Source organism: Quercus lobata, chromosome 3 (assembly GCF_001633185.2).
Source record: "Quercus lobata isolate SW786 chromosome 3, ValleyOak3.0 Primary Assembly, whole genome shotgun sequence".
In the NCBI taxonomy this organism is placed as follows: Eukaryota; Viridiplantae; Streptophyta; class Magnoliopsida; order Fagales; family Fagaceae; genus Quercus; species Quercus lobata.
In genome coordinates, this window is record NC_044906.1 from 10,479,868 (window position 1) to 10,551,956 (window position 72,089).

A 72,089-nucleotide genomic window follows, 5' to 3' on the forward strand; every position below is an offset into this window, starting at 1 on the left:
TTATATACGAATTGATGTGAATGCTAGCATGTTACTATTTACAACACTTTGGATATTTATTCCAATTTTTTTTCTTTTTTATTTTAGGGAATTTCAATTGTTTGTGGCTCTACATCTACAACAAAGCATTTGTAGTGAGAAAAAAAAAAGGTTTGATATATAATTATCTGGCCTATATAGATTTTGATTAATTGCTGCACTAATCAAACAACAATTAACCATATTAATGGACAAAGTTGGGAAAATGAAAAATTAGATTGCATGGCTTGAGTCTCTAAATATAAATAATTTGATGTGTCACAGTACTGTCACTGTATTATGAAAGTTGTAAATACAAAGGTAGTTGAAAAGCAACTATCCTAACTAGGAAGAAATGGAAATGGAAGCATCAAAAAGAGAAAACATTGCATTACAAAAGTTAAATGGTAATTGCATAGAATATACTTAATACACCCTAAATAAAGCCACAATAGAAAAGCTTCCCTTATGGCAAGAATTGACTTCTTAAAGAGGTCTAGATGATAATAAAAGTACAACATGAAACCAAGACATTTCAATATTTTTTTTTTTTAAATAAAGTTTCAATCTATGGCGTCTGCTCCTGATGATAACTCTTTATCATCAAACCAAGACACCAATTAGTTTTTGGTATAAGAGGGAATTGAACCCCAGATTTTTTATTTAATTATTAAAGACTTTACCAGTTGAACTAACTGAAATCCACATCTTTCAATATTTACTTTCAATATTTACTTTTAGCAATGTTGGACAAATTGATGTTAATGTCTTTCATGTATTTAATTTAAATTAATCTCTTATTTTGGTTGTTATTTGATAGTATAATTTTTTATGATAATTATGGTTGCTTACAATGTTTTATATTTATGTTTTAAAGTTTTTTTTATAAAATATTTACTTTAAATCTGGCCCCCTTAATTAAAATCTTGGGTTCATCATTGTATATATTTGATATCCATGATCTAATAAAATTTTATATAAATATTGTTATGATGTTTCGCTAGTCATCTGATTGATTCTGAATGATATAATTTTTTTTTTCAAGTTAATATCATTATGATAGTTGGTCTTGGTCCCAATCAAAAGGCACAGAACCGCGCGTCGTTGAGATTTAGCCACATACATGTCCAACCCTTATGGTCACGAAAAAAAAAAAACGATACACATGTTATAAGTTGGTTGGAGCCATGTGGCAATACGAGATGAAAGTTCTACAATCTACATGGAACATCTGATTAAATCCAAGATTTAATTCAATATTGAATCCCATTGATTTTTTTTTTTTTTTTAATTCCAAATAAAATATCCTAAAATTGCCCATAAATAAAGGCTCTTCATGTGAGAAAAGAATAAACTTAGAGAAACACCATACTAAGAGTCCGTTTGGATAGAACTTATTTTGCTGAAATTAAAAATACTGTAGCAAAATAATTTTTAAATGTGCGAATAGTGCTGTGGGACCCATTTTAATGAAAAAGTTGTTAAAAAGTGGAATTTGTGGGTCTGTGAACAGTGCATGGGTGCACTGTTCACCGTGGAAAAGTCAACAAATGCGGGCTTAAAAAAAAAAAAAAAAAAAAAAGGAAGGGAAAACGCGGAAGAAGCAAAACGTGGATGTGATAATTTGGATCCAAACCGCGCCTAACTCTCTACCAAAAAGAAGAGATCTCTAAGTTCCTAAAGAGCACTCTTGCTCATTCAAGATCAAAGTCATTCATATTCCCTTAAATTGAAGTAGGAATTTTCTTTCAACTTTCACTTGGCTTAGCTTGAGATCAAGCTAACAACTCTTGGCATTGAATCAAGTACTTCCATATACACATCTAGCAAGATGATTTCAAGAAATTATTAAAGATCTTGGGTTTTAAAGTATATTGGAGATCAAATTAAATGAATTTCTAATATTCTTTCTTTCAAAGAATCATATAGATAATTGTACTCAAATTCATACATATCAATACAAAATCAACTATTCGTCATCGTGTGATTCCACGTGAAATTTGTGTATATGTGTACATTAAAATTAACATGGAGTTGGGCAAAGTATAATTTAAATTCAACCATTAAAGTTTATTGACTTGCTAGAATGTGTGCTCATGTTTTGCTACAATAAGTTGAGATACGTTGCCTAGGATTTGAACATGTGCTCTCTCATGTGAAGAGAGACATAAATGCCAATAAAGTTCTGTTGCTTTGGTAGATTTTTTATTTTATTTTTATTTTTTACATTTTCTAGTACTTAATACATTGGAAAATATATGTCAAAATAAAACATTTTTCATTGTCAATTGAAAACAAGCCAAATAGAGTGGAAAATGCTTTCCACTTTTTAAAAGCCGAAAAAAAAAAAAAAAAAAACCATGAAACATCACTTGCTTAATAAAATCATCACAAATAAACTCCACAAAAAAAAAAAAAAAAAAAAAAAAATCCTTCCCAAAGATAACCTCTCTCTCTCAATAACGATCTTTAACAAACTATTGACCAACCAGTGACATATTTTTTCCTAATGGCATTTTTGCTCAAACTTGTTGCTTTCTCATTTAATATTTTGCGCAAAAAATCCAAATTACTTGGGGTGTAATTATATAGAAAATAGAAAATGTTTTTTTTTTTTCCTCTTTGGGTCTTGTGTTAGTAAGAGCATCTCCAACAGGAGAGCTAAAAACAAAATCCTCTCTACTATAGAGAGTAAACCCACAAAATAGGTCTCCAATGGACTCTCTATACCGGAAATTTTGTTTGGCTCATGAACAGTAGCTCATCAAGTCTGATGGGCTACTGTTCATTCTTCAAATGTTTTTTTCCTATTATAATAATCAGGTATTGAATAAAAAAATGTTAGAAGATGTGTAGTTGTTAAAAAAATAATAAATAATGAATAAAGAAATAATATTTAAATGAGATAGAGAATGTGATAGAGAATCTGTTAGAAAGTATATTTGAAAAAGTAGGTAACTAAAAGGTAAAAGTCACTGTTCATTCTCCAAACAGTACAAAAATTTGCCTAATCTGCTGGAGATGCTCTAAGGTAGCTGAAATTTATGCTTTGGATTGCTTCAACAAACATACCCCTATGAAATATTTCATACAGGTTGGTTGGAAAAAAAAACCTCCTAATAAGGGTTGGTTTACCCTAAACATGGATGAGTTGGCTCTTGGGAACTCGGGAAGGGCAGGAAATGGAGGTCTACTCCGCAATAGTGATGGAAATTGGGTTAATGGTTTTACTAGAGGGTCAGTTAACACTAATAGCTGCCTAGCAGAACTTTGGGCCTTGAGAGATGGGCTCAACATTGCTTTTGATCTAGGAATTCTATACTTAGAGTGCGTTTGGATTGGGCGTTTTCGCCCAATCCTGCGTCTGCGTTTTTCATTTTTTTTTTTTTTTTTTTTTTTCACGCGTTTTGGGTTTGCGGCTACTGTTCATGCACTGTTCAATGAACAGTAGCCGCAAACTTTGACTTTTCAAATTTTTTTGGACCAATCACAGCACATCGTGTACTGTTCACGGACCCACAAATTTCACTTTTCAGCAACTTTTTCATTAAAAATGGGTCCCACGATACTATTCACACATTTAAAAATTATTTCGCTACAGTGTTTTTCAGTTTTCAGTTTCAGTTTTCAGTTTTCAGCTGTATCCAAACGGACCCTTAGTGACATGATTAATTTGCTAATTTATTTTACTATTTAACTTATTTTTGCTATTATTCATGAGTTCCACTACACTTTTTAATACTATTCATGAGTTCCACTATACTATTTTAGCTAACTTTTACCTTTATCTATAGTACTTTCAGTAAAAAGTTTTCAATTTCAAAAAAATAAGCGGATCTCAAACAGACTCTATATGTTTGGCTCCATATTAAAAAACCAGTTTATTTTACTATTTAGCTTATTTTTGTTACTATTCATGGGTCTACTGCATTTTTTGGTACTATTCATGGGTCCTATTGTACTATTTCAGCTAATTTTTACCTTTATCTACACTACTTTCAGTAAAAAGTTTTCAATTTCAGAAAAATAAGCGGATCTCAAACTGACCTTGTATGTTTGGCTCTAAATTAAAAAGCCAGTTTATTTTACTATTCAGCTTATTTTTGCTACAATTTATGAGCCTATTGCATTTTTTGGTACTATTCATGAGTCTCACTGTATTATTTCAGTTAACTTTTACCTTTATTTATAGTATTTTCAACAAAATTTTTTCAGTTTCAACAAAATAAGCAGATTCCAAATAGACCCTTAATTGTTGAAATGACAGCTTTGTCTATTGTTCAACTTATGAAGAATTCTACTCCTAACCATCACTTGTTATTGATTTCAGGAACTTTTTGATGAGCATGCCTTGGATTCAGATCAATCACATTTATAGAGAAGCCAACCAATATGCTGATGCATTGGCAAAACTTGATGCTAATTTAAACTATGATTTTGTAACTTTTGATACCCACTGGATGTGATGGAGAACTTGCTTACCCTAGATAAGGTAGTAAACATTTGTAATAAACTTATTTTTATTTCTAATTAGTCTAATATATTAGCCTTTTTAACCAAAATTATTTGGAAATTATATGAAATATTATTATTTTTTTCATGTGAGTCAAACATCATTAAATATTTTATACTTTTTTGTGGGTCATATTCTCGGTGACAACCAAATTACCGCATGAAAATGAATAATTTTTGTCAAAAAATAGTTTCCAAGTAGGACCTTCTTAAGAAAAAAAAAAAAAAATTTAAAAATTCCTGTTAGGACATATGGATAGTTGATCAAGAGACTCTCGTTTGCCGGAGTGTGTTTTGTCTTGTAACATTAATTTGTAATAATAATATGTCGTAGCTTTCTCATGCTACGAATTGGCACTTTAAAAATGGAAACCTTAATTTTAGCAAACTGTAGAATCCATGAAGGGATAGTTGAGACATTGAACAAGCTAGCTAGAATGAAGCATACATATACTAATTAATTAAAAAAGCCCTTTGCGTGTAAGACCAAGTCAAGTAATTCCTTCCCCACAAAAATGGCATACCATTCGTGAGCCACTTGCGAGGTTACATTTTATATTTTGTTAGAGGAAAGTTATGGTGCAGATTGCAGAACCCTTATTGCCTGCACTGCATAGATCTCATCTCTTCTGTTCTCTTCTCTTTCCACGTAATTTTCTTTTATTCAGAAGTGGTTTTAATGCGTAACCAAAATATTCCTTTTACATTAGAGTCGATCATGTAAGAGGGATGTTACATACAATGGTTACACAAAATAAAATTTTTACATATAAAAAGGTATTTCCAAAACTCATAAAGGAGTGAATATCACACGAGATACTTTCTTATATTTTTATATCGACCTTTCACATAGTGGATACTCTTTAGATTGTTATACAAGAAAATTTTCTTATTACCTAAAGATGATTGATTGATTTATCATGAAGATCTCAAAGATAATATAAATATTACTAGAAAAAAAAAATCTACTTTTTACTGGATGAAAGAGTGCAAACAGACGAATTTGTGAAGGTGGCAAGATGTCAAAATAATTGGTCTAAAAATATATATTATTGGAAAGAGTTTTAAAGGAGATTTTTATTGTGGTATTGCAAATTTTTTTTTTTAATACAAGATAGAATTCTATTTTAACTTAATCTAAGTGTATATGTGTGTGAAATTCTCTTCTGGAGATTTGAACTCCGGCCCTTACCTCCCACACTCCACAAGTATACAAGCATTTATACTTGTGAAGTGACCATCGCATCAAGGGTGTGTGGTAGTTTTGCAATATTTGTAAAGAAAGGTGCACTTTTTTCTCACACAAATAAAGGAGAAAAATGAGCAGGGAATTGGTAAAACTTATCAAACTTCAAATATACACTTGTCACTGTTATCCGATCGAGTAGATAAAACCTAAAAAGCTTACAAAACATACTTCTCATTGTAATTTAACATTGTAATTAAGTTGATACTAAACTTGATTAAATTATCTTCCTCTCTTAACAAAAGAATCTGTGAACTGATCACAAATTACTAAAGATTGAATGAGGAATAAATTCCTAAACCATACAGAAGATTAAAGCATTAATTAATTTTCAGACGCAAATCTAATACCTTTAAATTTCTTCAATGAAAAAAAAAAAAAAAAAAAGAAGAAGAAGAAGAAGAATAAATGCGATTTCCTAGATAAACTCTTAAAAAGAAGTGACAAAAACAGTAAAGTGATCTCATAACCCATCTTCATATATTCACATATTCTACGTATTGAGATTTTATAGAGTTTATAAAATTCTATCTTATCCACTTTGAAAGAAGTGAAGTAGTTTTTTTTTTTTTTTTTGCATCATTACTAAATTAAATGGATACGAAAATGATTATAGTCAATATCTGATAAAATATATTAATTACTAGGATCATAATCCACCTTCTTCCTTAATTAGTTTAGAGACACAAAATTTTTTACAATTTTTTTCATAACTGCTGTTTTGATGTTGCTCATTATCATAATTCTTTTTTATTTCACTTTATGACAATTGTTTTTTTATCATCAAGCCAATATATTAATTGGTTTTATTAATTTGTTTTTATTATAGGTAAGATTGGAATCCTAAATCTTATTTAACAATCAAAGACTTTATCAGTTAAATTTTTGGTATTTAGAACCTGTATTCAAATAACAACTTATTAAAACAGATTGGAGAATGGAATGGAAAACAAATAATAATTATCATTTCACATAAAAATGGCTATATCTTCACATTAAAAAAAAAAAGGCTATATCCTTTGTAGGGCGTAAATGATTTATGGGCCAAGCCGAGGAGGATTATGGCCCAAGTTCAACAAAATAGCTTTTGGGTACCGCCAAGGGTAGTTCAGTCCTTGGCAGACCCAAAGTTCCCCCTTGTAAAGAAGGGTAAAAATGGTATAAAACTGAAACTCGGAAAAAAGATCTAAAATATCCGGGGAAAGCTGCTGTTATTATCATTTAATGTTCTGAACCCGACAGGGCCGCATTCTTTGGCTTTTACAACCACCCCCAATGACTTTGGGGGATAGACTGATGGGACAAGTATCAGCCTTGGAAAGATTGACCCTACACGTGGATGAAGGATAAATGGATACAGGCGAGTATAAAAGGAAAACTAAGTAATCTTGGGAAGTGGCTGGGAAAAATGGCCAAGAAACGAGAGCCTCCCAGCCCACCTCCAGGAGAAGTACTCTAGGGGTGACGATCGTTTAACCTTGTATGAACGCCATGAAAAACCCACCGCCTATCGATCAAGGCCTAGCCTTTCAAACCCACGCTCTACAAATGATATTGTTAGGGCCGTTTTACGTGCGAACCCGACACTGTTACGGTCCGCCACGAATCGTGACCCTACATCCTTATTTTTATTAAATAATTTATTTCTTATTCAGTTCCCAAACAATTATTTTCCCCCTTTTCAAACATCTTAAATTAATAATCTAATTTATTTTCCTTTATAAACCCACAACTCTCACTATCAATCAAGACCACAACAATTATTACATTTATCTTATGTAGCAATAACGGCTTGTTACTTTTACATAAACTTACTGTTTTTTCAATACCACTCGCAACTTGTCATCTTATTAGACATGGTACAAAGTTGTGCCCCAGTTGCGGTACTAGAATTTTTGAATCAAGATAACTAAGAGACCTTGTTAGGTAAGAGATTTCTAGTAATGTTTGTATTTTTTAAAAATACGTATAGATAAAAAAATATATAAAAATACATGTAATGTTATTTAAACACTGAAAACGGTAACAAACTACCCTCATTCTACACCAACAAGGTACAACAACCAAAACACACGACGAGTTACACGACACGGCAAGACTTGAGAGTCCCTTGATTGACCGATTCTTCTCGTTGCATGGTGAGTCCCACGAGACAATATAAAAAGGTAAGGAAATCTACCGCCATAGATCTCTCTCTAATCCTCATCATCAAATTTATTCGTCACCAACGCTTTCACATCACAGCGAGTGACACAACTGTCACAGAAAAAACAACAGCAACTAAGTCAACCAAAACCAAACCAACTTAATCTCTTCCTTTATTTATTAGTATTAGACTCTTTCTCCAAACCAAACCAAACCAAACCAAACCAATTCTATCCCCAAAAATGGTGAGCACCACCAGCATCAACAACAATGGTGGTGGAAGCAAAACTACGGGGTTTGGTTATGGTGCGGCAAAGACATCTGTGTGGTGGGACATAGAAAATTGCAGGGTTCCAAAAGAAGGGTACAACCCAAATGCCATAGCTCAGAACATAAGCTCTGCGTTGATGAAGATGGGTTATTGTGGACCCATCTCTATTGCTGCCTATGGTGACACCAATGCTATCCCTGATCCTGTCCAGCATGCTCTTTCCAGCACTGGCATCTCCCTCTACCATGTCCCCGCTGGTATAAAATTGCTAACCCTTTTTATTTTATTTCTTTAATCATTTTTTTATATACTTTACCATGTGCTGTGGTGATTTTTTTTTTAATGGAAGTTGGTCAATTGAGTTATGTGTATGAAATTTTGGAGCTTGATCTATGATTGGCTTTAAGGGGATCAATGTTTTTGCTGTGCTATTGGGTAGAATTTGGCTTGATGGGTTATGCGTATGCAATTTTGGAGCTTGACTCATGATTGGGTTTAGGGTGATCAATGTTTTTGCTGTACTTTTGGTTAGAATTTGGCTAGTTGGGTTATGTGTATGAAATTTTGGAGCTTGACCCATGATTGGTTTTTGCTGTGATTTTTTGTAGAATTTGGCTAGTTGGGTTATGTGTAGAACTTTTGGAGCTTGATCCATGATTGGTTTCGTTATGGTCAATGTTTTCGCTGCAATTTTGTGTAAAATTTGGCTAGTTGGGTTTTGTGTATACAGTTTTGGAGCTTGATCGGTGACTGGTTTCATGGATTGTTTGTTTTTTTTTTTTCCTCTGTGGTAATTGTCTTTGCTCTAATTTATGTGGAAGCTGGCAGGTAGGTTTTTGTGTAACCTTTTGGAGCTTGACCCATGATTGGTTTCATTAGTTTTATTTATTTAATTTTTTTTTTTTGGGGGGGGGGGGGTTGTGGTGGGGGAGAGAGGTTTTGATGTAGCAAATGTTATGTAGTTGCCTATTGGGTTATGTATACTTTCAAGCTTGGGACATGACTAATTGTATGGTTTTTTTCATCATTTATCTTACATTTGCAAAACTCATGTTGATGTTATTATTTTCTTGCAGTAGAATATGTGTGTGTTTAAACCTTAATTGAAGGTGCATTGGGTATATAGGTGATAGGGAATTGATCCAAGTTTTTTGGAGGAGATTTTATCATCCAAACTAGTTGACATTCATATAATTGTTTTATTTTATTATTGGTAGAATATTATATAAATTTTAGTCATCTCCTATTTGCCCATCTGACATGCATAGAGATTTTAATTAATTTGATGTGTGTAGAAAATTTATGTTCTATAACTTTATGATGTGGTTTTTGTTGTTGGTGGTTAATAATATTTAAGGTAAATTTCACTAACCTACCCTGAGGTTTGGGCTAATGCTAACTAGGTCCAAGACATTTTAAAATTGACCAATTTGGTCCCTTAAACCAATGTAGTCCCTAAACACCGTTAATGACGTTAGTCCCTCTCTTCTCTCTCTCCTCTCTCTGATTCTAACTCGTCCCTCTATTTTCTCTTTTGTCCTTCTCTTCTCTCCCTGTTTGTACACCAAACCTAGCCAAACCCATACCCCTCTCTTTTCTCTCAGTTTGTACACCAAACCCAGCCAAACCAATACCAAATTGGTGAGACATATACACAGAAAATATATACACAAATTTTGACTAATGAATCCATCAAATTCTTCTCCTGTACAAAACCAAACAAAATCACTGCCTCACCTGCACAAAAAAATCTTACCCATCACTGATTCAGGCACATATACTGATATACACAGTACATCCAAACCCATTTTGAAATCAACCCCAAAATACCATTTTCGAAACCCTAATAGCCAAAGCTCAAAACACTTAGAACTCCATTTTACAAATCCAAATCAAAATCACTAAATCCCTACAGCCAACAGAAAACTCAATCCCTAAATTAACCAAACCAAAAACCAATCGCAAAACCAAATACAAAAGGGCGTTTGTTTATGAGAAAATAAATGAGAAAAAAGAAAAGAAAAGAGAAGAGAATAAGAGAGAAATAAAGAGTAAGAGGCAGTGGCCGGCGGTTGTGGTGGTGCTGTTGAGCTCAGCTGCCATTTGTGGTGGTATGGGCTTCGTGGTGTTCGGCCATGGCTGAGCTTGAGAGGGAAAGAACCGAGAGAGAGAGAGAGAGAGAGAGAGAGAGAGAGAGAGAGAAAGCCACTGCGGTGAAGGCTTGCAGTGACTGTGGCTTGATGTGGTAGCCATGAGGTTTTGGAGGATCTGAGTTTAGGGTTAGGGAATGATGAGAGAAGATAGGTAGATGAGAGAATCAGACAGAGGAGAAAGAAGAGAGATCTGTGCTTAAGTGACTAATTGATTGAGATGGGCCTAACGGTGTTTAATTAGGACCAAATTGGTTTTAGGGACCGAATGGGTCAATTTTAATATGTGTTGGACCTGGTTGGTATTAGTCCAAACCTCAGGGTGGGGGTTAGTGAAATTTACCCTAATATTTACTACTAGTATCATAAAAACTATGTTATGTTTTTTTCATTGTTCTTCTACTGTCAAAACCTTGTAATATCTTAATCCTTTTGGTAGTGTGTGTCCTATTTTGTGAAAAAGTTGCATTTGGTTTATTGAATATCCTTGACAATGTAGTGTAATACTGCTATGCTCTATACTTTGTTAATATTTGATTTTTCATTTACTTGTTTTGGTTGATTGCATTGCATCTGGTATTTTTGTTCTGTTATGATATATAATTTTTTTTTCATTAATGTGAATATAGGGGTCAAAGATGCAAGTGACAAGAGGATTTTAGTGGACATGTTGTTTTGGGCAGTGGACAATCCTGCACCGGCTAATTACCTCTTGATTTCTGGTGACCAGGATTTCTCTAATGCTCTGCATCAGTTGAGCATGAGGAGGTACAACATTCTTCTAGCACAGCCTCAGCAGGCTTCTGCACCTCTTCTTTCTGCTGCCAAGAGCATCTGGCTTTATACCAGTCTTTTAGCTGGAGGGCCACCAATAATGAACGGTGAATTGCAACAGCTTGTTAATAATAATAGCTATTCATCAAGTTCCAACACATTACAGATGCCAGTTTCTAATGCCATTGGTATAACGCAACCTATGAAAACCTATCAGGGTAATCCCCATATTGGAAATCATACTATGGCATATATAGGAAAGGGGGTGGACAGTAGATATCAAGGAAAATCAATTTCAAGAAACTTCAGTCAAGCTAATGGATCAAAAACTTTGAGTTCACCAGTAGAACATTACAGCAATGTAAACTCTCATCAACCTGGTAATTTTTCTTATATTCCAAATGTTCCTCCAAGTGGACCTGCCCAAAATTTTGTTCATGGCAATTCTGGTCCTTCATGGAGCAATAGCAGTAACCACCAAAAAAATCACCAATATAATTATTCACAGTCATTACGGCCAAACAACTTTGCCACTCAACCTGCATTTTCACCTCGTAATATGCATCCACCTCCACTTAATACTAACACTTTTGTTCCTCCCTTAACCCCTCTGAGGCTTAATGGATCCAACTTTACCTCAAGACCACCTACAAAGGTGCCTGATATTAATTTCTTGAACATCTCTGGATATTCCAACAGTGTTCACAACCCTCCTACTGTCCAGCAAAGAAATCAAGAGCCTAGACATATTTCTATTACTAAGTCTTCAAATCATGCATGCTTAAGTGAATCACAAAATGGATATATGGTGCAGAAGAAGCTGTCAGCTTACCCTAACATGCTGAATAATGGATATCCTTGTGATCCAGAGTATCCATCCTTGTCTTCAGCAGAAATGGGTGGCACTGGTACCTGTATATTGGAGACTCCTGGATTCCCAAAGCCTTCTGGGTATGTCCAAGGCCTACTAGGGGTAATCTTGCTTGCATTGGACACCCTAAAAAATGAAAAGATAATGCCTACTGAAGCAAATATAATTGATTGCATTCAATATGGAGACCCCAAGCATCGGAATATTGACATTAAAAATGCTCTGGAGAGTGCTATTGAGCAGCAGATGGTAGTGAAGCACATTGCCGGTGATGTGCAGTTGTATGTTCCTAAGAACAAGAAACTTTGGCATTGTGTGAACCCTATAGATGGTAATCCTAATCGATACTCAAAAGTTACATGGGATGAAACTGAAAATTTTCTAACATCCCCTGCCGGACGATCTGCAATAATCGCTTCTCAGTGCAAGTAACACTTCTACTTTTGCTTCTTATTATATGGCTTACTGGAATTTCCCTCCAGTTTCTCTTATCTTCTGTTCTATCTTTTATGTAGGTATGAAGCGGCTAGTATTTTAAGGAATATGTGCCTGAAAGAGCTTGCCTTGGGTGACATACTTCAAATTTTAAATATGGTAATTACTGTAAAGAAATGGATTGTGCATCATCTATCTGGATGGCAACCAATTATAATTACTGTTGCCCAGACTGAACTCACCTAGAGGCCATAGCTAGTCCATAAGTGCAAACTGAAGCTAAAAATGGGAAGGGAAAAGGGCCTGAAGAGATCTAAATGGTGCCATTTAATGATGGTGGTTTGGACTATAGATAGTTGAAAGGAGGCTCTTTTTCCCTAGAATTATAATATACTTAGTAATACCTAAAGGCTATAGAATAGTTACATATAATTTTATATCATATTTTAAGTTTTATTGATTCTATATATATTTTAAGTTTTATTGCTGGAGTTCTCAAGTTTATCTTGGGGAGAAATTGAAAGCAGTGCGTGGACAGAGTTAGATCAGAATTATATGATACAATTTTCTGAGGTTGTGGAGTTGCTAGTTGCTACAGTGGACTTCTTGTGAACCATTTAAATGGGGATTTAAAGAGAAGATCAAACCATTGTTTTTTTTTTGCCTATGGAGCATCAAGCATGTTAGTTTCCCATCACCGAGACAGTTATATGTATCACAATAAGTATTCACTATTTGTTCGCTCCAATTGTTCATGAAGGTCCACAGAAAAGTGCATTTATATTTTGTGGACAGTAGTTTTTTATATTGGTCATGTCTTCAAGTTGAGGCAGGAGGTTGAACTACTGGACAGAGAACAGAAGACACTACTTACACAGTTGACAAACAAATGAACACAAGTTATACGGCTGAGGAAGCTTTTTATTTATGCAATCATGTAATTGGAATATGGAAATCTATCGGTGGAATCTGATTAGCCTTCTATGATCATATCATGCTATGAAAGAACATGGTGGGATTAAAGAAAATTGAAGCCAAATGACAAGGGCATGTCATATTTTTAGACAGGAATGCAGCCTACAGAGCCTTTGAGTTGCTCTCACTGCATATTTGAATCATCTTGCTACATTTTGGTCTTTGGTTTTTTTACTTTTGTCATGGAACTTTCTACTGTAGATGCATGAATATGTTTCATGGTAGAGACATTGTTGTGCTCATAATGAGTTGAAGAATGTTAATAAATTTGTTGTGTATATCCTTATTGTTCTCCTTCGTGATTGTTGTGTAATGGAGGTAAAAATGGCCCATTAGCATTAATTTTTGAAATATTTAGCAATAAGGCTCGAAAACGTCACTATAGGGCTTAAAAAACGTCACTATAGGGCCCCTTGAACCTGTTATGGGATTTATAAAAAAAATTTTGCAGGAAAACACCGCTATAGGGCCCAAAAACGTCACTATAGGGCTTAAAAACGCCACTATAGGGCCCCTTGAAACTGTTATGGGATTTACAAAAAATTTTGCAGGAAAACGCCGCTATAGGCCCAAAAACGTCACTATAGGGCTTAAAAACGCCACTATAGGGCCCCTTGAACCTGTTATGGGACTTATAAAAAATTTTTCAGGAAAACGCCGCTATAGGCCCGAAAAAGTGGTAGATTGCTATATAGTTCGGAAACAGTGTTTCTGAGCAAATTATTTCCAAAATTGATGGTAATGGGCCATTTTTGCCGTGTAATGGAAGCCCTTGAGAAATGATATGTTTATACCTTTATTGATGCATGCCTGTGCATTTACTTATACATACATATAATTGAATTTATGTATTAAAATGGAAAGTAACTATTTCTAACAGGTAACAGCAGTGCTTGAAAGTTCTAGTGGGGGGAATCAGCCACAGCATCAGAAGCCACAACCTCAAATGTGATAAAATCGAGAAAAAGTTTTTAGCCAAACATGCAATTTGTTCTGAATATGATTCTTAAAGAGTTAGCCTTGGCTGTTGCGTCCGTGGACCATATATGGATAATGGATGCAAAGGAATGCCAAATTTCACAATATTGGGTACATCAAAATAGAGGAGGAAATTATTTAAATGATTTCTAGTAACCAAAAAAAAAAAAAATCAAATGATTAGATTGGATGTTAAGGCTTGGATAAGTCGTGTAAATGAGTGAAAACTTGTACACAGAGTGCCTCGTGGTCTCTTTTTTCCGTAGAAAGGATGTTACTTGTTACTTGTTACTTTGTTATAGCAAATAATTGTAAGGACATGGGCTTCCTGTTATTTGAATTGTAATTTGGATTATATATTATTATTTTAATAAAATGTACTTATTCATAAATAAATAAAAACACACACACAATGTTATATATCCTGAGGGTAGAGCGTAGAGTATTATTCTTGGTAGAGTAATTTTGTTCTGCCTTCTTTTCTTTTGTTTTTGTTTTGTGTACTTTATATTTGGTATCATATGATTTATATCCCACTCAAATGTACCAGTAAAAAAACATAAAATTCATATAAATTTAACTCAATTCAAATGCCTTCTTCAAAACACATGAATGAAGAATTCAGCCAGACTCTCATAATCATATTTATAATGGAAGAAAGCAGTGGCGGAGCCAGAATTTTGGTTCAGAGGGGGCAAAATTAAAAAGATATTATTCAAATTGAAATTGATCTAAAAAATATTAATCGATAATAATAACAAAATAAATAAATAGTTGTAAGAAAATAAATATATTTCATATCATTAAAATAAATTTTAAAAAAATAACTGATTCATACTACAAAATTTATAAAAAAAGTTTACAAACTGATGTGGTAAAAATGTGATTAGTGTTATTTAAATAATATATAATAAATAAATATTTGTAATTATTTTTTGTGATTGGTAATATACCAATTTGTAAGATATAAGTAGTAAATTTGTAGTATCTCTAGCATCACTCAACAATAAAATACTGTAAAAAGTCTCATTAATAGTGAAAATGGTGAAAAATAATAATAAAAAAGAAAAAAGAAAAAAATTATGAAACAGGTGTCAAACTTGGGACAAGACAAAAACCACTAACAAGAACAATAAAATAGGCGAAAAAGTTACGATTTGATGTTTGAGAAAACCTTTTTTACTTTTTTTTTTTTGGTGTCATAATCACTTTTAAGTTTTAAGTTTCAACCAAGTCATTTTTTAGTTTTTTTCTCTATGCTAGTCTTTTTTTTAAGATTACATATTCATGACAATTTTAGGAGGAGTCAGAAGGGGCAGGTGTCCCCCCTCGCCCCCCTCTGGCTCCGCCCTTGGAAGAAAGTATACCTTGCATTCGTTGTATGCGGTGTAAACTTTCTCCTACCGTGGGCCAAATAGAGTAACAAGAATTCAACCAGACTCACATAATCATATTTATCATAGAAGAAAGTATACCTTGCATTTGTTGTATGCAGTGTAAACTTTCTCCTACCGTAGGCCAAATAGAGTAACAAATAAGTGAGTTAAAAAATGAAAGAACCAAATGCAACATGAAGCGCTATTTGATACATGTCGTACCTTTTTGTTATCACTACTTTCTTTTGAGATAGGATAGGAGTCTACCACCCATATAGATAATATACATGACATTATGTATTATGTAATTGTGTGTGATGTTATATATCTGCTACATAGGAACAAAAAACTACTATAATCTTTTAGCTTATTAATATCTATGCTCTTTTTACCACACAAAAAAAAAAGAAAAAGGATTGACTAGGTACTCCGTTTATTCAGGAGGAAAAGGATTATGAAGTTTTGTTTCAAAAAAATTATATTCATGCACATGAGGAAGATTTTTGGTTCAATCTACAACAAAATTAACTCTATCTTCTTCGTACTTTGGGGGGAATCACGTCAGTTAATAGATACGAGTCTATAATTTATAAATATAATAACATATGAACTTTTGAGGTTTATTATTCATTTATAAGCACTAATTGATACATGTTCCTTCCACCATTTTTTAATTCTTACACTTTTTTTTTTTTTTTGAATAAATATAATAGAATTTCAACTTATGATATACACTTCATAATGATTACTCTTATCATCATGCTAAAACACTAATCAATTTTTGGCATAGGCGAGTTTGAATCCCATATCTTTTAATTGACGATAAAATTTTTTACTAATTGAATGAACTAAAATCCAAATTCTTACCCACTTTTCTAACAGAAAGTGATTAAAAAATGTGCAATACAATGGCAATTCCAACTTCCAAGTGCAAAAGAGAGAGTCTATAAAGAATTAAGTAATAAAGCCCAATGGCCAGTAGCTTGGTAATATATGGGCCGGGAACAAACAGAGATGGATTGGGTGCATAGAACAAAACCCTTGCTTTCTTGCACATTTTAGCAAGTAAAATGCAAAAACCGAAAGTCCTCCATTGACACTATCGTCTCCTCGCCAGTAGCCTCTGCTGAATTCAGTCTGGTGCATCTTTTCTCAGGTCAGTGATCACCATTCCTTTATATCTTCCTTCTCATTAGTTCATTTTCCTGTGAAAGTTATTTCCTTTTTACCCTTCGAGAAATTCTTCTTTTTCCGAGAAAATATAGGTTCATGTTCATGAACTCCTCAAATGGCTGTAAAGCTCTCACCTTTAGCAATTTCCAAGAGAATCCCCAAATGGGTCACTCTCAATGCATTCATTTCTTCAGTTTCATGTGCTAATACCATCGAAATTTTCCCTGAAAACAATCAAAATCCACTGAACTCATCTGACTATGAACAAAATGTTAACTTTTTAAGGAATAAGCTTGCCCCGGATAACTTAATCCGGGTTTTGGATAATACCAGTGATTTGAACTCAGCAGTGAGGATGTTCAAATGGGCTGCTCTCCAAAAAAGGTTCCACCATACCACTGATACGTATTATTGGATAATTCTGAAGCTGGGTTTGGCTGGAAATGTTAAGGAAATGGAAGGTTTTTGTCAGAATATGGTGAAAGATAGGTGTCCTGGTGTTGAGGAAGCTCTTGTGGCATTAATTAATACCTTTGTTAGGCATGGTAGGCCGAGTGAAGCTATTCGAGTTCTTGTTAATATGAACTTGGGTGGTTATAAGCCCTCTATAGATGCATTTAATGCTGTATTGGGTGCTGTTGTGGAGGAGAAGAGGGAATTTCAAGATGTGATGTTCGTTTATAAGGAAATAGTGAAAGCCGGAATTGTACCAACAGTTGATAGTTTGAATTATTTGTTGCAGGCTTTGTTTGGGACCAATAAGGTTGAGTCTGCTTTGGATCAGTTTAGAAGAATGAACAAGAAAGGATGCAATCCTAATAGCAGGACCTTTGAGATAGTCATAAAGGGTCTTGTTGAGAAAAACCGAGTGGATGAAGCTGTTAATGTTTTAGGTGAAATGTTTGAATTTGGGTGTCAGCCTGATTTGAGTTTTTATACCTGTATAATACCTTTATTTTGTAGGGAGAATAAACCAGGGGAGGGGATTAGGTTGTTTGGATTAATGAGAGCTTCTAACTTTGTTCCTGATTCATTTGTTTACAAGGGTCTAATACGGTGTTTGTGTGAGAACCTTTTGCTGGATGATGCATTGAACATTTTCAAAGAGATGATAAGTAGTGATACAAAGCCGGCTGATAATGTGTATTTGGATATAGTAAATGGATTGTGTACATTAGGGAAAATAAATGAAGCTATAGAGTTCTTGGAGGAGAATGATGTTTCTGAAACTTCTTTACACAATATATTGCTTGAAGTTTGTTGCAGTTCTGGTAAATTTTCAGTGGCAAAAGGCCTACTTGAGAAAATGTCTGAAAAGAACATAGCCAACTGTGATTCTTGGAATTTTCTTATCAGATGGCTTTGTGAGAATGAGGGTATCAGGAAGGCATTTGAACTTCTTGGAAAAATGATTGTTTCTTCATTTATTCCTGATTGTGCCACGTACTTGGCTCTAGTTATTGGCAACTGTAAATTGAACAAGCATGATGATGCTTTGAAGCTGTTTCATGAGATTTGTGCTAAATGCTGGATTTTGGATTCTAAATCTTATTCCGAGCTGATCAATGGCCTATGCCAGGTGGAAAGGACTCTAGAAGCTGCTGAAGTGTTTTATTATATGTCTAGTAATAAATTCCCTCTTCAGTCTTCCTCATTTGATATGTTGATCAAGGGTATTTGTGCCACGGCAGAAGTTGATCAAGCAATAAAGTTATGGCAGTTGGCTTACTATTCTGGCACTTCTTGTAATAATGGAACTTACAGTACAATTATGCTTGAGTTATCTAAATTAGACAGGGCAAAAGATGTGTTAGTAGTTTTCTCACAAATGCTGATACGGGGTTGCAGTCTTGATCAGGAAGTGTATAGCTTCCTCATACAAAGCATGAGTTCACTTAATCGTATAAAGGAGTGTGTCTTCTATTTTAACATGATGGTTAATGAGGGTTGGGTACCTGATTCTAAAAGACTATTTGATCTTCTTTTGTGTATATCCAACCATTCTCAATTGTGTGTGGTTTCAAGTGCGATCAATAAACTTATTTCTAATTCTGAAATTCTATATCCTGAAATTTACAACATTTTGATTAATGGCTTCTGGAAAGAGGGTAATAAATGTGAAGCTTGTCGCTTACTGGATTTGATGTTGGAAAGAGGTTGGGTCCCAGATGCTACTACTCATGGATTGTTGGTTGGATCTATTGCTAGAGAGGAAGCAGACAGGGGGGCATATGCCCATGATGATTCCACCGCGCAAGATGCTGTTTGTAGCATACTTACTGAGGGCTTAGGAAATACGTGATGTACCCACTTAAAGTAGGCATGGACAAAGACAATGGCTGTTCCTCGTGAACCCTGATAATCAGAACTATAATGAGTGGCAAAAAGATGTTATACTATGTTCAGTGAGAAAGAGCTGTATTCTTTTTTCTTCATGCAGCGATGTAGGTGCTCATAAGGGCAATGACATCCTCAAGGTTTGGTTGTCATTATACTTACAGTTATTATATAGGTATTTGATGTTTTATTTTCTCTATTTATAACTTGCAGTAGATTTGAATGGTTGCATTATTTATTTGACTTGCAGGTTGTTACAAAGGGTCTGAGAGAAAATTGTCAGATTGAGGAGGAGACGCAAGCTTTTGTGTATAGCAACTAATGGCTTGAGGCTGAAGCTGCAATAGTACAAAACTTGTGCCTTAAGCATGGAATTTGATGTGTTGGATGGGTGCAAATCAATCAAAAAATACTGGACCACTTTCCCTTAATTCTGATCTCTTCTGCTATCAGGTAATAGGAGAGCTTGTCCAGGAAAAAAAAAATTGTGTCAGGAAAGCTATCTGAATGTGGAGATTGATGGTGTTTGTAAGGTTTCATTCACCTTGACCAATCATGAGACATTATTGTTGGATGCCAAAACTACAAATTCTGCACCCATATGTATGAATGGTATTTAATGGTTTGTTTAAAAATGTCAAGGCTTACATAGGGAATAGGTCTTTATTTTAAGATGTAAGCTTGAAGGTAGAAGGCTCAAATAAAAGAATAAGAGTGTTAATTTTTTGTGTAGATTTCAAATTTGGGATTATTATCCTATTTAAGAGTTGAGACTCCCTCCTATTAAAAAAAAAAAAAAAGAGTTGAGAACTTCCAAATGTTCCAAAAAAATAGAATTTTTTTCACATTTTAATATTTTGTTTATATTAATATTTGGAGTTATAAGAAATAATAATGATTTTATGTACGTGTCAAATAATTGAAAATGTTTTTTGTTTCGGTTCTTTTGGTAGGTTTGCAATTAAACTCAAGTCATTTGCCTATATTTTGGTATTTTGTTGTTGTTGTTATTTTTATTTTTATTAATTATAATAAATTATAATAAGGTTAATAAGAAGATTGTATACACGGAAATCCCTATTACTAAATGCAGATACTGCTCATAAAGTCCAGGAAAATCTCATTTCACAGATTCCCTCCTTTTAGATTGAGATTCTCTAAAGTTCTTAAAATAACTTTGATGTAGAGAAAAAAAAAAAAGAAAAGCCCCATTGTGGAGTTCTTAAAATTTTGGTTATTTGTTGTTAAAATGAGTGGTTTAGATCACATTGTTAATATTTAGAGAAACATTAATAAACCCCTAAATCCTTATAGTTCAATGGTATTGTTTAAAATTTTAAGATCTCAATCGTGGAATTACCTTAAAAAAGGATTAAAGTGTTTCTTCTTCTTTTTTTTTTTTTTTGCCCGGGGTGGGGGGTTTAAATTTCAGTTAAGATTTTAAAATCTCTACTTTGAAATCACCCTAAAAAACAATCTTACATTTTATTTTCTTTAACAAACTTCCATTCTGATGTCCTCTCTTAGGTGTCTGGATTTACTTGGATTTGGATGTTAAAGAATTTACTAACACAGGCATATTTATCTACCCAAAATAGGGCTAGCTTCTTATCACTCTTTTATGTTTTGTTTATGGTTATGCCGACAAGCAAGTTGCCTCATATACATCGAGGAAATGACTCAGCTATTGCCTATCTTGCTATTCATACCAAAATGGGTTCTAAAAATAGCCATGTAGTTTTGACAAACTTGCATCAAAACCTTTCAGTACCTAACTACATACTGTTTAGCTTCAGCAGGAAAAAGAAATAAAGAAAAACTACATACTGTTAGCGACATATATGATTTTGGTTGCTTTTGAAAGGCGCCAAACTCATTTGTGCTAACCTCCATCTCATGCATTCAAAAAGCTAGATGACCCTACTTTTGAAATGCCCTCTCCATCATCATAAGGGGAGTAGAAAATAAACAAAAAATAACCAAATAGAAGTTCTTTTTTGTCTCCTTGCTCATGGCGCAATTTGATGAGGAAATAAATCAAGATGAATTGATTGGAAACATGGTTGTGTTGGGTGTTTCTCTCATAGTAATTGCAGCAGTTGTCATTGGCGTTGTTGCCGGGTTGGATCACTCCCAAAAACCCTAGTAAACACAAATGTCACCCTTGACTCGATTTGTAATGAAATAGATTGCAAGGAATCCTCTAAAACTAGCTTAGAACCAGTAGGTAATCAAATCAAAGTAATAATCTATTTCAAAGGTTCTGTCAATGTTGACCATTTCAGAGTTTTTTGGATCGATGGTAGATATAATAGCTGTGTAAGCCAGGAGTGACAGGGGTCAAAGCGCTGGTTTTGTGGTCCATAAAAGCAATATCGACCGAGACAAGTCTTACTACCTTGAAGGACTGAAGAATCATTTACCTGGGCATGCCACCGCAATCATTTTTGGGAGATTTAATTAGTCCAGAGGGATGGTTTAACAACAATAATACCTTTGGAATTAAAACTGACCCTTGCTGAGTATGGTAACGAGGGGTTTGGAGCTCAAGCCAACAAGAGAGTCAAATGTTTCACAGTTGGTCGATTCATTCAAGCACAAAAATGGTTACCAGGCACTGAAGTCCCTTTTCAGGCTGGGTTTCCTTCCTGAAGATAGAAAGAGAAACATGTGGGGGAGACTCAACAAAGAGAACATGTAATGTCTTTCTGCCGCCAACAAGAAAAGGAAAAAGAAAGTGATTAAAAGAATTGGAGAGAGCTGTCAATTTTATTTTGTTCAGGTATGGAGAGCCACAAACTTTAGGCAAGCAACTTGAAAGCTATTTGCCATCCAAAGGTGAAGAATATTTGTATTTAGAAGAACCTAGGATTAGAAGAAAGCATCCTCAATGACAAATGCTGCTGCATAGCTTCTGTTTTCCATTGATTGTTGCTAGAAAGATGCATTCAGAAATTTTAACCCAAGCATTGCGTTTAGAATGCAATCAATTTTTCTTTCAGGTCTTCCCATGTTCAATTTCTTGCAATCTCAAACTAACCCTTCTTTTGTAATCAAGAACCAACTTGTTTCTCAAGATCTCTCTCTGGTCCTTTTTGCAATCCTATTTCTGTGGGCTAAGTTTGTGTTGTTTGTAGGTCTTATGCATGTATATTTTGAGCGTGCTAACATCTTTGTCTTAATCCATGGCTGTTGTATGTGTAAATGAAGATTTAAGCCGAAGTAAGAAATAAATGCATGATTCACTGATTCTTGCTGACATATTTGGTAATACAGAAACCATAATCATTGAATAACAAGTCTCTTAAACCTATGTTGTCTTAGTTAAAGCTATTGAGAAGCAGCTGGAATTCAGGAATGTAGACATGCAACCACCACGACCTTTTCTGGATGGCATGCATTATGCCTTTCTGCTTTCCTTTGGTTGCTGCAAACCAATTTCCAACTTTTGCTAAAAGGGCAGGGAAATATATTGAGAAGGTTCATATATGCAGAAATCATAAAATCAAGAATTTTTTTTTCTACTATTCCAAATGAATCACCTACTAAGTGGTAGCGAATATGTGCAAAATTAATAAGCCAAGACTGCAAATTTGATTTTATACTCAAAGGAAGATGTGATGAACCACACACAATGACTTGTGCTTTTCTGCAGTAGAATAGAAATACAACAATTTTACTACTAATCTGGCAAGAAATCTTCCCCCTTTATAATGTGATAAGAATGAAAGATTGCATTAAGCAAGATCTGAAGCGAACTAGTGTAACAAAGAATGAAAAGGTCTCTTGGCAAAGTACTAAGACATAAAAAAGAGAGGGTTTCAGATCATTGAATTCAAAATAGTTTTCTATAAGTTCTATGTCCATATATTGTGATTGTGTATATATACATATATATATATATATATATATATATATTGCCAACCCTAATGTAACACATTATTAGTGCCAAACTGCAGCCTGCACTTTGTCTGGTATACCTCTGTTCCAACAAGAAACCCATAACGCATAAGTCCTTGAAAAGATCTACAGTAAGTCAAAGGACAAAAATCTAATGCAGAAAGAAATTTGCTGGATCAAAACAATAGCACTAGTTAAATAATTCATTAATGAACTTGGAAAAGTTGAATTTTCTTCAAACTTCATAAACAACTCAACCTTTGGCTTAGCAAAAAATCAACTCAAGAAAATTTTTTGTAGCTGTCATTGTGATTAATATTTACAAAATCCAACAAAAGCAAATATCTGCATCACTAAATACAAGTAAATATATGCCATTATTTCACTAGAAAAAGAATAACATCTTCGTCTTTAACCAAAACAGAACCAAAAAAATTGGGAATTAGCAACTATCTATATCTGTATTAGACTGACTACCAACGATAACAATGTGCCTACTAAAAATTACAACTGAGCACATCGAATCAATTATAACTACACATAATCACATAATTCTCAAAAACCCTCCCAGCAAAACAGCCAACAAATGTATACAATCACTCACCGAAGAACATTCTTCGCGTGCAATTTCACATATAGTGAAACTTGAAATCTCTTTTGCAATTCATTGAGCCGAACTCCCAATGCACCTGCAATCACATTGAAAGTGCACACAAACACAAAACTACAAATTCCTAGCTCTCATTTTCCTTCCCATTTTCGCTCTGCACCCCATTCACATTATTTGCCCTACACTCAACCTCCAATTTTCTCTCCTCGAAAACCCCACCAACCCCATTACTACAACTATTGTTATTGTTATTATTCTTGGGAACCACGCTTTCCAAAGACTTCAAATTCCCATTACTCAAAACCCCATCTTTAATCTTATTTTCAATGCAGCAGTCCTTCCGTCCTGCTTTAGCCTCCACCATTGCTAGATGCTCCATGGCATCGCGTGCGCGCTTCTTGGCAGCTGCAGCCTCGCGGACCTTCCTCTCAGCCTCAGCACGCGCCACGGCAGCAGCCTTGGCCATCGAGGCGGAGGCAATGCGGGCGGCGCAGAGGAGGACGGAGGCGGAGCGGGCGTCGAGGCGGGTGGTGGCGGTGTGGGGTTGGAATTGGAAGAAGGAGAAATTGGGGTCAGAGCAAGGAGGACAAAGGTAAGAAGAAGAAGGGTTGTTGGTGGTGGTGGTGTTGGGGAGGCAGTGAGTGTGGGTGAGAGAGGAGCATTTGGAGCAAGGGGTGTGGTTGTGAATTGGGGGGTTGGGAGGGGTGAAGTGGTCAAAGCAGAGAGGGCAGAAGGAAGAAGGGTGGAGGCGGAGGACGCAGGAGGTGCAGAGGAGACGGTCGACGCCTCGGAGCCTGACGTGGTGGAAATGGAATTGGGCCCACTTGTGGTTGTGGGTGTCGGTGTGGGACCCGCCTGATTGGCTTGCTTTGCCGCAATTGTTGCATTCTGCTTGGCCTTTTGGTGATGGTGGGTTTCGATTTGTGTTGGGATTGTTGGAGGGTGTGGAGAGGTTCATTTGATTATTGGTATTAGGGTTAGGGTTAGGGTTAGGGTTGCAGAGAGAGGAAGGAAGGAAGGAAGGAGGAGAGTGAGAACGAAGACGAAGAGGGAAGAACGAAGAAGTGGGTTTTCGTTTTATTGGGGTTGAGCCTACGACGTCGTTCTTTAAACTAAGGTTTTTTTTTAAAAAAAATTTAATTGATTAATCAATTTTTATTTTTTAATAATATTTTTTAATGGCAATTAAATTTTTATTTATATAATAATAATCTATATATAAAATAATAGGTAAAGCAAAGAGAGTGTGAAATTGAATTCCAAATTAGAACTCTAATTTTGTGCCATGTGTCTAAAATCTGAAATTGAAGTTGAATTTTGCATCATGTGGTTAAATGTATGTGGACTCATTCTCATTAAAACCACTTCTATGTATCGGGTCAAGTGAGTTACTGTGATAATTAAGTTTTTTCTTGATTTTGTAGTCAAACGTGAAAACCAAAGAGATTAATATCGGTGATAAGAACTTGGTTTGAGTACATTGCATAATTTCCAAAAAGATAGCAAAGCCAGAGTTTGCATCTTTGTTATAAATTGCTTACAAAGTTTGCATCTTTACATTTGCACTGAGTTTCGAATTAAAGTGCTTTCTTTTTAGTTCTGACACTGAGTTTTGTTTACTATTTACTTACAAAGTTTGCATCTTTACATTTGTTATAAATTGTTAATATGTGATTAGATGCACATTATGCCTAAAATTCACTATCCTTATATTTGGCTTTTTGTTCAGGTTTGACATCTATAACAATGAAGAAAGCACTGCTGTGGATCGATGGATGATACTTTTTGCAAGCTGCAAAGGAACTTAGTGATCAATGGAATCTCACGCAAATTGGAGAGGACCCGGCTGTAGATGTCTGGATGGCAGATGTGAGTTACTATGTTTTTAAAATGTTCAGTGAAGGTAAAGGTTATGAACAATGTAAATTTTCTGGAGAGATTTATTATTCTATATTTACGCAAGTTTGGTCGCCTTCTTGGAGTGGATCACTCCACCCTGTCTTTCTACTAGAATTTTTTATTCAAATTGTTACAATTTAATTCGAAATTTTATTTGAATTTTCCTATTGTTGTTACTATCATATATTATCATTCCAATGGTTCAATTAGAATCTAAAATTGAAGTCCAATTTTACTATACACGTATACAATCTAATTATTTTTAATTTTACTGTCATGTGTAGAAGCCAAGATGAAATTAATAACACATTAAACACTTATGCTTTGGGAATCGGTAGTACCAATCTAAATCCATTGGACCTACTTCGTGATAATACAACTATGAAGGATGTATAAAAACATGCACAAACCCCTCTCTCTATAAAAAGAGATTGGAGAGAATTTCTTTTATCAGTCATGGAACTTCAGAGGTTTTTTCTTCATACAAATGCCCATCATGTTACAAAATGACCCATCGTAAAATTACAAAATGAGTACAACTCTAAGGGTTTTTTTTTTTTTTTTTTTTTTAAATTTTAAATTTTTTAAGCTGCGAAAATTTCAATCACCAATAGAGATTGAAGATTCAAAAGCGTGAATAGATCTTTTGGATAAACATTGTCACCAAGGTTCATCTTTCTGTGTAAAATATATATACTGCTAAGTTTTGTTAATGAAATTTTCTGGTTAATAATATGAATTTAGACTTAACTGAACCTTTTAAACATGAATAAACTCATGATTAATAATATATTACCACACGGGGCTGCATACTAGTAATAATAATAACGGGTAAAGTATAGACAAAATCTAATTAAATTTCAATTTTGAATTTAATTAGAGTATAATTTTGCGCCATGTGTCTCATTTAATCTAAAATTTAGAATTTGTGCCAAGTGAGTTAATTTAGTGTAAAAGTTGAATTTTAATTAGAGTTTAATTTTGTGCCACATATCCCATCTAATCTTAATTTTTTAATTTTTTTGCTAAATTAGTTAATTTAATGTAAAAAACGAGAAGTCCAATACAATAAATCATAAAAATCATAATCATATAACTAAAAAAAATTCAAATTTATAAGTCATCTATATATATATATATAATATGTAAAGTTTAGAGAAAATTGAATTAAAATTCGACATTATAATCCAATTTTGTATCATGTGTCTAAATTTATGTAAGAACTACACCATAATTATCCACTTTAGCTTGTGCCATATGTCTACTTAAGTTTTTTAATCTTTGTGTCAAGTGAGTTAATGAGTGCAAAATACTAAGAATCTAATATTAATAAACTATTTAAAAAAAAATCACATAAACTCAATAAAAATCACCACATGTTTCTCAAAAAATAAATAAAATAAAAATCACAGCATAACAAAAATCATCACACATTCTATTTTATTAAAAATTAGAAGAAGAAAAAATGACCATAAATAGTATTAAATTTAGGTAAGAATTTTAATATGTGGCTAATTACGTTTACTTTTAAAAACAATTTGACTAATTATCTATATTTTATGAAAAAAATTGTGTTTAATTTTAAATATATCTATATGTATGCACGAATGCATGTGCTATATTTTTAAAAAAAAAAAATAATTTGACCAATTAGTTATATTTTTATAATAAAAATTTTGTTTAATTTTAAATGCATTCATGCGTTTGCATAGAGTTACATGCTAGTTTATTTTAATGGCCATAACAAAAAAGGTGTTTAGAATCTTCAAACCTCTTCGAGTATTTGGCAAGAAGTTTCAAACCAAAGATCTCATAGATATTATAAGACCTTAAGAACTGCTAAGCTAACTCGTTAAATTTATTACTTATTAGAATTTAGAAGTAATATTTTTCAATAAACTAGGACAACAATTTTACAATGATCCAACGGAATTTGCATTCTTCTATTGTGAGATGGCCAAGAATAAGACTGTTGGGCCTTAACTCACTTGGGCTCACAATTTATTTGTAGTGGGTTTGAGGATTTCCTACTCTGGGTCGTTCTCGGCAGAGAGACTCAAAGTAACACTTAGTTTCTTCTTCTCACTTGACTGTTTTCTCTTTATTTTTCTGAACCCCTTTTTCTCCCAAATTTCTGCTATTTATAGCTAAAGTTAGTAGGGAGATTATGATTACAGCCACCGCTAGTGCTATTGAAGGTCCAATATTATCTGGTTAAAGTGGGTGTTTAGGTGAGAGTGGGGTGCAACATTTATGACCTTGGAACTTGATTCCAGCTTATTCGACTATGCTCAGCAATGCAGTTTCCTGAGCATATCATGATTTTCCCGAGCACGGTTCATATGCTTGTTCGGAAAGCTTAAACCGAATACTTCTTAGAATTCAAGGCCCAAAACTCGTTTTAACATTAAGGCGGTTTCAAGAAGGGCTTAGGGCAACGGGGCCGTTCCGTTGGGCCTGGGCCCAAGGCCTATATAGGTCTTGGGATCTCGGTGCCGTACATTAGCCCCCCTTTGATTCATACCCGGTTGTCGGGAAGAATCAAGGAGCTGGTTGAGCCTTTTGACCTCGGAGACCTTATAGCCCGGGACTCGTGGTTGTGGTTTCTTATTAATGTTCATCTCAAAAGACGTGTTATTTCGCGGCGCCAGGTACAGTTGCCATTATTACCTGACGGTTTGTGAACCGAAGCGGCGTGAGAATTGGTTACGTTTGGCACTTGCAGGGCCGCTCGTAAATCGTGCCCATTTATTGCTTGATTAAACGTTTCTTCGCCCCCCCCCCCCCTTTTTGACTCTATAAATAGTCTCCTTCAGAACATTCTTTCATTTTTCCTTCATCTCTGATATTTCGCGCTTACTCTCTGCCGACCAAATCTCTGTGCGCTTACTCACTTGCCCAGTGTTCTTTTCCTCCTTAAAACCTAAAGTAAGTTTTTCTTCCCCTTCCTGTTCCTTCAGCTTTATTTCTTTAAGTTTCCTTTTATAGCTTTAGGCGTTATAGATGGGTTACTCTTATCTTCTAGAATCTTCGGCTGTCTTGGCCACCTTTAGGAGCACATTTAGTATTCCCGATGACGTGGATGTGGCTTACTGCCATGAGAGTGATATTGAACTCCACCGAGGGCGGGATACAACCTTCTTCCCTTTGATGTCAATTTTAGAAGGCGGGGTCAGGTTCCCCGTGGATTCCCTTTTGATAAATACATTTATATACTACGGGCTGTGTCCCAACCAGCTTCCCCCCAACTTTTACCAGGTAGTTAGTTGCGTCAGTAAGTTGAACCATACCTTTAATTTACAGTTAAATCACCATGACATTAACCACATGTATAGCCTTTGTGGGAGCAAAGCCACCAACTATTACCTAAAGACAAGAGATAATCAGGTACGGCTGATATCATGCCTACCTAATTCAAACAGGAACTCCGCCGGGGAGTTTGTTCGGGTGCGCGGCAATTGGTTTGCCGGGGATGTCCCTTGCCCCCTTTCACGGCGTGAAGTGGGTTTGTACCATTCCCTTGATCTAATTGCTTTCCCCCACTTCTCATTTTCTTTTTATTGAACTAAATCTTTATTGTTAGACACTAATATGACACTTGCTCTTTTGCAGACGGCAAAGTGTTTGTTCCGGACATCAGAACCGTTCACGCCAAGAATTTGAACTTCATCCTCCGTTCTGAGATATACGTACATTGGGACGAACAACTCCGGGCTTCGCATTTGATCCTCGGGGTAGAGCCAGTTTACTCCATCTGGTAAAACTTCAAGCAGGCACTCCTGGTTGATAGCCCGCTGCTATCATACATAGATGTTTGGTACGTGAAATTTTTGCCGCCGAAACTTACAACCGGGGAGGCGAGGGAGTTTGGACCACGCTTCACTTGTTCGGACGAACTAGCCCCTTTGCGAGACGAGTCTGCGGAACGAGTATCTCGGCACCTCAGAGAGATAGCCCACGAAACTATACAGCAAGAAGACCCCGTCCAAGAGCAGCCTCATCCCGAGAATCCGCCTGCCGAGCCTCAGCAACTAGTGATTGAAGCGGCTGCCTTGTTGGCTGAAGCTATTCAACCCAGCGGCAGGATGGTATTAAGGAAGGTCATGACCATTGACCGCTTCGTGCCCGGTGCACGGCAACCCAATCAGCCCCCATCTTCTCAAGGTCGGGGTCAGGTGCCTCAGCCTCCACCCTCTTCTCAGGTTAGACGGGCTCGTAAGAAACAAAAGGTCATTGATCAACCCTCCATGGGCCCAACAGAGGCTGCCGTCCAGACTCCTCCCTAGCCGGTAGGGGGTATCATTATCCATGAGCCACAGACTTAGGTTGGTGCGGGGGTTGCGTCCTCCTCTCAAGTGGCCCTAGCGTGGAAACCCAAGTTCCTATTGGACGGCAAGCCTTTACCTTCAACCGCCTGCGTACGGATGTGGGAGAAGGGCGAGGGTGGCCGTGTTGCCCAAATGCTGGCCGAGGGTCTTCTTCTTCCCGAGGATGTGCATGCCTTCGAGGAGGGATCTGAGGAGTCTGTGGGGCACCGGTTAGAGTGGCACGTCATTGCGGTAATTACTTAGTTTATTTACTTCTTCCTATTTATTCACTTCTGCTTCTTTATTAACTTTTATGCTTGCCAGGCTGCCCAACTGGCTCACATAGTAGCTAGCCGGACAAGGGAACTCACCGAGGAAGTCGAGCGCGAAAAGGGGGCGCGGGAGTCGGCAGCCAAAGCAGTGAAGGAAAAGCTAAAGGCAGCTGAGTCCGCCGAGAAGAAGGCTGCTGCCGCGAAGAAGAACAGGGCATTGGCCGAAAAAAGGTATGTGGAGCTCTTGACTAAGCTGAATGAGACGGAGGTCAAGCTAGCTGAAGCCATTAGCCTCAATACTGCCAATGCCGAGGAGCTAGCCGACCTTAGGGCAACCTTGGCAGCCGCTGAGCAAAAGTGGTATAACGAAGGCTTCCTTGATGCCGAGAAATCTGCAGAGCCGGTAGTGGCTCAGGCTCGAAACTTGGGTTTTGAGGCCGGGTGGTTCGTTGCTCTCCAAGCATTGGGTGTTCCCGAGGATTCACACCTGAGAGACCCCGGCCAAATTCCCTTTCCGAGCCCTGTTACTGCCGTGCAGGATGCCCCGGCTGCTATTGATGAGGAGGAAACGGCAAGCATGAGGGAGCTGGTTGAACAAATTGATGCTCATGCCGAGCCAGAGGACATGGAAGCCACCAGCATCCCGACTGTGCAGGACCTTCTCGGTGAAGACTCGTGTTTCCCCCTGACCGACCAGCCAGAAGCGACGGACCTGGCCCGACCTTCCAGCTGATTTTCTTTTGCAGTCCTTTTATGCTTTTCCTTATTTTTATCGCATTTTCAAATTATTGGTTTATTTGCCCATGTCACTGGGATGTGGTGAATGAACAATTACTTTTATTTGTTTGATTGGTAAACCGCTTTCCCTTTCTGACTTTCGTTTTAATCCGTTGAAATAAATTTCTATCTATTTGTATGTTTTGCTTGGATCATGCCAGTGTTTTGGCCATTTAATGGAATGATACCCCCTAAACCTATTGCGCGGTGCTTTGAAGAATCCGAGAGCGCCAATGGATTTAGTGTTTATAAAGGGTTAGGGTTCCCGTATGTTCGGTGATCGTGATCCTACCGAGGGTGACGTTTTTGTCTTTTATCCTTTTATTCCTTGGCGGCAATAAGGCTTCCACCTGCTTGGTGAATCTAGCATAACCGAGAGCCAGGTTTCTGTCCTTTGTGTTTTTAATGATAAGGTTTCAACCTACTCGGTGATTTTAATCGAGCCAAGGGTCACGTTTCTGTCCTTAGAGATTTTAGTTGTAAGGTTTCCACCTGATCAGCGATTTCATTCGAGCTGAGGGCCAGGTTTCTGTCCTTTGTGTTTTTAGTTGCAATTCTCTTGGTGTGCAGTTACGGAAAAAACAGCATATACAAGTAACTTCATCATAATCTTGATTTTAGCAAAATACAAGTTCTGGCTTACACGGATGGTCATGCATAGAACTTCTTTAAGTTGTTGGCGTTCCACGGCCGAGGAAGCGGCCTCTCGTCAAGGTCTTCCAAGTAGTAAGCCCCTGCACCAGCGACGGCTATAACCCTCTACGGTCCCTCCCAGGCTTGGGCAAGCTTCCTTGCAGCTATATCTCGCATGTTTCCCACGAATTTTCTTAGCACCAATTCTCCGGCACTGAATTCCCTCCCCTTTACATTTCGGTTGTATCTTTGGGCTAGTTTTTGCTGATACTCGGCGAGCCGTATAGTCGCGGCCTCCCTGCATTCTTCTAGCCAGTCCAAATGCTCCATCATCAGGTCAACGTTCTGGACGGGGTCAAACCCTACGACCTGTGCACTACATAAGCTCACCTCGGTTGGTATCACAGCCTCCGCTCCGTACATCAAAGAGAACGGGGTCTTACCCGTGGATCTTCTGGGGGTCGTACGGTAAGCCCATAATACACTGGGTAGCTTTTCTGCCCATCTTCCTTTCGCCCCATCCAACCTTCTCTTGAGCCCGTTCAGAATAGTCTTGTTCACCACCTCGACTTGACCGTTGCTTTGTGGGTAAGCCGGGGTTGAATATTTGTTCCTGATGCCGAGTTCGCTGTAAAAGGTTCGGAAAGCTTTGCTATCGAACTGTAGCCCATTGTCTGTTACTAGTGAATTCGGCACCCCAAACCTTGTGACTATATTTTTCCATACAAACCTTTTCACATCAGTATCTCGGATACTGGCCAAGGCCTCGGCTTCCGCCCATTTTGTGAAGTAATCTACAGCCACCAATATAGAACGGCGGTTCCCTGTTGCTCGGGGGAATGGTCCGAGGATGTCAAGCCCCCATTGCGTGAACGGCCACGGGCTGCTGACGAGATTTAGACGACCTGCAGGCTGATGGATCAAAGCGGCATGTTTTTGACACTGTTCGCAGCTCCGAACATATTCAGCGGGGTCCTTCTGCATCTGTGGCCACCAAAACCCCTGGGTCATCGCTCTGTGTGCTAAAGATCGTCCCCCAACATGGCCACCACACACTCCCTCATGTAGCTCGGCCAGAAGCTCTCTGACTTTTTCGAGATCTAAGCATAAAAGGTAAGGGCCTGCAAAGGATCTTCGGTACAATTTGTGGTTCGAAGACAGCCAGTACCGGGGAGACACCCGACGAATCTTATTGGCCTCGTCTTCATTCTCCGGAACTTTATCCTCGGCAAGGAAATCTATGATCGGGTTCATCCAACACAGATTGGCCACCGCTACCTTCGCAACCTCTACTCTAGCTTGGTCGAGAATACTCTTCATACTGATACCTGGCTCCCTTATAAGTTCTATTATGACTAGCCGTGGCGTGTCCTCGGTGGCTGATGAGGCTAACGTGGCAAGTGAGTCGGCGTGTTTGTTTTGTGACTGAGCTACCTGGGACACATTTACCGTTCCGAATTGATCGATAATCTGCTTGGCCGTACTTAGATAAGCTTTCATTTGAGAGTCCCGAGCCTCGAAGTCTCCTGTGATCTGATAAACAACCAGTCGAGAGTCCGAGTAAATCTCAACATCTTTTGCGCCTAGATGCAATACGACCCTCAAACTGGCCAGTAGGGCCTCATACTCGGCCTCGTTGTTTGAGGCTTTGAATCCCAATCTGAAAGAGTGTTCCAACTGTATGCCCTCAGGGGTGATTATGACAATACCAGCACCGGCCCCTATAGCATTTGAAGCGCCGTCCACAAATACCCTCCATGGCCAAATTTCTGCGCTACAGATTACCTTGTCGTCGTTCTTGGGTGTGAATTCTGCTATGAAATCTGCGAGAACTTGTCCCTTCACCGAGCTTCTAGGTCAGTATCTTATGTCAAACGATCCCAACTGAGTCCCCCATTTGGCAATTCGGCCTGTGAAGTCTGATCTCTTTAACAGTGACTATAATGGATACTCGGTGAGGACGAACACCGTATGAGCCTGGAAGTAAAGTGGCAACTTCCTAGTGGCACGCACCAGGGCCAAAACTAACTTCTCCAGGGGCAGGTACCTTGTCTCAGCATCTACCAAGGTTTTGCTTATGTAATACACTGACATTTATACTCCTTGGTCCCTTAGTAACACAGCACTTACGGCATGATCGGTGACTGAGAGGTACATAAACAAATCCTCCCCGGGCTCCGGGGCCGCCAACCTCGGTGCCTTTGCCAAGTATTCCTTCAGCTCTCGAAAAGCCTCATCACATCCCTTATCCCAACGAAACCCCTTCCACTTCTTCAGAAGTTGATAAAATGGCCGGCAGCGATCGGCAAACTTGGAGATGAATCGGTTTAGGGCGGTTAACATTCCAGTGAGCACTTGCACCTCCTTTGGATTGCTTGGTGGTTAGAGGTGGTTCATGGCCTCTATTTGGTCGGGGTTTGCCTCTATTCCCCGAGTAGAAATCAGATAACCCAGGAACTTGCTAGCCCCCACTCCGAAAGTACACTTCTCGGCATTCAGGCGCAATTTATGCCGCCGTAATATCTCGAATACTCATCGGAGGTCATCCGTATGCTGTGACTCTTTTTTGCTTTTTACCACCATGTCATCAATATATACTTCAACCGTGCATCCAATTTTTTCTCAGAACATTCTCGTCATCATCCGTTGGTACGTGGCTCCGGCGTTCTTCAATCCAAATGGGATGACCTCGTAGTGATAGTTTGCATTTGGGGATATAAATGCTGTCTTTTCTCGATCCTCGAGCGCCAAGGCTATCTGGTGGTAGCCCTGGAAGGCATCTAGAAAGCTCATCCTCGGGTGCCCGTACGTGGGGTCTACTAGTTGATCAATCTTGGGCATTGGGAATGGGTCCTTGGGACACACCCTGTTCAAGTCTGTGAAGTCCACACAAACTCTCCATTTACCGTTCTTCTTCTTCACTACAACAGTGTTTGCTAGCCATCTCGGGAAGAATATTTCTTTTATGACTCTGGCCTCCTTCAGCCGCTGGACCTCCAGGTTTACTGAGTCGACATGTTCCTTTGATGCTCTTCTTGGTTTCTGTTTCTTCGGGGGAAATGATGGGTCCATGTTGAGTTTGTGGACAATGAACTCGGGATCTACGCCGGGCACTTCATATGGGTTCCATGCGAAAACATCAACATTCTGTAAAAGGAACAACAACATCTCTATCATTTCCCGGTCATTCATGCTTGTACCTATCTGGAAATGCCTGCCAGTATCTGGAAGAATTCTAACCTTCAATACCTCATCGGCCACGTCTGCCCCCATTTCCCCTCGGGGCTTCTGTAATTGCTATGAAGCTTCTTTCTCGGCCTGTTCAGCTTGTCCGAGCTGCTCATTTTTCCATCTGACCGTGGCCACAAGACACTGCCTCACCACTTGTTGGTTCCCCCTCACCTCGGCAACTCCATACTTAGTGGGAAATTTTACTTTCACGTGGAGGGTGGACGGAACAGCCTTCATGGCGTGAATCCACGGCCTCCCCAGGATTGCGGTATAAGGTGAGAATGATCGGACTACTATGAAGGTAACTACAACTCCCTTGCCTTCCATGTCCACCGGGAGAGAGATTTGTCCTTCGGGAATTATGACTCTCCCGTCAAATGAGACCAACGGCGTGTCATACTTCGCCAAATCCTGGGTCTTCAATCCAAGCCCTTCGAAGAGGTTCTGGTACATGACGTCAGCCCCACTCCCTTGGTCGATTATTACCCTCTTCACCAGGAACCTGCCTATCCGGGCCATCACCACCAAAGCATCGTCATGAGGTTGGACCGTTCCTTCCAAATCGTCCTCTCCGAATGAGATGGTCAGCCGTGCAACTTTCTTCTTCTTCTCGGCTGAATCTCCTCCTGTGCAAGCAACTGTTAATACCTTTTTTGCTGCTGCCATTCCTCTTGGTGTAGCGTGGATGACTTCGATTACCCCCAGTAGAGGTGGGAGAGGGTTCCTTTTCTGTTGGACGCCCTGGCCGGCTTCTCAGTCAGTGTATTCTACCACAAACTCTCTCAGGTGCCCTGCCTTTACTAGCTGCTCGAGATGATCTTTTAATACCCGACACTGCTCGGTGGTGTGTCCTTTGTCTCTATGATAGGTGCAGTACAGGTTTTGGTTCCTCCGAGACGGGTCACCCCCCATTTTGTTTGGCCACCTGAAGAATGACTCGTTCTTGATCCGCTCTAAGATTTTCTGCACGGGCTCTTTAAACGCCACATTAACCCCTTCGATTTGCACCTTTGGTCCCTGCATTCTGAAGTTTTTCTTGGGTCTTTCCGGTACAACGCCTTGCCGAAATCTCCCAATTAACGGAGCTTTCCCCCTGCTCTGTAGCCGGTCGTCCTCCAGGCGTTTGTACTCCTCTATGCGTCTCATCAGTTGCCTCATATCCTTGGGGGGTCTTTTCGTCAACGACTCCCGTAACTCAGAGTCTTCGGGGAGCCCCATCCTGAAGGTGCTTGCCGCAATTTTCTCATTCCCCCCACCAATCTCATTGTAGAGTTCCCAATATCGGCTGGCATAACTCCGAAGGGTTTCTCCGACCCTCATCTTCATGGAAAGTAGCACGTCAACCGGCTGTTGCACTTGGCTACACGTCACGAATCTACTGCCGAACTCTTGGATCAGCTCGGCGAAGCTATGTATGGAGCCTTTCCGTAACCTATTGAACCATCTTAGGGCCGTTGAGCCGAGACTAGAGGGGAATACTTTACACATCAATGCATCATTGTGTGCATGCAAAGACATCATGTGGATGGAATGACTGACATGCTCCACGGGGTCTGTTTTCCCCTCGTAGGAATTGAATGGCGGTCGCGTGAATCTGCTTGGCATAGGGGCTCATTCAATCTCATTGGAGAACGGCGACCGGGCAGCCATCCGTAAGGCTCGGCACATGGCGTCCATGGCGGCATTGTGGTGCCGCCGTTCCTCCGGCGATTCTGACCCTCGGTCACCGTATCCATGCGAACGTGAACGGTCCCGCTGATGACGTGTCTCCCGGGAGTGCCGGTGTGACTCCTGAAAGCGTGATCGGTCTCGGAATCGTTGTGTACCAGATCGGCTGGAGCCCTCCTCGCCCCGATTTCTCCTTTGCTGGGCGTTGCGATTCCTTTCTTGGCGCTGACCCCTTGCTTCCAGCTCCAAATCCATTACCAATCTGCTCAACCGCTCCAGCTCTCGGTCTCTATCGTCATACTGCCGATGCGCCGAGAATCCTGAAACCGTTCGGTGTGTCTAAGCCGACCCTTCTCCCAATCCGGACCTTTCCTCTCCTCTGGGGTGCTCCCTATCCTCTCGCTGTTTCTGCCTTCTCTCCCTCCACGTCGATCCCCGAGAAGATCCTATGGAACTACTCGGCGCACGCCCTCCTGAACGCTTCTCGGAGATTTCCCTTGTTTAAGTCTCCTTCGAACCACAGCTTCATAGGAGAGCCCCACGGTGGGCGCCAATTGTGGGATGGCCAAGAATAAGGCTGTTGGGCCTTAACTCACTTGGGCTCACAATTTATTTGTAGTAGGCTTGAGGATTTCCTACTCTAGGTTGTTCTCGGCGGAGAGACTCAAAGTAACACTCAGTTTCTTCTTCTCACTTGACTGTTTTCTCTCTATTTTTCTGAACCCCTTTTTCTCCCAAATTTCTGCTATTTATAGTTAAAGTTGGTGGGGAGATTATGATTACAGCCATCGCTAGTGCTATTGAAGGTCCAATATTATCTGGTTAAAGTGGGTGTTTAGGTGAGAGTGGAGTGCAACATTTATGGCCTTGGAACTTGATTCCAGCTTATTCGACTATGCTCGACAATGCAGTTTCCCGAGCATATCATGATTTTCCCGGGCACGGTTTATATGCTCGTTCGGAAAGCTTAAACCGAACTCTTCTCAGAATTCAAGGCCTAAAACTCGTTTTAACATTAAGGCAGTTTCAAGAAGGGCTTAGGGTAACGGGGCTGTTCCGTCGGGCCTGGGCCCAAGGCCTATATGGGTCTTGGGATATTGGTGCCGTACATCTATCTAATTTATTTATTTATTTTATAATCCATGTGTGTGGTGGTAGATAATTTTGAAAATATTGTGAATTTTTGTTATGCTTATAAAAATACTCAATATTTTTTTTTGTGATTAATTGTAATATTTTTAACCCTATGATAAATTAATATGCAATTTTAAAGAGAAAATTTTGAAATAAATATTGCGTTTAATATACAATAGCAATGCAAGTTATGCTATGTTAATGAACCTAAATAGAGCTCTTGAACAAAACAAGTTTGAAACTAAAAAATGAGTTTAGTGTTACTTCCATAAATATCCCTAGAGGTAGGCTCAATGGACTTGAGATGTAACGTAAAGTTGAAGGTTTCAGGTTTCATTCACCACATTATAAATTCATGGATAAATAACACTTCTTTAATTAATATTAAAGAAAATTATTTATCAATTCCATAGTTATAATAGGGAAAAGAGATTTGAATTATAAAAGTTTTTGTTAGAAATATTAGAAAGTGTTAATTCAATTGAGTTACATGAATATTAAAAAAAATAAATAAAACAAAATTGAGCTTAGTGTTAAGCTTTAAGGAATTTTTTTTGGGTGAGTCTACTAGTTTTATAAGAAAAAAGAAACATACCAATATATATATATATATATATATATGTGTGTGTGTGTATTTATTTTGAGATCGAAAATACACCAAATTTGAATGCTATAATACTCGAAAGGATTTGACTTATAACTTGTTTAACTAAGGTCACAAATGTGAAATAAAAAAATAAAAAAATTCAAATTCTCTCTTTATAAGAAAATAATTTTTGAATTTTTTAATATAGAAATTTAAAATTTAAAACAAGTACAAAGCTCTTACATTTTATTTTGTGAATTTTTTTCCCTAACAATATTGTCCAATGATCTGTGAACGCTAGACTCATGTTTTGTAAAAAGAAATGGACAACAGTATTAAAGATGTGACTTATTTATTGTCACTTACAAGATTCAATAGTTTGAAAATGTCCAAATTAAACATTTCCATAAACTTGAATTGTTGAGACTAGGTTTTAATGTTGGTAAAATATGAACAATACCTTGCCTAAGTTTGGGGTTTTTAAACAAGTGTTAAAATGCATTCAAGATGAAGTGCATGTTATTGTGCAACTCGTAGTTATCATGACACATGCTTGATCGATTGAAAATACTAAGTGTCGATTGATTGACGCTAGCATTCAATCAATCCAAAGTCAAGATTCTAGTTTTTTGTTTTCAACCCATTCTAGCCCACAAATTGCCAAGGGTTTTGTGCCTACCAAACCGAACTATAAAAGAAGGAAAATACTAGAAGTACAAATATCTTACAAATCTTTTTACATGTTATTGATGTGGTAAGTGACTATTGGTAAGTGAAGAAATGATGTTAATGGTAAACTCAGATGAGAACTAGTAAAAGTTGATCACATCAACAATTTGTAAAAATATTATAAAATAATTTGTGACTATAGCATTACTCATAAAAGAAACCCTAGAAAACCTGAACATATACTTTTCAAGAGCTTTTTATTGCATCTAGCTCTAGAATACAATTGAATCTTCTCATTAACTCCACAAATGTGAAAAGGATTATCACAATTACAAATCAAACTTCAGGGCACCAATCTTTCATAAACCAAGCTAACAGGACCAAAAGCACTTGAATATTAGCTGCCCTAGCCATTTAGGCTTGAATTTTTTAATTACAGCTCCGCACAAAAGCACAACACACATGAACAACATAAATATATAAACAACTTGCTTCTAAAGCCACCTTGTTGACTTGACTTATAGCAAACTGGCTGATTCAAGATATTAAGACTCCGGCGCATCTTTCAGCTGCAATATTTTATCTTTGATTATTAATGATCAGAAAAATGAAATTTATCAGAAGAATCACTTGACATTGTTTCTTCTTGACATCCATGACGTTGAGTAGAGCCTCGTCTATAACCATTTTTGTATCTATGAATTGAGTATAGAGCTTCGAGAAAAGGACAAAGCTTCAGGGAGGAGAGAAAGGGAGCTTTGTTGTTCACCATAATGACCTTTGCCATTCTGCTTCTGGATCTTTCTCAATAGCAACTTGCGTCAGAATGTAAGACATGGCCATTTGAGGTGCATCCTCGCCTAACAATTTCACCAGTATAGACAACTCTTCTCCAATAGGTACTGCATAAGTTTTACAAATGAGGCGATTGATTTAAGACAAAGGGAAGAAAACAGAAAAAATACTTATGAGTTAAGCTTGAGAAATGAAAAGTTTCAACTATAGGTTTATTATGGCAAATCTAGCGGATATTTTTTACTTTTGAAATCAAAATGATTTTATCTATGGACAATAAAGGGAAAACTTCTCTTCTAATGCCCTATTCTAGAAAAGAACAATCATAATTTCAATGTTTTAAGCTCTTGTAACCTCCATCCATCCCAAGATCAATCTGTTGTTTGATTCCAAACCCATGAATTCTAGCAATTTCTCAAAGAAGAGTACAACATATTGAAAAATTTAGTAAGTTTTTCCGTATGCTGGATATAAGACCAGTATTTCAATGAAACATTCTATGTAAGGCAATTATTTATATGAACATTATGTAAAAGAAGGCTTGGACTAGACCTCTAATGCCCTGTAAGTTGAAACTTGTTCAATGTGAATTTAAACTCACAAAAACACAGCAGAATGACATTAGGCAATATTTACAGTAATAATAAAAAAAATTGTAATGATAATTACATAATTATATTGTTCTACTTCTCGGATAACATGAAAAAGTTAAGAGAAAAGCACATTTTGAGAAAAATAAGAATACTAAATACGTACATGTCGAGTTGAGATATGCAGTGCCAGACTACCAGAACCCAGAGTTTATTTCATTCATGTACTTTGAAAATAAGTTACTGATTGTGCGGGAAGGCTGAAGCCATGAACTCAGCAAATAGTATAGGAAATTGAACTGCAAAAGAAAGACAAGATAACTAAACAACAAAGGTCTATTAACTCTTTATGCACATAGTGACTATCAATTTTGATGTTTTGAAACAATAGCAAACAATTCAAATTTTGAATTTTTAGATTTCTTTGCAACTACCAAATGTTGTTCCCCCCCCCACCCCCCACAAAAAAAAAAAAAAACCAAACGTTGGTTGGCAAATAATTTTTTTTTTCATCCAAACAGTGTCAAAAATAGCATTTCAGTCAAAAACACACAAAAAAAAAATGCAAATAAAAGAGAAGCAAATGAGAGTTGCAATTTCAATTTGAAGGTATTATCACATGTTAAGAAGTACAAAAAAGTCAATGATAAAAGTATATATCCATTTTTTAACTTCAATTCTCCTACCAAGAATGCTGGTGCTACAACTGCTTGGAAATTTAAATATAATAGAGGTCATGTATGATGTACCTTCCTAGTGACGGTAAAAAAATAGGACATAAAGGCTACAAAGGACGAAATTAGAGGCCAATCTTTCAAATCATCATCACTATAAAACTGCTATAATGGACAACACCATTCTCCATGCGTGTAAGTTCTATCACGAGTTGTTTTACTATGATAATTACCCTTGTCTATGATTTGAATCATAGTGTTATACCAACAGATTAATGCGGCATAAGAAAGACAAAAGAAACCAGACATGTCAAAAAAGAGCCTAATACAAAATCAGATCAATATTTGAAGTACAAATCTGAGAACATTTGGTCAATGGACATATTAGTATGTCAAGTGGGAAGGCTTACCTCCTAGGCAGTTCAGATTCCTTGCTTGCATCTCCAATTGCTTGCTGAACTTTTCTGTCCTCAAAGTTCCCTAGTAAAGTGTGGATTGATTCCTATGGCTGGGATAGAGCTCCCTTCTAAACTACTCTTCTATTATGCTTTTCTAGAAAAGAGTAAAGACACTTGCAATGTGTGAGTTCTTTTAAACTGCATTTGGAGATCAATTTAAGGATTTGATTCCCCACCTACCAATTCTAGCAAATTCATAATAAGTACACCATTCTGAATAATATACAAAATATTTTGTGTACTGGATGTAAGCCCATTATTGTAATGTAACATTGTATGGAATTGAGCAGACAGGCAAACTGGTATTATTTGACAAAATTTTACTAATTGTGTGAGATTGAGATAAATCAATTCACGATGTCTAAAAAAGAAGAGCTAGATATTCTTGAATTGACAAAACAATATGGAAAAGGGAAGCTTTGACTAGACCTCTTAATCCCCTGTAATTTGCAACTTGTTGACTATGATTTAAAACTTAGATAACCACATGGTGGAATGATGTTTGAACAATATTTTTTCTTACCTTAAAAAAAAATGTTTAAACAATTTTATGGTAATAATATAGATATTCGAAAAAGTGATTACAAACACATACAAATCTATTGTTCTACATCTTACATAATGTGAAAAATATAACAAAAAAGAAATAAGAAAAGAAGAATAAAAATGCAAACCTTGAATGTAAGCCTGATGATGAGGAGAAAACAGAGGACATTAAAGCAAAAACAGATGAAATTGGAGGTCAATCATTCAGATCATCATCACTGTGGAACACCACGCTGGAGAACACAACACCATTCCCCATGCTTATAACTTCAACCACAGGCTGTGCCTAGCTTAATTAGCTTCATCTGTGATTTATATGATCAGTGACAACCATTCCGACAGATTAAGGAAGAGAAAGATAGAATAAACCAAATAGTTGCATGCCAGATAGAGAACCTATTAAGGCATCAGAGCAATATTTGAAGGACAAATTTGGGAAATTTGTTCCTTGGAAATATTTGTATGTAAAACAGGAAAACTTACTTCCAAGGCAGTTCAAAATCCTTGCTCGCATCCCCAAGTTGTTGCTGAACATCCCTTCTCTGTCCTCAGGGTCTGGTGGGTGGGATTCAGGGATTATACAAGCATCACTAAACTAAAGAAGTTTGCAATGAAAAACATAATGTTTTAAATGATTAGAATAATATACTTTTAATCACAATGGACAAACAATGATAATGATCTAAATAAATATAAGGCCTAGAGGCCTAACCTCTATTTCAAGGAGATATAACACGTTAAGATGAATTTCAAAGCCTAAGCATTAAACTAGGGATGAGTATCATGAGCCATACATGAGCAATCCAAAGAGTACTTAGCAATGCTTTCTCTTTCTTTCTTCTTTTTTATAAATTTTTGGGTGACTAGTTTTACAGACTATTTCCAACAGCAGAATGTCAATTCCTATAGTGGACTTCACTACTACGCATTAGATGTTGAAAACCCACTTACAAACATTAGAATCAACAAAAACCAGCAATTTATTCGATTCCTATGCAAGATGAGGAGCATAAAAATAAGTATATAACCCAAAAAGTATAATTCCAATTCCTACAACAAAACAGAGCTATCAAAGACTTTATGCAAAGGAGAAGCAACAAAAAGTATGGATTTAATAATCAAACAAACAAAGTAAGAAAAATTTATCACCTACCATATTAGGGTTTTCTTTCTAAGATAGATCTTGTGTCTGTGTCCAATACTCAAAATAAAAATCACAAGCATATCTTGATTATTAGTTCCAAAGGGATTGAGATGGTTACTTAATCCAAGAAATGAAGCCAAAGCATTTGTAACATCTACATATCTAATGGTAATCGCTTCTCATACTTTGCACTCTCCCATGCTTAGAAACATTTAAGCCTCTGAAAAAAGCAAAAAGCACAAAATATTTACTTAGGAACTTGATAGATAGCAAGTACATAACCCTATAACATCAAGACCAGATGATTAATAATTATAGGTTTGAGCTATGAGGGCACCCCGCTTTCTTCTTTAAAAAAAATTATTACCAGTTGAATAAAAAAAGTTTGAAGAACTAAACGATAAATGGAAGAATGAGTACAGTTATTAAAAAATTAAATAGTTTGCTTTCATATGTCACCATTTAAGATCGACTGCTATAGAAAACCAGATTACAGGTTAACCTTGTTTGCAGCATCTTTGAATGGATAACAGGGCTTTTATTTATTTATTTATTTTTTATAAGCATTGGGGATTTTGTACTTAAAGCCTTGCCCATTTCTCTCTCTATCTCTGAATTATCTGTTTCAGTCCCTACCTACCTATCTTAGTTTTAAGTTTGCATAATGTGTACAATGAATGAGGCCAAATGAGAACAAAACATTTTGCATGATGTTCTGAATGAATAAGACCAAAACATTTCTGCAACCTTAAGGGTTGGAAATTAAAGTTATTGACCATGGATTAAAAATCAGATGCAATAGCATGAAAAGAAGAACATAAAGTTACCTATATGTGAATTAGAATTGAATGACCCTAAGAAAACAATTGTAATATGGCTTCATTGCCTTTTTCTTTTTTATTGAACATATTAGTTACTAATTGGGGTCTGTTCATTTTTGAATGCCATTCCAAAATTGGGCAACTGCTGATGGGAAAAAACAAGAGAGGCATTTCTCAGCTCATCCCCTCCACTCCTGGTGGTAACATTCCATTCTCCCCCACACTCTACACACCTTTGTACTAGATCTCCTAAATCTATAACACTAAGCCAAGAATATTAGCACACTAGATTTCATACCCTAAGACTTTGTTTTTGTTATGGTATTAGGTGATAAATGGGACTCACATGTGTTTTGAGAGGAAATTCTCATGAAACAGTCTCATAAGATACTTTTCCAAAATATAGAGCACTAAAGCGCACACACTAAATCAATACATATTCTATAGTCAATACATGAAAATGAAATCTTGACTCTTGAGAACCTGCTATAAATTGATTTGTACTTTGACTCCAATATGTCAATGTATAAGTTGAGTTGCATCCCAAGCTTCTGAAACTGAAAGCATATACTTTTAGATTGTGCAACTGATATTAGTTAGTGTGTGGTCCATTCCCACCAAGGTTTTTGGGTTGCTCCCTATCTCAAGTGAGATTCCACTTGTTTGACTCGTATTACCCTCAAGCTGCTACTAGGAGGAATTAGTAAACCATATTGGGCTGTAATATTGACAAATAATATACTATTATTTCCAAATGAGTTAGGATCGTCACGAAAAATGAGGAAGAAATGTCACAACAAGAATATATCTTATCATAAAATACTAAAACCTCGAAACTTCTTTCTCATATACACAAATGTAGGTACGTGAGAAGAGTATTAGAAAAATTTATGATTTAAATCAAAATTAGAGAAAATTTATGTAACTTATGCCAACAAACTTTTTCAATAATCACCAACTAAGGAAGAAAATCATTCAAGGTGAAAGCGTCAAAGGCTGTCATATATGAGTGGTCAATAATGTCATCAAACATTGAAGATGAATGCATTAGAGGAATAATAATACTAAAACCTCTCATTTTCAACTCTTCTTATGGTTGATGGAAACATCATCCCAAATTCATAAGATGGTACCATTGTGATCATTATGAGCAACACTCTAGAAATTATTAGCTTTGGATCCAAAATTTTCATTAATGGTCTCAACAATTAAAATGTAAAACAAAAAATCCCTCAAGCCTTTAGCATATCAATGGCACATACTAAAACATACATATACTGCATTATATCAACTTATTGATTTTAAGAAATAAATCAGACTGCATAAAGAGAACTTGGCCCCCAATTCCCCCACCAAACAAGGCCATAATTGAGCTTAATATATACTCAGTACTTGGACAAGGCTTTGCTTGTGCTGATCTGCCCTTCAAATGAGGAATTTCTAATTTCATGCTTGCTTGAATAAATTTACTATTTTTGGGATATGAAACAATGTCTTCAAGCTTGTCTAAATTGAACCAAGCGTGTAGCAAGTCAACAGATCCATATAAATGTTTGCTGGGATGTGAACACAATCAGCCATCATAATGAATGGTATGCAGAAACTAGAGCTTGATCATGAATTATAGGATCACCTATACACAATCTTAAATCTTCACTAAGAAGTTGGTCCATATGAATGTCTTTTCTCTTGTTTTTTCATTTATTTTTTTTTATAATATTTTCTTGATTATACATCACATAAATTGTCTTAGTGTGCGAAACTAGTGGGCAGGCAAACAAGTAGAAAGATTATTTAAGAAGTGGGCAGAACATATTTCCTTCTTCAATTATATATAATGAAGAATATTTAATAAAAAGATCTCAATTGTGCAATACCTCTCGCATTCCTTATGGATTTCTCAATTTTCTTCCTTGATCTATGTCTGCTACAAATTCTTCCTTCATCTTCATCTAATACACCAGACACTCTTAAGAGGAACATCCCTATCAGTTGAGAAACCAACTGACAAATTGGTTTCAGCAAATGGTGAATTCGCTGCCGGGGCTTCCCTGTTGGAGATAATGCCTTCTGCTTTGCCATATGGTTAAACAAGTCCTCAACTCCCACAGTTGTTTGGATGGCAAACCAAGATGAACCTGTTGATGAAAGAGGTTCAGTGCATTTTATTTTGAGGTGCATCCTTGCCTAACAATTTTCAACAGTATAGACAGCTCTTCTCCAATAGGCTTAGACTGCAAAAGTTTTACAAATGAGGTCATTGACTTAAGATGAAGCGGAGAAAACAGAAAACATACTTATGAATAAAGACTAAGAAACAAAAAATTTCAGCTATAGGTTTATTATTGCGGATCAAATGGAAATTTTTTTACCTTTGGAAACATAATGATTTTATCAATGGACAATAATGGGCAAACTACTCTTCTATTGCCCTTTTCTAGAAAAGAACAATCATACTCACAATGATTAAGCTTTTCTAACCTCCATCCATCCCAAGATCAATCTGGTGTTTGATTCGCCACCCATGAATTCTAGGCTTCTAGTAACTTCTTGATAAAGTGTGCAACATATTAAAAATTTTAGAAAGTTCTTTTGTATGCCAAATATAAGACCATTATTTCAAAGAAACATTCTTTGTAAGACAATTATTTATAGGACAAAGTTTAGCAATGAAACTAGTTGTAGCCTACAGCTACAACCTTATTTAATAAAATAAACATTACTACATATTTTGAAAATCTAAACATTGAATAATTGCATGTTCTTTACGCTTTTAATATACAAACCAAATTTTGTATCAATGAGATATTATTTACTATATGATCTATAAACTTATATTTTATGCATAATTTAAACTACAAAAACTTGCAATTTAAACAATTTATTGATGACATAGTTATTAGTCTTTAATTTTCTAGAAATTTTACAAGCAAGGAAGATATAAGAAGATGTAATATAATGGTGGATTTGTCGAAATTGACCTTTAATAAAAATATATTGAGTAAGGTTGTAGCCTAAGGCTACCAATTTTGTACCTAAACTTTGTCCATAATGGATATTATGTAAAAGAAGGCTTGGACTAGACCTCTAATCCCCAATAAGTTGCAACTCGTTCACTATGAATTTAAACTCACATAAACAGAGCAGAATGACATTGAGCAATATTTATAGTAATGATACAAAATTCGTAATGATAATTACATAATTATATTGTTCTACTTCTCAGATAATATGAAAAGGCTAAGAGAAAAGCACATTATGAGAAAAATAAGACTTAATAGGACCTGTCAAGATGAGATATGCAGTACCAGTCTACCAGAACCCAAAGTTTATTTGGTTCATGTACTTGGAAAATAAGTTGCTAACTTGCAGGAAGGCTGAAGCCACGAAGTCAGGAAAGGAATATAGGCAATTGAACTGCGAAAGAAAGACAAGATAACTAACAAAGATCTTTAACTCTTTATGCATAGTCACCATCCATTTTGATGTTTTGAAAGAATAGCAAGCAATTTAAATTTTGATTTTTAGATTTCTTTGCAAATACCAAACGTTGTTCTTCTCCAAAAAAAAAAAAAAAAACAAATGTTGGTTGTCGAATGAAATTTATTTTTCATCACAACAGTGTGAAAAAAAAATCATTTCACGGTCAAAAACACAAAAAAAAAAAAAGAAAAAAAAAGAAAAGGAAAAATGAAAAAGGAAAAAAGAGAAGCAAATGAGAGTTGCAATTTCAATTTGAAGGTACTATTATATGTTGAGTACAAAAATAGTCAATGATAAAAGTATATATCTTTTTGACTTCATTTCTCCTACCAAGAACACTGATTCTACAACTGCTTGGAAATTTTAGTATAATAGAGGTCATATTAGTCTACAAACCTTCCTGATGATGGGCAGAAAACAGAGGACATAACGCCTAAAAAGGGCGACATTGGAGGTCAATCTTTCAAATCATCATCACTATAAAACCTACCGCTATAGTGGACAACACCATTCTCCATGCTTGTAAGTTCTATCATGAGTTGTTTTACTATGTTAATTACCCTTGTCTATGATTTGAATCATAGTATCATACCAACAGATAAATGCAGCAAAAGAAACCAAAAAATTGCATGTCAAATAAAGAATCTAATACAGAATCAGATCAATATTTGAAGTACTCTGAGAACGTTTGGTCACTGGACATATTAGTATGTAAAGTGGGAATACTAGGCAGTTCAGAATCCTTGCTTGCATCTCCAATAGCTCGCTGAACTTCCTTTTTCTGTCCTCAAAGCTCCCATGTATGGTGTGGTTGATTCCTATGGCTGGGATAGAGCTCCCTTCTAAACGGCTCTTCTATTACGCTTTTCTAGAAAAGAGCAAAGGCACTTGCAACGTGTAAGCTCTTTTAAACTGCATTTGGAGATCAATCTAAGGATTTGATACCCCCACCTACCAATTCTAGCAAATTCACAATAAGTACACCATTCTCAATAATATACAAAATATTTTGTGTACCGGATGTAAGCCCATTATTGTAATGTAACATCATATGGACTTGAGCTGAAAGGCAAACTGGTATTATTTGACAAAATTTTACTAATTGTGCTAGATTGAGATAAATCAATTCCTGATGTCTAAAAAAGAAGAGCTTGATATTTTAAATTGACAAAACAATATGGTAAAGGGAAGCTTTAACTAGACCTCTTAATCCCCTGTAATTTGCAACTTGTTGACTATGATTTAAAACTTAGATAACCACACGGTGGAATGATTTTTAAACTTTTTTTTTTCTGACCTATCAAAAAAAAAAAAAATGGAACAATTTTATGGTAATAATATAGAAATTTGAAAAGTGATTACAAACACATACAAATCTATTGTTCTACATTTTAGATAAAATGAATAATCTATCAAAAAAGAAACAAGAAAAGATGAATAAAAATGCAAACCTTGAATGCATGCCCGATGATGATGAGAAAACAGAGGACATTAAAGCTACAACAGATGAAATTGGAGGCCAATCGTTCAGATCATCATCACTGTGGAACACCACAACGTAGCGCACAACACCATTCTCCATGCTTATAACTTCAACTACAGGCTGTGCCCAGCTTAATTAGCTTCATCTGTGATTCATATGAGTAGTGACAACCACCAATAAATTAAGGTAGAGAGAGATAGAATAAACTAAATAGTTGCATGCCAGACAGAGAACCTATTAAGGCATTAAAGCAATATTTGAAGGACAAATTTGGGGAATTTGTTCCTTGGAAATATTTGTATGTAAAACAGAAAAACTTACTTCCACGGAAGTTCAAAATCCTTGCTTGCATCCCCAAGTTGTCGCTGAACATTCTTTCTCTGTCGTCGGGATCTGTTGGCTGGGATTCAGGGTAACAAGCATCACTAAAAGTAAAAAGTTTGCAAAGCAAAACATAATGTTTTAAATGATTAGAATAATTTACTTCTAATCATAATGGGCAACAATGATAATGATCTAAAATAAATATAAGGCCTAGAGACCTAACCTCTATTTCAAAGAGATATAACATGTTATGAGGAACATCATAAGCCAACATGAGCAATCCAAAGAGTAGTTAGCAATGCTTTCTCTTTGTTTTTTCATTTTTATAAATTTTGGGGTGACTAGTTGTACAGACCATATAGAAACAAAAGAATTTCAATTCCTCTTGAAGGAAATTCCAAACAAGCACGTGATCCATGCATTCCGGGAAGCAAACCAATGTGCTGATGCATTGGCTAAAATAGGAGCGCAATCTTTGTATAGTTTTGTTACTTTTTGTAGCCCACCGTTTGTGGTGGAGGATATATTAGCTTTTGAAAAGGCTAATTTACGTTGTAATAAACTTGTGAATTCCTAAGTTAATGATTAAGCTTGTTTTACCGAAAAAAATAAAAAAATAAAAAAAAAATAATTTCAATTCCTACAGTGGACTTCACTACTATGTATTATAGGTTGAAAACCCACTTACAAACATTAGAATCAACAAAAAGCAGCAACTTATTCAACTCCTATGCAAGATAAGGAGCATAAAAATAACCCAAAAAGTATAATCCCAATTCCTAAAACAAAACAGGGCTATCAAAGACAAGAAACACATCACTAACACTAGAAATCTATGTTCATCCAGATTCAAGCTTTTAAAGTTGTAACATCAAAGCCTGAAGATTAGCAACTATACATTCAAGCCCTCAAAATTAAGGATAGAAAGTTGCATAAGTTGTAGATAAGCAACTATGCATTCAGTCTGGGTTCTTTTTAAAAAATAATAATAAAAATTCTTCCTTGACATTCACCATCATTGGTGATGGTACCGTTGTGAGTTTGGCCTAAATTTGACAAAGTTGCTAGTAATTTCTTTGGTGGGAGTTTTTGAGAGATAATTAAAATAATAAATTGATGTTTCATCCAAATGACAGATGTAGCAGAAGAGGAAGAAGTTACCATTTATTGGTTCAGACTTGCTCACACGCAGATTTCAAGATTTCATCAACATGCACTTAAGAAAGCCATTGCTGACAGTGTCGTTGTGAGTTTTGCCAGAATTTGATAAAATGATGGAAGGTCACTGTTTATTTCCCTGAAATCAAGAATATGAGCAAGACCCACATAAATATTAGGCAAAAATGCAAAACTCACCTTCTAACTTTAATTTTTTTTTTTTTTAATAATTTGGAATTAAAAGAAAATAAGAAAAATCTGGAAAAACCAAGCAGAGGACCAACCCTATCACTTGGAAGGTCTCTCGTCATCCTCTCCACCATCATCATCGTCATCCGAATCATCTTTATCTGACCTCTTCCTCTTTGCCGGAACATCAACCTTCCCCACCATCTTTGTCTTCATCCTCCTCATCGATTTCTTCCTCCTCGCTGCCGTTCTCCTCTGGCTCAAAATCACTAGCATCTTCCTCATCCTCGGCACATCCCCTGAAATCAAGAAAATGAGCAAGACCCATATAAATATTAAAAAGCAAATGAAATAGAAAGAGGATGAAATAAGTAGGAAAATGTAAACAATCCGTATCAGAATCCGAATCCCTATCCCTAAAGAAAACCATATGAGTTATTTGAGATTAGTGTACCGAAATCAAGAAAATGAGCAAGACCCATATAAATATTAAACCGCAAATGAAATAGAAAGAGGTAGGCAATTGATTTTGAGTTGTTTACTTTTAAATGCAAATGAGTTAAAATTTGGTGACACTGTTCATTTGATTAATCTATCTAAAATTCCAGCCTTTTATTTTTTTTAAATTATTTGTGAAATTTTAGGAAACCCATCAATCAATTTTGGATACATCACAATGTAGCTGAATCTAAGCAACAACAATAAACCGCTCTAATTCAAATTTATGTGAATATGTTAAATTTCTTCAATCCGCGTTGTTAGTAATTTATTTATTTTCCGCGGGAATTTTAACCAGAAAATAAAGAAGAAGAAGCAGAACGAGTTACCTCGTCATATCCTCAGGATCATCAAGTAATTTGATGATTGGGATGTGAGAAATGTTGTGCCAGTACTCTCCTGTCTCTGTTCGGCAACATTTCATGATAATTGGACAGCCTTTGATCTCCAATTCCTTCAATGGAGTTGTACGCAGGAAATCCGGCAACGACTTTAACTTTGTGCAGTATAGAATTTTCAACTTTTGAAGACGTGGCATTATAGTAATACAGTCTTCGTCTTCCTGTCCCCCTTCTCTCGTTCCTCCAATCCATTCTTCCCACACCCACAAACTCTTGAATTCGAGATATTTCAAATTTGGGAATATTTTTATGTCTTCTTTCTTGTTTTCAGATTCTATTCCCAAAAATTCAACTCCCACTTTTTTCAACCACCACGCACGCGTTATAGTTAATGATTCGAGGCACGGAAGAATATTCCCCAAAGGAGGCAAACTCATTAACTCCACGGCGTCATCGAGATGAAGCTCTTTCAAATTGGTTAAAGACGCCAACCAAATAGGAGACATTGTGGTGCCCCCGTAATTACTAATGCGTAACTTCTCCAATTCTTGAGGGGGCTCTAACGCATTAAAAATTAATAAATTACTCTCAATTGTTCTTCTATCAGGCTGTGGAAAAATCGTTGAACCAAAACATAGAAGAGACAAATCGCGAAGGTGCTTCAAATTTTTTAATCCTTCAAATTCACATCTTTCGCTATCCTTATCACTAATGAGGACCCTATCTAATGTTCTAAGAGAAGTCAATCTTCCAATCTCTCTTGGAATCACTAAGTAACCTCCAGTAAGAAGTCTTAAGTTAATTAATTTACCTATCTTCTGCGGTAATATGGAAATATTATTACAATCAAGCCTCAAAAATTGTAAATTGCATAGATTACATATAGTTTCAGGCAATACCCATTTAAATGGGTATTTGTCAGAAGAAAAAATCTTTTTGCACCAAATCAAATTGAGATACCTTAGATGTATTAAATTTCCTATTGTATCCGGAATTTCCATTCCACTGGTTAAAGTTAATACCCGTAAGAGGCTAAAATTCTGGACTAAATTAGACATGTTATAATCACATTGATTAAAAAAGATGACAGTGCGTAGATTTTTGGATATATCAGCAGATGGAGGAAATTGGGATGCTGTTGAATATCCCAAATGGCAAGCTTTAGTAATTGATTGTGCAAAGTCATGCACTATATCATGCATTTTGTACCTCGTGCTCATGTTGCTCAAGGCATGCTCGTCAAACCATTTATCTTCCTTGCATTCAAGGAAGAAAGAGCGTATGACTAAATTTTCAAAGTATTCTCTTGCCTTGATTTCCACCTCCATATTTCCCTTTGACTCAACAAATCCGTGTGCTGTCCACATATATACCAACTCATCAACATCAAAGACATGATCTTTTGGAAAGACAGCACAATATGAGAAACACCGTTTCAGTGGTGACGACAAATCAAAATAACTCATTAACAATGGTGCAAAAAGACCTCTTTCAACATCTTCAAATTCCCACAAATTGTTATTCAAAACATACCTCCATTCTTCTCTACTTTTCTTAAAGCGCATGAGACTCCCTAGAGTCTTTGCAGCAAGGGGCAAACCTTTGCACTTCTTTGATATTTGTCTGCCAAAGTCTTCTAGTTGCTCACATTCCTGAGGATCTCTATCAAAAAATGCTATTTTACTAAACACCAACCAACAATCTTCCTCAGACAATTCGTTCAACTTGATCGTATTTGCACTTTCCATCATCTTTGCAACTTGGTATTTACGTGTGGTGACCAGAATTCTACTACTTTTGGAACCACAACTTTTAAGTGCATCTCTAAATGGCTTCCAAATTGCATAGTCTTCGGTCCACACATCATCAAATACAAGAAAAAACTTCTTTCCCCGAACTTTATCACAAATTCTATCCAATAGACTTTGCAATGCAGTCAAGTTGGGGGATTGACGTTCAACACATTCAAGGATTTCTTTGCCAACCTTGCACTGATCGAAAGGATCCGAAACACAAACCCACACTTTTATCTCAAAATGGGCTTGCACCTCCTTATCATTGTAGGCTAATTGGGCAAGAGTAGTTTTTCCAATACCGCCCATGCCCACCAAAGAGATGACATGGAGGTATTTTTCTTTTTCAGTACCCTTACCCAATAGAATGCTCACTAGATCATTCTTAACCTTACCACGACCAAGAATTTCAGACACATCAACATAAGAAGTAGTTTTTGGTCTCTCAAATACATCTTCAATGGGCCTACTCACTTTAAACTCGAACATCTGCTTCTCTTTGATAATCTCATGTAATTTTTCGTTAAGGTCTTTTATCTGATGAGCAATATCACGATGCTGAAAAAGATCAGGAACTGAGGAATTGAAGTTGGGGGTAAAGTGCCATACGTTCCTCTTCTTAGCAGTACTAGTTTCAGCTTTTTCTTCTTCTTCGAATTCTTTTTGTTGTTTCTCAATCTCTGCTTTGATCATGACAGTGTCCCACTCATCCAACACGTCGTCGATCTCGTACGATACGCCTTCGAGCTTCTCAAACCAAAGCTTCACAGCTTCCTCCTTCAGCTGCCTCTTCTCAGCATCATTGAGCACTGCCTGAATGGTACGGAATTTGCTTGCAAGCTTTTGGACTTCTTCCTTAACAGTTACAGTCAACTTGAACTCTGAAGAAGCTAAAGAACCAAGCCGCTCCAAGATAGCAGAAAGTAGAGCAACAGCCATGGTTTGGAAATGGAAATTTTGCTGGATAACACAAGACAAAAGAAGAGCCTGTGAAAGAGTACGTAGGTAGATGGTTAAACGGTTGAGCATTGAAGAGAAACCAAATACCAATAGCAAATAGTCTAGCTGCTCAAAGTGCTTGCAATAATGATGATGAGGGCCCACGTTTTGATATCTCAAAAGGCAGGCCAGCTCTGGTCAATCAATCAATAAGTCCACACTGTATATCACCGGATCACACTGTAATCCACCCTATAATCTTCAGTCTATTTTTGTAAATTTGGCGTGGATGGTTCTTGTTATCTTATTTTATAATTCAGTCTATTTTTTAAATATTTATAGATTTTATTTCACTTTTTAGTATTATTATATTATGCCAACTAATTTTATCACGTGACACTCGGTGAAATTATAATCCACGTAAACCCATCCTTTTATTTTAATTACTTATAAGTCCTTCAACAAAATAATTGAAGCCCCACATAACAAATAAGTGAAAAAAGCAAAAGCCGTGTCTATTGCCCTTGGAAGTGGAACCCACTATCTCAAAAGCCTGAGGGCTGAGGGCCTACTCTGTTAAATGAAGTCCACGCGCGGGCCGCATTATCACACTCACACTGATCCGAGCTTTTCTTCAACCCACCTCCAAGTAATATGAATTTCCACACCTTTACACTCACCCTAATGCATGGGACCCTAACGAAAAGACATAACTTTAGAACCTAATAATAGAAAGGAAAATTCTAACGAATATTCTTAGAATATTGATTATTAATTTATTTTAAAAAAATTTTGATATTATTTTTATAGAAAATAAAAAAAAATTATCAAAATATTATTTACTTTTTTTTTCTTTTTTTATAAAAATTTTCTTTAATTGGAATATTAATCAATGCCCTTAAGGCACTCGTTAGCATAGCCCTAATAAAAATACCATTAATTTCTTGTGGTAAGAAAAACTTGGGAGATCTTTTTATTTTTCACAATTGAGATTTAAAAATTTTCCTCCATTTATATTGTTCCATCATTAATGGGAAATGAACTATAAGGCCATTCGGTAAGGGAGTTTGAATAATATTGTTCGGGTATTTTTGATATATGTGTGGATGAAAATGTGTATGAAAATGTATATAATGTTATTTAAAACGTATGTTAGAACATACTTGCCAAACAGGTCCTATATTATTTTTATTTCTCCAATTATATTATTTCATTATTATTTTGAGTTTAGAGTTCTGATAACATAACCCAAAAACTAGACCAAACAACTCTAAATTTAATGGGCTCCACCTTTTTTGAGTTTTGAACGGTGAATTTTGAGTTAAATCATTCAAAACATCTCAAACCAAACACTTTCTTGTTATCTTTGCAATAAATTTGCCAATTTTTAATTAAAATATTAAAAGTTTGACGAAGAGATTTTTGGTTTCCATCAAAGCTTTTGAGATTTTGCAAAGTGAAAGTTTGACCACAATGACCGTCGATATGGTTCTTAGAAAGTTTTATTTCCATGATATTGTTGCAATGTAAAGAGTGTAACTGGTACCTAGAAGGTTCAAAAAGTAATTGGCCACGCTTAAGTCTCCTCTTCCTTGCAGATAATCAGAGGTTTCTTGGAAGTTGGCTGTTGCAGTTTCTTTTCATCGAAATTGTGGATTTTATTATTACTTTTTATAAAGGTTTTTAATTAATTTATCGTAGTGAAAATTAATTTTGAGGATGTCTTTTTTTGTTGGGATCTGACAATTGTGATGAAAAGTAATATCCATAGCACTCAAATTTGGTTTGTTTACTTTGTTATCAAAATCAAGCTTAACACAAAGCTCGATTTTTATTTTCAAACTTGAATTTTTTTTTTTTTAATTCTTAGTTGAAATTAAACTTGTTCAAGAGCTTTATTAAGTCCATTAAAGGTTTTTTAACATAACATTACTTTTACTCATAGTTACTGCATAGGAGCAACATAATAGTCATCACAATTTTTATTCAAAATTTTCTCTTTAAATTTAAAATTACACATTAATTAATCATAGAAAATATTACTTTTAAATTAGATTCACAAATAACCAAATAAAAAAATGGAAAAACAAAATCAATCTCTCTCTCTCTCTTTATTTATATATATATATATATCACAGTAATATTTAATGTTTCTATATTTTTGTTGCGCCAACTCATTTGTCATGCCATATACTATTTTTTAGATTGTGTTTTGTTATTATGTTTCTTTCATTTCCCATCACAGAGTCTTCTCCCTCGATTTTATAGCTTTAATTGAATTTTGGTTTGGATTAGTACTTAGTTTTTTTATAAATAAAAAAAAAAAGGGAATTTGAGTTTATATTAAAATACAATCTACATAATTATGAATTTGAATATGCCTACTAATTGTTTGAGTAATAAATTATTATAAAGTCTATATTTTATTCCTTTAGTTTCATTTTAATTTTTGGTTAAGATAACATTATAATTTTATGATAAGTTTTGATTTTCATGATAATCTCCTTATTCTTTAATAGATGATAAACTTGAATAATAGATTTAAAACTTATAAAGTTTAGTTGCATATTAGGAAAATATAACACACAACAATAGAAGTTAGAAAAATATGATTTACCTGAAAAAATATTAATTATATATTTATAGAGATAAAAAGATAATAAAAAAAATACTTGTAAATTTTTTTTATAAAAAAATAGAAAATACCTAAAGTAAACGATTTTTTTTATATATGACACCACGTTAAATAATATATTTATATATTCAACTAATTGTAGTAAGCGTTGTATTATACAAAATAATACCCTAGAAGAACTCTACCAGTAATTAGGAAATAAAAAATATTACAACAATATTTTAAATTTTAAATTAGGTCTTCCTTAACAGTTACAGTCAACGTGAACCGTGAAGAAATGAATGAACCAGGCCGCTCCACGACAGCAGAAAATAGAGCAGCAGCCACACTTTGGAAATGGAAATTTGCTGTGGAAGAGTAGGTAGGAAGATGGTGAAATGAAATAAGGAGAACCCAAATAGCAAATAGTCTAGCTGCACAAAGTGCATGCAATAATGAAATTGAGGACCCACGTACTGATGTCTCAAAAGGAAGGCCAGCTCTAATCAATCAACGAATAAGTCCACATTTTTCATCACCAGTTCACACTGGGACCCAGTCTATAATCTAAAAAGCAGAGCTAGCTCAACTCGAATCCACCCTATGATCCAAAAAACTGAAATCGAGTATATAATCTAAAAAGCAGAGCCAGCTCAACTGGAATCCACCCTATACTTCAAGAGGCAGGGCCAGCTGTTACCAAGGAAGGATGAATCTGACGTAAGCTTATTTCTTTTTCTTCAGGACTATTTTTTTTTTTGAGAAACTTTAAGGACAAATTTTATTAATTTATTTTTGTTACTATTTATAAATTTTATTATATTTTTTAATATATTTCATGAATTTTATATTATTTTATGAAATATATTTTTAATAAAAAATTTTAATTTTAACAAAATAAACAAATACCAAATTATTTTTAATTGCGTTTGCAGCTAACAACTTTTTTTCAATTTTTAATTTTTGTCGTTTTTATACCTTTATTTTATTTTTTCAACTTTATAAATACTATTTAATGTTTTTTTTTTACTTTTTTTATACCAATCATCATTTGTTTTGCTACTCACAACTCATCACAAGCGATTGTATCACAAATGGTGCGACTATACGGCACCACCATAACTTGTACCAGCATAACCTCAAGGGAAGTGAATTTCTTCACTTATTTACAAGGTAATGAACTTTTTAAAGTTCTAGTACTAGTGGAGTGTTCGCCAAGATGAAAAAGCAAAAGGAAATTGTTTCTTCACAGACTCTTCTAAAAAATTTATTAAATTTTAAAAATTTATCGGTAGTTGTTTATACTCTTAATAAACATAAAATTTTATTTAAATTGAATATTATTTATCATTGAATCAATAAATTTATTTTTTATACAAAATTTTAACCTACAAAAATTTAAAATTTAAATATTTAATTGATAATATAGTTATTAATTTTTTATATTCTTAAAATCTCATGTAAGATATAATAATAACATTCAATGCAATCTAATAATTAAAATTTTAAAATTTGTATATAATAAAAAAATATAGAGAAAGTTTGAAATGTTTTTCAATAATTATGAAATTTGCTTGATTTTAAACCGTAGTGGCTATACAGTAATCTCAGTTCCTTGTAACTTCTTAATTGTAAAGAAATAAAACTCATTCATCTATCATTCATGACTCTGATACCATTATCTACCAAAGAAAAAGCACAACAGTAATATGGAAGCATAAACAATAATAAAATATATGATAAAGAAGAAAATAGCAAAATATATATATTCAAAATAAGTTAAAACAGAGTATAGAAAATGAAAACAGAAACTAGTAAAATCTGATTAGAACGGAAAACTTCTGTCTTTGATACAAGCTTTGAAAATAAGCACTGTCTGAAGAATTACAAGATTACAAAGTAAAATATGTTAAAACGGAGTATGGAAAATAAGTTAAAATGGAGTATGGAAAATGAAAACATAAACTAGTAAAATCTTACAAGAATAAAACTTCTGTTTCTAATTAAAACTGAAAACTTCTGTCTTTAATACAAGCTTTGAAAATAAGTACTATATAAAGAGTTACAAGATTACAAAGTAAAATATGTCTTTGAAACTGAAAGCTTACAAGATAAAGTCTGCAAGAGAAAGGTTGCAAGATTACAAGAGAGGAAGAATTACAAAAGTCTTTCTCAGGGAGAGGGAAAGCTGTCTTCTTTGAACGTCTACTTTGGACCTTAATTCTCTAATTTTTTGGGACCTGAAACTTTGGACCTCTGTTTGAAACCTCTCTTTTCTGTCTTCAGAGTCTGTCCTTTAAAGACGAAGTAAACTATGATAAATCTTCAAAAGTAATCCGAATCAGTAAAGTTAACCTAAGTTAAGCAAAAACTCGTAGAACAATGTGGAGAATACTATTAATGTGCAGTAGCTATCTGGTCTCTTTTCAGTTTTCAGGCATATTAGTGAACGGGTCTGGTTAATATGTGTCTTAAAGTACACATTAAACTTTCTATTTTTGAAAATATTTTTTCAGAAATTAAAAAAACTATTATTACTTTTTTAATTTTCGAACTTTTTTTCTAAAATAAAAATTATGGCACACATTAGTAAAATCCTTAATAAACAGTAATATTTTAAAAAGTAATTTTTGGCCAGCTGTTATCAACCAAGGATGAGTCTGACGTGAGTTTTTATTTATTTATTTTTGCTTATTTAGTTTTGGTTTGTGTTTGTGGTGCCCGTTAATATATATATATATATATATAATTTTTTTTTTTGATAACTTGTCTTTTTATACTTTTATTTTATTTTTTTAACTTTATGAGTGTTGTTTGGTGTTTTTTTTAATACTTTTTTTTTCTTTTTTACGCCTTAATAAGTACCGGCCTGGTTAATATTTTCTTTTATTTTTTAGTTTTTTTTTTAAATATTTGTGAGGCATATTGTATTTTTTTGTATTATTTATAGATCCTAATATACTATTTAGTTAACCTTTTTTTAGTAAAAAATTTTCAATTTTAACTAAATAATTTGTTCAGAAGTTTAAACCCTCCGTCATTAGTTCACACTCATCTATTTTCAAAATAAATTTCTCTGCTTATTTACAATGCACAAGAAGAATTTCTCCACTTATTTACAAAGCAATGAACTTTTTAAAGTTCTAGTACTAGTGGAGTGTCGACCATGGTGAAGAGAAAAATGAAATGATTTCTTTTTTGAAGATAAACTCTTCAAATTCTCTATATATCTTTCTATTTAATGTAAATTTTAAAATTTTAACTTTTGGATTGTACATTTTTTTTAATGTTTTTAATACACATAAAATTTTTCTCAAATTAAATGTTATTTATCATTTAATCAATAAACTTATTTTTTATGCAAAATTTTAATTTACAAAAATTTAAACATTTGACTGATGATATAGTTATTGAATTTTTATTTTCTTGAAATTTTACAAGCAAGGAAGATATAATAAGAACATGTAATCCAATTGTTAGATTTTCAAAATTCACATATAACAAAAAGATATAAATAAAGTTTGAAGGATTTTTCACTAATTGTGAAAATTTGTATGATTTAAATTAATTATTTACAACTTATTTCTCTCAAAATTATTCATTAATTATTTTTGAATACATTGCGTCATATATTGCCATACACACTCTATCTCACAACATGATTTCAATTATAAAGCTGAATGGATTTTAATTATAATTGTTGCTAGTGATAATACACTAAAATATAATAAAATCACACAAAATTAAAAATTAGAACAAAACAATAATTGGAGATGTATAATATAGGAAAAAAAATAAAAATTTGGACTGAGGTGCAACCAAGGATAAAGTCAAGACTTAGAGTTAAGGGGCAGCTCTACAACTAACTGCATGCCGCAATTCTGGTCTAATATGAGATTCTATATTAGGCTAACTTATTATCTTTACAATAAATTTTCCAACTTTTAATTAAAATATTAAAAATTTGATGAAGACATTTTTGGTTTCAGCAAAGCTTTTGAGATTTCGCAACGTGAAAAGCTTGACCGCAAAGCAATGACTGTCAGTATGGTTCTTAGAAAGTTCAAAGAGTTATTTTTCCATGATATTGTTGCAATGTAAAAACTAAAGTATGGTACCTAGAAGGTTCAAAAAGTATCTGGACACAATTCACGCAGAGAGCAAGATTGCGCTTAAGTCTCATCTTCCTAGATGTTTCTTCTTTCTTGGAGGTTTCTTGGAGGAAGGCAGTGGCAGTTTCTTTTCCGGTGAAATTATTTTTGAGGATGTTTTTATTTTGTTGGAATTGGAGCTCTAAGAGTTGTGATGAAAAGTAATAACTATAGTACTCAAATTTGGTTTGTTTTCTTGAATCAACCTTAACACAAAAGCTCAATTTTTATTTTCAAACTTGATATATATTTTTTTTAAAATCTTAGTTGAAATTAAACTTATTCAAGAGCTTTGTTACGTCCATTAAAGTTTATTAACATAACATAACTTCTACTTATAGTTAGCATAATAGTCACCATAATTTTTATTCAAAATTGTCTCTTTAAATTTAAAATTGCACATATTAATTAATCACAAAAAATATTACTTTTAAATAATATTCACAAATAATCAATTAACAAAATGGAAAAACATAATCAAATCTTACCTATCTATTTATCTATATATATAGCATTTAATATTATTATGCTTTATAATTTTTATTCAAAATTTTCTCTTTAAATTTAAAATTACACATATTAATTAATCACAGTAAATATTACTTTTAAATAATACTTTGAAGTGGACCCACTATCTTAAAAGCCTGAGGGCCTATTCTGGTCAATGAAGTCCACCTGCGGGCCACATTATCGGTCCACAATTCACGCTCGCACTCTCACTGATCCAAGCTTTTCTTCAACCCACCGACAAGTAAAATGAATTTCCACATTTTTACACTCACGCTAATGCATGGGACCCTAACGAAAAGACATAAGTTTAGAACCCAATAATGAAAATACCATTAATCTCTTGTCGCCTGTCGGTGAAAAAAAAAACTTGGGAGATCTTTTTTTTTTTCACCGTTGAGATTTTAAAATTTTCCTCCAATTATATTATTCCATCATTAATGGAAAATTTTCTCTTTTCTTTCCCTAACAAAAGAAAAGAACTCTAAATTATTTTTATTCCTCCAATTATATTATTCCATCTTTATTTTGAGTTTGGAGTTATGAAAACATAACCCAAAAATTAGATCAAACAACTCTAAATTCAATAGGATCCACGTTCTGATATCTCAAAAGCAAGACCAGCTCTGCTCTGGTGGAATCCACCCTATAGTGTAGCTGCACAAAGTGCATGCAATAATGAAGTTGTTGGCCACGTTCTGCTGTCTCAAAAGGAAGGCCAGCTCTAGTCAATCAACGAAAAAGTCCACATTGTACATCACCAGTACACACTGAAATCCAGCCTATAATCTAAAAGCAGAGCCAGCTCAACTGGAATCCACCCTATAATCCAAAAAACAGGGCCAGCTGTTATCAACGAAGGATGAGTCTGACGTGAGTTTATTTAAGATATGGTTATCTTTGAAAATTAAAAATCGAAAATTGAAAATATTTTAAATAAAATAATTTTTTAATGTATGTACTTTGATCTAATTTTAAAATTAATTTTACTTTTACCAAAAAATAAAAATAAAAATAATTTTGCCAAATTTTCTATTTGTAATCCTCATAAATAATGTATGGACCTACAAAAATGAAACGTAAACGCACAACTAGTTTTTGAAAACGCTATTCAAAGGCTTATTTAATTTTGGTTTGTATTTACGGGCACCCAAACAACTTTTTTTTTTGATAAATTTTTTTGTCTATTTATAACTTTATTTTATTTTTTCCGTTTTATGTACTGTTGTGCTTTTTTTTTTTTTTTTTTTTTTTGCGCCTTAATAAGCATTTTAATATTTTCGTTTATTTTTTAGCTTTGTTTTACTATTTATGAATAATATTGAATTTTTTTGATATTATTTATGAGTCTTATTGTACTATTCAACTAGTTTTTATTATTTTTAATAATTTTTTTTTCAATTTTAACTAAATAAGCTATTTTCAAACTGACTGAAAGTCTAAACCATTCATCATCAGTTGGCACTAATCTATTTACAAAGTGAATATCTCCGCTTATTTATGAAGTAATGAACTTTTTAAAGTTATAGTATTAGTGGAGTTTTGACCATGATGAAGAGAAAAAGGTAAATGTTTCTTCTCTGAAGACAAACACTTTTAATTCTCTGTATATCTTTCTATTTAATGTAAATTTAAAAATTTTAATTATTGGATTGTACATTTTTTTTATGTTTTTAATACACATAAATTGTTTTTCAAATTAAATATTATTTATCATTCAATCAATAACTTTAGAAGTTTAGTTTACTCCCAAGTGTGGTATGGAAAAAAATATATTACCATAACTTATTTCACAATTTTGGTGTTACAAGATGTAGCCAAGCATGATTGGTGGAGAAACATGATAAAATTGTAGTAAAAAGTTGTAAAATAATTATGGTCCTAGAACCACTATGGCTTGTCTTCATCTATTCTTTATTTTTTTTACTTGATAATATATTACCAAATATTACTAGATATTTTGATTCAATTTATTTTTATGCATTTCAATGATTGTTGTCTAATTTTATCCATATTTTAACCTATTAATAATATTATTTTATCTTAATCATTTTAATTAATGTGTTATAATTTAAATTGAAAAGCTAGGTCAATAGGCAAATTAAAAACTATTTATTGAGTTATAAATTAATCCACTTAACTGTATTATATATATGTATCACCAAAAAAAAAAAAACACATATTGTATATTGAATTGTGTTAATGATACTATTATATATTTTAGATAATTATTCATATTATGGATATATATTAAGAAAAAAAAAATGTAATCCTCTTATTTATTATTCGCCCCCACTACAAATTCCTGCCACTGTCCATAAAGCTGATCCAATTTCTACTCCAATAAAATTTAATCCATTAATCACCATACTTATAAATAATTAAGGAGTCTCTCATCTTATCAATGTGAGATTCTACATTTGGCTAACTTATTATCTTTACAATAAAATTGCTAACTTCTAATTAAAATATTAAAAGTTTGACGAAGACATTTTTGGTTTCAGCAAAGCTTTTGAGATTTTGCAACGTGAAAAGCTTGACTGAAATGCAATGACCGTCGGTATGGTTCTTAGAAAGTTCAAAGAGTTAATTTTTCCATGATATTGTTGCAATGTAAAAAGCTAAAGCATGGTACCTAGAAGTTTCAAAAAGTATCTGGACACAGTTCACACAGAGAGCAAGACTGTGCTTAAAGCTTTTTACAATGGAACAATATCATGGAAAAATAACTCTTTGAACTTTCTAACAACACTCACAGAACAACACTCACAGCAATAGTGTTAAATAGTTATATTACTATTTTTTAGCATCACTGATCACAAAATTCACGCAGCAACAATGGAGGTATAAGTAAAAAATTTAGATGTACATAAATGTGCACGGTAGTGCAAAGCTAAAAATATATATATATATATATTATTTAACTAGATGTGCACTGTAGTGCAAAGCTAAAATATATATATATATATATATTTTATTTAACTTCTCTCCCCCTTTTTCCATTAAAATATTCTCTCTCTCTCTCTCTCTCTTTTCGTCTCAGCCTCTCTCTTCCTTCTCTACCTCTTTGCTATCTTTTCTCTCTTCTTTTCGCTAATTGACGATAGCATGGGTCGGTGAGTTTTGTGAATGGCGTGATCGGCGATTGGGTCAGTGGGTTTCGTGAATGGCGTGGGTCGATGGGTTTTGTGGATGGCGTGATCGGCGATCTAAGTAAAGGAGAAAATGGACAAATGCCCTTTTCTCCCAAACTAAGCAGTGTTTTGTCCCCTTTTCCAAATTAATTATGGAAATACCCATCTTTTGTAACTCGATTTGAGATAAATCAAGTTTAAAAAAAAAAAATTATGAATCCTTGTAACGACGTTTTTCAGGACCTATAGTGACGTTTTGTAACTCGACCTCCATGAAATCAAGTTATAGGCAATTTTTTTAATTTATTTTTACCTATAACTCGATTTCATAGAAATTGAGTTACAAAACGTCACTATAGGTTTTGAAAACATTTGAAAAGTTAAAATTTGTGATTACTGTTTATTAAACAGTGTATAAACAGTAACTGCAAATCTAAAAAATACGTGAAAAAAAAGAAAAAAGAAAAAAATGCAAACGTGCAAAAAACAGCGCAATCAAAACGCAACTTGAGTGTAATATTGCTTTATGTGTGAACTCTGACAAGTTACTTTTTGAAACTTCTAGGTACCAGTTACGCTCTTTATTACATTGCATCAATATCATGGAAATAACTCTTTCACTTTGCAAAATCCCATAAGCTTTGATGGAAACCAAAAATCTCTTTGTTAAACTTTTAATTAAAAGTTGGCAAATTTATTGGGAAGATAATGTGTGTGCTTGTTTTTCTAAAAAAAAAAAATTTAAAAACGTGGGACCCACTGCATTTAGAGTTGTTGTCTAAACTCCAAACTCAAAATCTTGAGTGAGAGTAACGGAAAGTCGGAAACTGAGTTCAGGGATCTGAGGCTGTTTCCAATTTTTAAGATAAGAGTTTGGGTGGTATGTTTGTAATTAGATGCAAGTATGTGGGGCCCAAGTCGTTGACTTGTCAAATCCAAGCTCAATTGCAAGCTTTTTCTTCTTTGGGTTTACCTCCAACTTCACAGGTTCTCTTATGTACAGACACGCATCCCCCTCTGATTTTTTTTCTAGAGCCATTGTAACTCCAGCCACCTCATTTACTCATCTCACCCACCTCTACTTTTGATTTTCTCTAGAGCCATTACAAATTTACAACTCCAATACCACCTACTTACCTTATCTCACCCACCTCTCTGAACCTAAAATAAATATCCTCCGAGCCGAATATGGAATATCACATTGTTGAGAGAAACTCCTTAATTATTTATGCGTATGGTGATTAATAAACTAAAATTTATTAGAGTAGAAATTGGGTCAGATACGTGGAGGTGGTGTCAAACCTTATTATAACTTATAATTCACGAGCAAGTGATGAAATCTTCAATTTACAATTTGCATGTTTTGCATTTTCGAATACGTGAATCTAGGCTTATCTCTATAAACATTAGTAAGAGGTGATGACTTTTTCAAATGAGGATCACTGATTTATTAGGGAAAGAAAAGATAAAATTTCCCATTAAAGATGGAATAATATAATTGGAGAAAAATTTTAAAATCCAAACTGAAAAATAAAAAGATCTCCGAAGTTTTTCTTACCGACAAGAAATTAATGGTATTTCCATTACTGGGTTCTAAACTTGTAATGTCTTTTAGTTGGGGTCCCATGCATCAGCGTGAGTGAAATAAGTGTGAAAATTCATTCTACTTGTCGGTGGCTTGAAGAAAAGATCAGTGTGAGTTGTGGACTGATAATGCACCGCGTGGACTTCATCGACTAGGCCCTCAGGCTTTGGAGACAGTGGGTTCCACTCCCAAGGGCAACTTCCTTCCTCCAAGAAACCCCCAAGAAACCTCTAAGTATCTAAAAGGAAGATGATACTCAGCGCAGTCTTGCTCTCTGTGTAGATCGTGTCTAGATTCTTTTGGAACCTTTAAGTACCGTATTTAAGGTCCGTTTAGATATAACTAAAAATTGAAAATTGCAATTAAAATCTAAAAAATACTATAGAAAAATAATTTTTAAATATATAAATAGTATCATGAGATCCATTTTTAATGAAAAAGTTGTTAAAAAGTGTATTTTTTGAGACTCATAAACAATGCATATAAATACTGTTCACAAAATAAAAGTCAAAAAGTTCCGACTTGATAAAAAAAAAAATTTCTGAAACGTAAACGTGCATCTGGGAAGCGAGTTTAACGCACCCTTAGAGATAATTAGAGGTTTCTTGGAGGAAGGCCATTGCACTTGCAGTTTCTTGTTTTGCGCTTCCCAAACGCACTCTTAGAGGTAGTTAGAGGTTTCTTGGAGGAAGGCTATTGCACTTGCAGTTTCTTTTCATTGAGATTGAGGATTTTATTATTACTTTTTATAAAAGTTTTAAATTAATTTACGGTGAAATTATTTTTGAGGATGTTTTTATTTTGTTGGAATTTGACAATTGTGATAAAAAGTAATAACTATATTACACAAATTTGGTTTGTTTACTTTGTTATATATCAAAATCAAGCTTAACACAAAGCCCGAATTTTATTTTCAAACTTGAATTTTTTTATAGAAAATTCTTAGTTGAAATTAAACTTGTTCAAGAGCTTTGTTATGTCCATTATTGTTTATTTAACAAACATAACTTTTACTTATAGTTATTGCACAGTAGCAGCATAATAATTACTGTAATTTTTATTCAAAATTTTTTGTATAAAATTAAAATTACACATATTAACTAATCACAAAAAATATTACTTTTAAATTAGATTCACAAATAACCAAATCAAAAAATGGAAAATCAAAATCTCTCTCTTCTCTCTCTCTCTCTCTCTCTCTCTCTCTCTCTCTCTCTCTCTCTCTCTCTCTCTCTCTCTCTCTCTCTCTCTCTCTCTCTCTCTCTCTCTATATATATATATATATACATGTATCGAGGTAATATTTAATATTGCTATACTTTTGTTGCATCACCTCATTTGTTATGTCATATATCATTTTTTAGATTGTGTTTTGGTATTATGTTTCTTTCATTTCCCATCACAGAGTCTTGTCCCTCAATTTTATAACTTTAATTGAATTTTGGTTTGGATTAGTACTTAGATTTTTTTTAAATAGGAATTTGAGTTTATATCAAAACATAATCTATATAGTTATGAATTTGAATATCCCTACCAATTATTTAAGTAATAAATTATTATAAAGTCTATATTTTATTCCTTTAGTTTCATTTTAATTTTTGGTTAAGATAACTTTATAATTTTGTGATGAGTTTTGATTACCATGCTAATCTCCTTATTCTTTAAGAGATGGGAAACTTGAATGATAAATTTGAGACTTATAAAGTTTAGTTGTATATTAAAAAAATATAGCACATATATTTGAGACTTATTAAAGTTTATAGTGTGAGGGACTCCGAACCTAGTGACGATGTTCCTCCAAATAAACTTCTTGGCATTTACGTCTCCAATGTTTGCCAGTGGTTCGGTTTCGACCCATTTTGTGAAATAATCAGTGCCGACGAGAAGGTATCTCTTGTTCCCTACCGCTTTAGGAAATGGTCCTAGGATATCCAAGCCTCACTGCGTGAATGGCCAAGGGCTGGACAGCGGATTGAAGGTCCCGCCCTGTTGATGTATATTTGGGGCAAACCTCTGACATTGGTCACACTTCTTCATGTATTCGTGCGCCTCTTTCTATATGCTCGGCCACCAGTAACCTTGGGTTATGGCTTTATAGGACAAGGACCTGCCCCCTGTATGGCTCCCACAAATTTCTTCATGCAATTCTTCTAGGATAAGCTTCGTGGCATCAAGGTGTATGCATAGCAAGTACGGTCCTCAAAATGAGCGCTTATATAGTTTCAAGTCCTTGGACAGCCAGAATCGAGAAGCCTTTTTCCTAATCTTGTCGGCCTCACTCTTCTCTTCGGGTAAGACGTCCTCCTTTAAAAACAGTATCAAAGGGTCCATCCGGCTAGGCTCCCCCCCCGACGCTGTGAACATGCATCAACTCAGCCTTTACTACCGAGGGCCTGTGTAGATCTTCCACAAGTATAACCCGAGGTAGGCATTAAGCCGAGGAGGTGGCGAGCGTAACAAGAGAATCGGCATGGGTGATTCCACTCCTGGATACGTGCATTAGGCTAAAAGAGTTAAAACACATCCGCAGGCGCTTAGCTTGGACTAGGTATTCTTGGATTCTTTCATCACTTGCTTCCAATTCCCCATTTACTTGTTCTACAACAAGTCTTGAGTCCGAGAACATGCTTATGGATTTTCCGCCCAATTTCTCGACCATGGACATTCCTTCCAAAAGGGCCTCATATTCTACCTCATTATTCGTGACCGAAAAGCTCAGCCTTAGTGATTTCTCGATGATAATCCCCTCGGGGGAAATGAGGACGAGTCCCATCCCAAAGCCCTTTTGGTTTGCTGCGTCGTCAACATATGTTTTCCAATAGGTGGGCCGTTGCTGAGAGACTGTACCGACTGATTTTTTTTCCATGCTTGGCATCTCTCCCCCTTCTTCTGGTAAGGGTTCAGCGAACTCAACTACCAGATCTGCGAGGACTTGGCCCTTCACGGCATTACGAGGCATGTACCTAATGTTGAAGGCGCCAAGAATTGTCTCCCACTTAGTTATTCTCCCTATGTAATCGGCACTTCGGAGTATAGACCTAAGCGAGAGTTGGGTTAAAACAACAATTGTGTGAGCCTGGAAATAATAGGGGAGCTTTCGCATGGCTTGTACGATCACCAGGATGCCTTTTTCCAAGGGGAGGTAACGGATCTCAGCCTTGTGCAATGACTTGCTCACGTAATAGACAGGTCGTTGTATGCCATTGTCAATCCGGATCAGCACCACGCTCATCGCGTAAGGGTCCACGGCAATGTAGGCAAATAAAACCTCGTCGACTTCCGGACTAGACATGATTGGTGGCCAACACAGATACTCTTTGAGCTGCTGGAAGGCCAGGGTGCATTTTTCAGTCCACTCGAACCCTTTCCATTTCTTTAATAAGAGAAAGAAAGGCCTACATCTATTCGCCGGACGAGAGATGAAACGGTTCAAGGCAGCAATCATGTCGGTGAGTTTTTGGACCTCCTTAGCGTTCCGAGGAGGCTGCAGGCTGTGGATAGCTCTAATCTGGTCGGGGCTAACTTCAATACCTTTGTGGGTCACCATATAGCCTAAGAGTTTTCCTGATTCCACTCCGAATGAACATTTAGACGCGTTCAGGCGCAGCCTGTATTTTCTTAGGACTTCAAAGATATCACCGAGGTCCCTCAAATGCTCGGACACCAACTTACTATTTACAACCATGTCATCTATATAGACTTCGATACTCTTTCCCATTTGCAGCTCAAACATCCTGGTCATCACATCTGGTAGGTGGACCTGGCATTCTTTAAGCCAAAAGGCATCACCTTATAGTGGTAGTTTCCAATGGGGGTGACAAAAGCTGTCTTTTTCTGGTCGTCGATAGCCAAGGGTATTTGATGGTATCCTTGAAAGGTGTCCAAGAAGCTCATCCGAGGGTGTCCCACGATTGAATCCACCAATTGGTCTATCCGAGTCATAGGAAATGATCCTTCGGGCAGGCCTTATTCATGTCCGTGAAGTCCACGTAGACTCACCATTTCCCACTCTTCTTCTTCACCACAACTGTATTGGCCAGTCGCTCGGGGTAGAAAACTTCTTTGATAACTCCTGCTTTCTTTAGATTCATCACCTCCTCCTTTACCACATCTACATGCTCTTTCAACGGTCGCCGAGGGGGTTGCTTCCTAGGTGTAACGGCCGGACTAACATTAAGATGATGGCATATGAAGTTCGAATCAACCCCCGGGGCCTCATAGGCGTCCCATGCAAACACGTCCACATTTTCTTTGAAAAAATCAATTAGCTTTTCCTTCTCTTAGAGTGGTAGTTCTGAGCCGACCTGAAAAAATCTTTCCAGGTCGGAGCCCACAATAACTTTTTCCAAATCCTCACAACTTGCCTCCTTGGTTGGTCCCCCACCACCTAAGGGCAGGGTGTTAATTGCTATAAGACCTCCTCGGTAGAGGTTGAGGGCTCGACACTCGGTCATCGCAAGATGGTAGACACCATGCATTGCCGGGCCATGGTTGGGTCCCCTATCACTTCTTTGACCCAACCCAACCCTCCGACGAGTACTTCACCTTTTGGTGTAAGGTTGAGGAGACAGCCCCTAGGGTATGAAGCTAAGGTCTAGCTACAATGGCGGTGTAGGGTGAATATGTGTCCACCACTATGAAGTCCACCTCCACTATGTCCGAGCCTGTTTGTATAGGCAGTCTAATCTGGCCTTTCGGAGTAACGGTCTTCCCTTAGAAACATACCAAAGGGGAATCCTATGCCGTCAGGTCTTCGAGTCTTAGCTTCAGCCCCTTGTACAGGTCAGGGTACATCACCTCCACAGCACTGCCCTAATCGACTAGCACCCTCTTAACGTCATATCCCCCAATCCTGAGTGTGATGACTAAAGCATCGTCATGGGATTGGATGGTTCCAACTTTATCCTCATCTGAGAATCTAAACATGGGCGAGGCCATCCTTTTAGCCCACTTAGACTCACGGTCATCAGCTTCAGCGGGGAGTCGGGCCACCGACATCACTCTAAAAGGATGGGAGCCGGTTCTTCCTGGAGCGGCGAGAATGACATTTATTGTGCCAATAAAAGGTCTCAAGGTGCTTTGCCTTGCCTCGACGCTTGTCTGCTAGTCGACCACTAGAATGATGCAAGAGATGTCTCAGCTTTCCCTCTCGGACCAGCTGGTCCAAGTGGTTTTTCAGATTCCTGCAGTCATCGGTGGTGTGCCCCGGTTCCTAGTGGTATTAACAATATAGGTTCTGGTTGCATTTCGCGGGGTCGCCTGCCATCTTATTTGGCCATTTAAAGAACGACTCATTCTTGACTTTCTCTAAGATTTGATGTAATGGATCCCAGAACACCGCGTGGACTACCCGCACCCTAATAAATCCAGACTGCTCCGAGTAATCTCTTCTCGGTCGGTTGTTGTTACTAAATCGATCCGACCTGAAGTCCTTTCTCTCTTTAGGGATAACCTTTGCTTTACCCTTACCAGTCTGCTGGTCCTCTTCGACCCTTTTATACTTGTCGATTCGATCCATGAGCTGACGCACGCTGGTTATCGGTTTCTCAGTCAGGGATTTCCTTAAACCGTGCTCTGTCGACAGGCCTCTCTTGAAGGTGCTGATGGCGACGTTATTATAATTTCCCTTTATCTCGTTATACATCTCCCAGTACCTATCCGAGTAGGCCTTCAGGGTCTTTCCTTCTCGCATGGATAAGGACAGGAGGGAATCCAAAGGTCGAGGAACCCTACTGCTCGTTATGAAGCGAGAACCGAAAGCCTGGGTTAGCTGCTTAAAAGAATTTATGGAGTTTGGCTTGAGGCTGTCAAACCACCTCATTGCCATGGGTCCCAAACTGGATGGAAACACTTTGCACATCAAAGCTTCGTCTCTGGAATGGATGGTCATTTTCTGGTTGAACTGACTTACGTGC

The 72,089-nt window shown here is 35.7% G+C and overlaps 5 protein-coding genes across 17 annotated transcripts in view; 2 read left to right on the forward strand and 3 right to left on the reverse strand.

Annotated features, from left to right (window-relative positions):
• Positions 1–8,005: 8,005 nt before the first annotated feature.
• On the forward strand, positions 8,006–13,487 carry LOC115979893. Its single transcript, XM_031101976.1, has 3 exons — positions 8,006–8,449; positions 10,972–12,415; positions 12,503–13,487. Exons 1-3 carry the CDS (start codon positions 8,164–8,166, stop codon positions 12,666–12,668), a joined length of 1,896 nt encoding a protein of 631 aa, XP_030957836.1. The 5' UTR covers positions 8,006–8,163; the 3' UTR covers positions 12,669–13,487.
• Positions 13,488–16,755: 3,268 nt separating this feature from the next.
• On the forward strand, positions 16,756–19,993 carry LOC115979892 (pentatricopeptide repeat-containing protein At1g63330-like). 2 transcript variants are annotated; one of them, XR_004089224.1, is made up of 2 exons: positions 16,756–16,907; positions 19,512–19,993. XR_004089224.1 is itself a non-coding variant. In XM_031101975.1 (2 exons), the coding sequence occupies exon 1, from the start codon at positions 17,040–17,042 to the stop codon at positions 19,224–19,226; it is 2,187 nt and encodes a 728-aa protein (XP_030957835.1). In that variant the 5' UTR covers positions 16,756–17,039; the 3' UTR covers positions 19,227–19,401; positions 19,512–19,993. The 2 variants fall into 2 exon arrangements, 1 of the variants encoding a protein (XP_030957835.1); XM_031101975.1 differs by having other exon boundaries at positions 16,756–19,401.
• Positions 19,994–23,519: 3,526 nt separating this feature from the next.
• LOC115981665 lies at positions 23,520–24,794 on the reverse strand. Its single transcript, XM_031103955.1, has one exon. The coding sequence runs from the start codon at positions 24,727–24,729 to the stop codon at positions 23,896–23,898; it is 834 nt and encodes a 277-aa protein (XP_030959815.1). The 5' UTR covers positions 24,730–24,794; the 3' UTR covers positions 23,520–23,895.
• A 14,381-nt stretch (positions 24,795–39,175) lies between these two features.
• On the reverse strand, positions 39,176–54,244 carry LOC115980002 (disease resistance protein RGA2-like). 12 transcript variants are annotated; one of them, XM_031102169.1, is made up of 13 exons: positions 51,440–54,244; positions 50,708–50,911; positions 50,427–50,562; positions 49,263–49,341; positions 48,910–49,086; positions 47,260–47,392; positions 45,853–46,209; positions 43,273–43,374; positions 42,494–42,605; positions 42,139–42,315; positions 41,417–41,558; positions 40,499–40,631; positions 39,176–39,849 (listed from the first exon to the last, which is right to left on the reverse strand). In XM_031102169.1, the coding sequence occupies exons 1-2, from the start codon at positions 54,181–54,183 to the stop codon at positions 50,800–50,802; spliced, it is 2,856 nt and encodes a 951-aa protein (XP_030958029.1). In that variant the 5' UTR covers positions 54,184–54,244; the 3' UTR covers positions 39,176–39,849; positions 40,499–40,631; positions 41,417–41,558; positions 42,139–42,315; positions 42,494–42,605; positions 43,273–43,374; positions 45,853–46,209; positions 47,260–47,392; positions 48,910–49,086; positions 49,263–49,341; positions 50,427–50,562; positions 50,708–50,799. The 12 variants fall into 12 exon arrangements, with proteins under 12 accessions (XP_030958029.1, XP_030958031.1, XP_030958028.1 ...); XM_031102171.1 differs by lacking the exon at positions 43,273–43,374 and having other exon boundaries at positions 45,853–46,113; XM_031102168.1 differs by lacking the exon at positions 43,273–43,374.
• Positions 54,245–71,395: 17,151 nt separating this feature from the next.
• The window catches only part of LOC115980304, an 819-nt gene continuing 125 nt past the window's right edge, over positions 71,396–72,089 (reverse strand). The window contains exon 1 of the mRNA XM_031102567.1: positions 71,396–72,089. This exon is cut by the window's right edge and continues 125 nt beyond it. Coding sequence (XP_030958427.1) covers positions 71,396–72,089 — 694 coding nt within the window.

Bases quoted from the DNA above. Each gene is read 5' to 3' on its own strand.
- LOC115979893 (XM_031101976.1), top strand. From the start codon at position 8,164: ATGGTGAGCACCACCAGCATCAACAACAATGGTGGTGGAAGCAAAACT. The intron at 8,450-10,971 runs GTATAAAATTGC...ATGTGAATATAG, and splicing joins CCTCTACCATGTCCCCGCTG to GGGTCAAAGATGCAAGTGAC. The intron at 12,416-12,502 runs GTAACACTTCTA...TCTTTTATGTAG, and splicing joins ATAATCGCTTCTCAGTGCAA to GTATGAAGCGGCTAGTATTT.
- LOC115979892 (XM_031101975.1), top strand. From the start codon at position 17,040: ATGGCTGTAAAGCTCTCACCTTTAGCAATTTCCAAGAGAATCCCCAAA.
- LOC115981665 (XM_031103955.1), bottom strand. From the start codon at position 24,729: ATGAACCTCTCCACACCCTCCAACAATCCCAACACAAATCGAAACCCA.
- LOC115980002 (XM_031102174.1), bottom strand. From the start codon at position 54,183: ATGGCTGTTGCTCTACTTTCTGCTATCTTGGAGCGGCTTGGTTCTTTA. The intron at 50,912-51,439 runs GTAACTCGTTCT...TCTTGATTTCAG, and splicing joins GATCCTGAGGATATGACGAG to GGGATGTGCCGAGGATGAGG.